Genomic DNA, 72089 nt, shown 5'->3' on the forward strand with positions numbered 1-72089 from the left:
CACCCCCCCACCCTGTCCTTTACTTGGGGCAAGAGGAAGTTGCTTTCAGTTTCAGAGGGGCCCCAATTTCAGCCTGTCTCTCTGATGACTATGGTAATGTTTTTATCTGTAAGAATCTTTGTGTGGTACAAAACTCCAATAAAGATATTGTCAAAAATTACTAGGACCAAAAGCGTGGTCCTTGGGTCTGAATCCAAGAACCAGAACACAGTTTTGAAAAAAAAAAAAAAAAAGGAAAGAGGCTTTGATTGTGCCCCTCAGCAAGAATTGGGGCCTTTAAACAGATTCAAAAGCTGCATTCCACAGGTTCTCGGTCGGTCGGGGCTGCCATTCACTGGTTAAGTTGGGAGGTGGTCATTTCTGAGCTCTTCTGGTGCCTTCCCCAAAGTTTAAATTACTTAGTGGAGATGGTGGATGTGTGCTTAAGGTCGGATAACCGCTTAGGCTGGGAAAGAAAGGTTTCTCCTGAGATTGGGGAGCAGGCAGAGAGGAAGAGAAAGAAACTGGTCCATTTAAGTCACAGTGGCAGAGCAGCAAGGGCTATCTATAGTCAAAGCATAAAGTGGACCCTGTTACCGGGCCAAGCCCTGAAAGGATCCCTATTATCAGTCTCCCCCAATTCACCCCGCCTTCAGGTCCCAGGAGCACACTAGAGGAAGCACTCTTGAATTCCTGAGGTGTTTTCTGGGTTCAAGGGTAGAAGATAGTTAAAGAATCACAGAGAGCCTTAAGGTCGTGTCGTTACTTTAGATGGGCATGCAGTCCTGCTCATGCTGCACAGGAATGTGGCTGATCCACCCAAGGAATTCAAAAGGGAGCGCATGTTTCTGCACTGGGAAGGATCAGGCCTCACTGGGAGTTTTCAGAAACTCACCCTGCATTTTCATTGCAGGAATGGGCTGAGATATATTTCCTAACTGAAACTAGAGTGGGGCAAGGTGAAGCTATCCCCCTGGAGGCTGGCTAATGAGAACAATGTGATCCAGACCAACCCATCGCCCCTCTGCTTGCCCAAGGGTACAGACACTCTGTCATTTCAGAGATCCTCCATGGAGCTCAAACTCCAGGTGTCAGAAGCACTTCACTCAAAGAGGAAGTGAAAACAAAGAGGTTCTGAATAGATGCAGCGGAAAAGAAGGGCACAAAGAAGTGGTGGCCACCCAGTTCCCCGTGGTGAACCCTTATTGTCAATATCAAGCTTGAAATGGGAGATGTCTCACGGTTGTATTTAAGTTCAAAAGGCTCTGAGTAGGGGCTGGGGATGTGGCTGGTGGTTAAGGGCCCCGGGGTTCAATCCCTGCTACAAAAAAAAAAAAAAAAAGTTCAGTAGACAGGCATCAAATGACTGGCATTTTTCTGAAGTTAAACCAAGAATTTGATGACTTTTCTTAATAGGTGCATGGATCTCTGTTATGGAAATAGTGACTGCAGAAACAACCTTAGCTCCATTCAGGTGCGGAGCCCTTCTTAGCCGAAATGAACCAGAATAAGAAACCAGGAGCCAGGCTGAGGGTGGTGGTGAAACAGCAAAGTCAGACTCAGCTGCAAAATGAAATTCTAAGAACATCGTCTCGAACAAATGCCTGGGGAGAGGGTCAGTTCTCCTGCCCTTCCAGAGACTTTCTTCAGGAAACCTCACTAACCTGGGGTCCCTACCTTTTGGATTGTAAGTAACTGTCTCTAGGAGGCTGGCGACTCCCTTTTGAAACCAGCTGTTAAATCGCTGCCAGTAAAAAGAGCCATTTCTTCTTACCTGTTTCTGTAAACATGCTTTATGTTAGAGTCGCCCCCACCTCAGGCCTTTAGTCCGGTAGATCAGAAATCTTTTTTTTTTTTAAAGAAAAAAATGTCGTGAGAATGTGGATCCGGACTCAGATTCTCCTATGAGTTCCTGATGTAAAATAAAGATCGGGGTTCTCCTTCTCTCCATTGGTCTGGTTCCCTGCCCGCCCCCCCACTGGTCTGTTTTCCCAGAAACAATGGTGGCGGTTGCACACCTGTTATCTTGGATACTGGGGAGGCTGAAACAGGAGGATGAGGCCAGCAATTTAGTGAAATCTGATCACAAAATAAAAAATAAAAAGGATTGAGGATGTAGCACACTGATAAAATGCCCTGAATTCAATCCCCAATATAAAAAAAAAAAGAAAAGAAAGAAAGAAAAAGAAATCAGGGGCCTGTAGGTACTATGATTTCTTTTGATCTCTTAAAATAATTTGATTTAAAGTTTTAATGGGTTTGGAATTTTTCAAATGACATTGATGTCATATAATTAACATTTTTTTTTCCTCTGAATTTTCTTAGAAAATTCTACATCACTGCCCATCAGAAGTCCCATGAGGATGCCCACAGGAGCAGAGCAGTCCCCGAACATGAATGTCAGTTATGATTTCTGGGTTTTTGGCAACCGAGCCTAGGAGCTCTGCCTGGATCTCAGCTGGCTGGATTCAGCCACCCACCTGCATAAGAAATAGGCAGAAGTAGAAAAAGGAAAATGAACTTGACATAGTTTTATCAATTAGATTACTTCTCTGGCCTGACCCACAGAACTACTTACAATTTATAGACAAAAAAGTCAGAAGATATGCATATGTAGGGTTAGTTGGCCTGCAGAGGGGATAAGGTGGGGGAAAAGGCATACATACACAGATTTGGTTAGCCGGTGCCTGTTAGGTGCAGGACAGGCTGAGTAAACTGTCTGCAGGGCATGCCAAACAAAGGTAGCTGCAGGGTGACCTGGCCACTCAAACCCTCTGTCTGGTTCTTTATCAACTATTTGCTTCAAGCCCAAATGCCCAAGCCCCCGCTCAAGACTGAACACTCAGACCGCCCCCCCAAGACTGAACACTTAACCCTCCTTGTGCCAACAAGGCAGCTTGCAGACCCAGAGCCCCATTAGAATTTGGCTATAAAAACTCCCGCCTGTGGGGCCCTTCTCTCTCTTGCTATCTCTCTTGCTTTCTCTGTCTCTCTTTTGCTCTCTCTTGCTCTCTCTCTCTTTCTCTCTTTTCTCCTCTGTTGCACTGCTGCAATAAAGATCTCTTGGTTGCTCTGAGTGTTGTGGTCACTTCCCTTTCAGTGCTAGACAGGCCAGGGGAGGGGACAGTCTCCATGCTTGATGCCGGTAAGGTCATGGGTTTAGGGCAGCCCCTCAGCTTCCACTCTTGAAAAACCAGCCTCTACCTCAGAGCAAAGCCTGTCCAAGGAAGGGACATGACCTTTGTCCTTGGAAAGACCCACAGAGCACTCCCAGGCACACTCCCATCCTGCAAGGTTGTTTATCTACAAATGAGATCTGCTGCACCAGGTGTCCCTGACTCAGTCAGGCTAGGTGGGGACCCATAGCAATCCCCTAGCAGCCACCAATCAGCATGAGACAGGGAAATACCTGGGATGCCAGATGACCCTCCCAGTAGTTTATGGTGTTGGGAAACCCTATAGTTCAGCAGGAACACCCCTCTTGGCTTAAACCAATCATTCAAATGAATCCCCCTCTTGTACTAACCAATCACCCCTACCCAACTTGTTCCCACCAGTGAATGTGCTAATCATGTTTTAGAGTTGTTTTATGATTTTCCCATGGTGTGTGATGACTTGCTAAGAGATGCTATGATGTATGTAAAGAGTGTATAAAACTGCTGCAAACCCTGGGCTCGGGGCCTCTCAGCGTCACCAGTTGCTGTGTGCACACGGAGGACCAAGCTAGCTCGCAATAAACACCTCTTTGCTGTTTACATCGATCTTGGTCTCTGGTTGTCTTTGGGGGGGTCCCGAATTCGAGCATAACACTCTCAGCTCTGTCCAGAACCATACAAGCCCCTAAGCTAGGGCACCAGGGTGGGTGTTTCTGCCATCTGGCCTCCTCCCACATGGGGGGGGGGGAGTTCTATCTTTTCTTACTTAAATAAATCCTATATCATTCACTCTTCCTTTCCATTATTGTCGGTGGATTTTATTTTTCAAATTTGCAAGACAAGAACCCAGAAGGAAATTGGCAAAGCGTGAAATTGAGTCTCATCTCCAAACTCCAGTTTCAATAACACAGGACATTTTAACCCCATCTTCTCCTCCTAACAATATTTGCAAGTTTAATAATCAATCCAATGATTTGTAATAATCAATACAATTCAAAGTTTAATAATCAATACAGTTTAATCATTTAATACTGATAACAACAATTTTCGGTGACGAGTCCTGCTTCCCCACATGTTGAAGTTTGAACATTAGAGAAGCACTCTGAGGCAAGCACATGAAGTAGGGTTTATTTCAAAAGGGGTAACATAGGCCTCTCCCAGGAGGGAGAAGGGGGCCATAGCTGGTATCCCAAGAAGCGAGGGGTTCTGCCTTTTTCATGTGTCCTAGGCTTCCTTTGTTCTCCGGCCCCCTTCCCCTGATCTCTCTCCTTCTTGATTACAGGAAAAGCTCAGTGGGATGGCCAAAAGGTGGGACACAGGTGGGCTGAGTGAAGGGGGTGGGGCAGGATGGAGCAGCCCAGGACAAACTGATTAACAACCTTTACAATTCAACGTAGGAGGGGCAATTCCTGAGAAGGGTTACCTTAGCAACAGGTTGGGGCGGGGACTGTTAAATTGTTGGGGGGGGCTCCAAAGGCACTTCAGTCCCTCAGGGGGCAGTCTCCAAGTCCCCCCCCCCACTCACTCAAATTGGCCTCCTGACGACTTCCCATTCTCTCTTCCTCTTTTTTCTTTGTACATTTCCCTCCCTCCTTGATTCACAAAGCAGATAATAACATTCTAGTGGATGAACTTAAATTCCAGTAAGAGTGACAAGCAGTCCTGTTATGCTGTCTCATAAAATTACACCCAACTCCCCCCTTCTACTTGTCTTTTTATTGTTGTAACCCTAGTCCCACCTTTCACTTTCGACCTATTCTTTTTTTTTAAGAGAGAGAGGAGAGAGAGAGAGAGAGAGAGAGAGAGAGAGAGAGAGAGAGAGAGAGAGGGAATTTTAATATTTATTTTTTAGTTTTCGGTGGACACAGCATCTTTATTTGTATGTGGTGCTGAGGATCGAACCCGTGCTGCAGCATGCCAGGCGAGCGTGCTACCGCTTGAGCCACATCCCCATTCTTTTTAAAGAATAATTTGTGTTACTAAATATCATACACACACACACACACACACACACACACACCTACCTTATGCCTAGAACAAAAGTGTCCAGCTTAACAAATTATTGTAAAACAAACCCCCATGTAATCATTACTAAGATAGAGGAATAAGGTATTAGCAGGACCTTGGAAGCCTTGCCTACACTTTCTCTATCACAATGCCCTCCCTTACTGTGTTTTACCTGGTAAAATGGTAACATGGCTTCACTTTTGAGACCAGGGAGCTAATTATGGAAAGCAGCTAACTATCACCAAAAGGGAAATGGTAGATAGTACTTCCCCATCACTTGGTTGCTAACAAACTCTGGGGGGAGGGGAAGGGTCACATTTTACAACACAAGCTGTAAAGGTAAAATTTATAAGCTGATTCTAAGCTGCAAGAGTCTGAGTTAAAGTGTAAAAGACTGGACATTGTAAAATTTCTAAATTGAAAGGCTTGGGCTAAAAAAAAATAATAATAGACCAGGTATTGTTAAATTCCTCTGCTACCCAAGGAACCTGTAATCTCTGTAGCTGTTAGGACAATACCTGAACTGCCCAGTAAATATTTCCATTGATTCCCTGGTTGTTTATTAGCTAAGGGCTCCAAATAGCTCAGTACGCAAGCATCCAGGCCACAAAACCAATCAGTTTAAATGTGTACCCCGCTCAGGAGTGACCAATCACCCCTGCCCAGAATCATGTATGATTTGTTCTGATGTATGCAAAGCCCCCCACCCTCTCCAAAAAGTGTACTTAAGCTCTGCTTGACCTCTACTCTGGGCTCTGGGATGCTCTCCCTTCCTGAGTGAGCCTTGAGCCCCAGCGTGCTGGTTCAATAAAACTTCCCCCTGCTTATTGCATGAGGCTGGTCTCTTGTGGTCTCTTTCTCCAACACTCCACCAGACCCTTACAAAGCAATCACCCCCTCATGGGTCTCTTCCTGCCCTTTCGGTCACGCAGAAAAAGAAAGGAAACCTAAAATCTATAAAGGACAAGACAGACACCCCCACTTCTGCAGGCACCAGCTCTGGACCCCCTCCTCTCTGGAGGAGCCTGGCTGTCTTCCCCTCCCCATCCCGTTCTGTTTCTAAATAAAACTGTTTGCTTTTGCCTGGGCGTTTCTCCAGTGTTTAATCTTCAACACCAGGGGAACCAGGACTGGATCCTGATGTTCAAGACTGGTTTCACTTTGTTACCCATCTTTAAACAGTATTTTAATTTTGCCTGTTTCTAGATTTTATACCAATGCAATTCACTCTCTTTTCTGTTTTGCTTCTTTTGCTCAGTATTATGTTCATGACATTTATCCATGCACATATTCCAGCTTGTCATTTCTATTGCTGTATGAAGTTGCACTGTGTGAATGTGTCACTCTGCTATTCATACATTCCTCGATTATGGCCACTTGAATGGACTCATGTTTTCTGCGTATTGCAGTGATAGAGATATTGTGAACATTTTATACATAAGCACACATTCATACCGAAATTGAATAGATGATTATAAGGACAATATATATGCACGTCCACTTCAGTAGACGGTGCCTATATGCTTTCCCAAGAGGTTGACCTCATTTATATTGAGCTGAGTTCATGTTGCTCCACGTCAATTAAAGCCATTCCCCCTGTTGAGTGGTGGTGACACGGGATGTTGGGCTGTTTCGATCCTGGCTGGCAGGGCCTGTTTGCATGACAGCTTTTTCAGCTCCACAGAAAGCAGTGCCTGCCACCAGGGATCCCTTTCCAGGCTCCTGTCTTTCAAACTCAAAGAATGAAATCCACAGACGATGGCGAGTGAGTGTGAAAGAGTAAGGCTTGCTCAGGCAAGAAAAGAAACCAGACTCCCACCAAGACAGGGCAGGGAGAGGGTTGCTGAGGAGCTGCTGGGCTTAGGGGCTTTGGCTGTTGGTAGAAATCAGGATCCAGAACCCGTTCCCCTGAGGGGAAGAATGAACACCCTGAAAGCTGAAGTAAGCCAGCAGGAATTCATTAAAGACAGAGGTTAGGGTTTAGAGGTGTAAGGAGGCTCCCCATGGAGAGTAAGGGTGCACAGGGGAAGTTGGCTAACTCCCTTATAACCTGTCCTTGAGATTTTAATTGTTGTGTGTGCTCAGGCTGAAATGCACAGTTGTCTTTTTTTGTAAGAATGGAGTTCTTGGTCCCTTTGGAGAAACAGATATTGTTATTTGATGGCTTGTTGTAGGGACAAGGCAAGGCACCGAAGATAGCAGGAAACAGTTCTATTTGGCTGCAGCCAGGTTCAGGGGGCACAGCTTCTGCTGTAATCAATCAATCCCCTGAGCCCCGAGTTCAGGGAGTTTCAGAGTTTTATACCCAGCATGTAAGGAGAGGGGCTCAGAATTTCCCAGTCTGTAGAAGTTCACATAAAAGCATCTCTTTCTCTCACTGTTCTGGGCAAGTTAACTCTTCAAGGACAACACCTGAGAAGGGGAGAGCTTCTTCTCCCCTTTCTTTCCTCTCTCTGCCAGCTGTTACCATGGAGCCCATTTGTAACTTATCTTAAAAATGTAGACATCTCTGTGAAGCCCAGCTCAAGGCCACAGGCCTTGTTTGCACATTTCTTCAAAGTACTCTACTGGATACGTTTGTGAAAAACTAGTAAGGGGGTGTCCAGCACCTGGAGTGCTGGTATCTTCCCGGCCAGTGGCCAAGTAAACAGAAAATGGGAAGTTTATCTACATTGAACTCTTTTGCAGAGACTCTTTGGCTGACAGTCCTAAAATCAGTAAACACGAAAATGGGAAGTTTATCTACAGAGACTCTTTTGCTGACAGTCCTAAAATCAGCCATGGTGACAATTTTTGGAGAAGTCCAGTTAAGACTTTTCAGGCTGGAGCACATCAAATGGTGGACACTTGTCAAACATGTCAAACGGTGGTCCTGACATCTGCCCTCCTTATCCACCCTCTCCATCTCCCGCTCTGCCTGCCTGTTCTCCCTACCTGCCTTCATCTACCTGGCTGGTAGAGCTGCCTAACTTTTATGAGAATTAGGCATCTGGAAGGTGACTTGTTCTTGGTCATGCTGTGACCTTCTGAGGGGTGTGTTCTTTCGGCTGTTGAGTCTGGAACTCTCTGTAGCTCCCACTCCGGTCAGGCCTGCCTCCCCCTTTTCCAGTCCTCTGGGTCAAAGGGTTTTGGTGGTTGGAATGTTTCCACAGAGCCGTGCCTATGGGCTCATCTCCCTCGCTGCCTACTTATTATATCCTACTCTCTGACGGTCATACCTATTCAGTGGTATCTCACTCTCATTTTATTTTGTGTTCTTCTTGTTTTTAGTGAGATCGGCCACAGTTTTACAGGTGGAATTGCTCTTGGGTGGAGTGCTTGCTTGGTCCTCTCTATTGAGCTATCTGTCTAGCTTTTTTTCTGTGGGTCTGTAGCTCTTTGTGACTTGTAGTTCTGGGTACAAACTCTTGGATGAGTTAATGTAATATAAATATCTTCTCCTTCTCTACACAGCCTTTTCACTTTCTTTCTCCTGCCTTTGGATAAACAGAAGTTCTGAATTTTAACGCAGTCAGACTTGTCCATCTTTTCCTTTATTTTTGTGATCTTGTTTAAGACATTGTCTCTGAATTTTGATGATCCCGTATTAAGTTGTCATCTAAAAGTCTGTTCGGCTTTTAATATTTAATTTTTTAGTTCTCTTGGAATAGGTTTTATTGTTGTTTGAGTATGAAGTAGGGAAAAGATTTAAAATGTTTTTTTCCCCCCTCCATCTGCATACCTAATGGTCCCAGAATCAATTACAGCAAGCTCACGTGTTCCCCACTCCTGTGTCCTTCATGACAGGTACACGCAAGCCTGGATCTGTGCATGGTGCCATGAGTGTCTGGATTCTCTTTACGGTGGCATTAGCTGATGAGTCTATCCTTGTGTCTTTGTGCCCATATCTTGCTTTTCCTTTCTTCAGTGCGGATGCAGAGGAGACCTGACCACAGAGCCTGAGCACAGCTGTGAGGGCCCTGACCCGGACTGTCATGGTCTTGCTTGAGAGGGTTCTAGGCAAGACACGAGACTTAGCAAAGAAAAGAAAAGTTCGTGAGAAAGGACAGGAAACGAGGCAAATGGGACACCCTCAAGTGTTGAGAGCCACAGTCGAAGGGGCCCCAGCAAACTGCCAGCTGCCAGCAAACTGCCAGCAAACTTTTTCCTGATAGTAGAATTGAATCAGACTTACAAGTCCCCAGCGCGCACAGCAAAGCCCAAGGCAATTCTGCCTCACTTTGGCCCCTGCAATGTGTTCCCTTTGGATGAGACCCTTAGAGATTTTATGGTCAGGGAAAATCATCCTTACCTCCCTGGGTTCTGGGATCTGGTCGGCTTGAGGGTCACAAAAGTTCCCTTCTTCAGGGTAACCTGGCAGAGTGGAGGCTTCAGGCCTGCGTTTTTCCTGCAGAACAAGTGGCTGCCGAGGGGTGGAACATGTCCTGTTGACTTCATTTGGGCAGGGAGGCAGGTGAGTCGCTTTTTTGGAGAAAGCATGTGGGATCGGCACAGTGGACCAGTTTGTAAAATTACCCCTTTAACCTCATGTTCCCACCCTCCCATGTGCCTCTTGCCTATATCAGTGCTGGGGATTGGACCTAGGGCCCGAAAGGCCGAACATCTACCCCTTGAACTACACCCCCACCCACTTTCCCACTTGTTGTAACTTCAAAATACCTCTTAATATGATAAAGCATTCCCACTTTGTTCTCTTTTTGTCAAAAAAATGTCTTGCTACTCTTTGCCTTTTGCTTTTATAGCTGTATAGCAATTTTCTTTGGTTTGAGCTTTTTTAAAACTTTATTTTTTAAAAATCATTCATAAGACATAATATTCGACTTGTTAATTGGGTATCATGTGATTTTTTTAAATCAACTTCTAAGATTCCATAAAAAATATAAAAAATTTAAATGTGTTAAGATTAAGACTGAGATTTCATCAAATCAATAGATCAATGTGGGGAATATTGAGATGATTATTATATTGAAAACTCCAAACACTAAATAATGTTTCTTATCTTTAAATTTTATTTTCTTTTTTAATTTTTTTTCTAATGCTTTTATAGTTGCTTGGTAGATGTCTTAAATGTCTCTTTACCTTTGTTCTTAGGTACCTTTTTAAAAATTAATCTAGTTTTAATTAATAGATAATAATACTACCTATTTAGTATGGGGTGAAGTGGGGTATATTTGTGTAAGGTCCTTGCTTAGTATCTGGGTGGCCATTTTAAGTGACAGCTGCCATTTTCCCACCCAAGGACCTTTCTGGGAAAGGGTCACCACTGCCACATACCAGTAAACCTGCAATCATTAGGACCGCCCAGCTCTGATCCCTGAGCCTGGCCTGTAAACACCCCCCAGATCCAAGCCTGTCCTGCCTCTCTCCATCTATGGAGATATGGCCTTTGTTTGTCAGCTCTGACAAATAAACTGTCTCATGTGTATCTCTGCCTGATCTCTGTCTCTCATTTCTCAATCGACCGTCTCCCGGGTATGTGGGTTACTCATCATCTCAAACATTTAAAATCTGCTTTTATAGCTCTTTTCATTTACATAATACAATATACTTATTGCATTTTATAAATATGTAATTGTCCCTTGGTGTAATAATGCACTAGAATTTATTCTTGGATAATTTTTGTACTGTTGCATATGATATTTTGTGTTCATTTTATTTTTGCTGATGTGATAAAGATATCCTTTGATTTTCATATTTTTTTTAAGTAATCCTTCTAAACTTTTGTGTTGATTTCAATAATTTATCTACATATTCTTTTGGATTTGCTATGTATATGTAATCCCATCATTTACAAGTAATACTAATCCTGATTTTTTAAATTTCTTCCTTTTTGCAACAAAAATAATCTTGGGCAATATTATTTTTTAAAAAAAAATTGTTTTAATTAGTTATACATGACAGTAGAATGCACTTATGTACTTTGTTATATCATATATTAGGCAATATTCTTAAGAATGTTAATGGCACTTTTTCTTTTCTTTCTTTTTTTTTTAATATTTTTTAGTTGTTGATGGATCTTTATTTTATTTATTCGTATGTGGTGCTGAGAATCAAACCCAGTGCCTCACACATACCAGGCAAGTGCTCTCCCACTGAGCCCCAGCCCCAACCCTGATGGCACTTTTTCAACATTTTCCCATCAACTATAATGCTAATTGCAGGATTTTTTTCTTTCCATAAATATCTCTTTTCTTTTTTTTCCCCCTAGAGAAAAGAAGTCCCCTTTTATTTGTTAGTGAGATCAGTCTATGATTTTTTTCCCATGGTGTTCTGATTTGGTTTTGATATAAAAATTATCCTGCCTTTATAAAATGACTTGTGAAACTTTCTACTTTTTCCAAATACTTCCAAGTGTTTGTGTAGGCTTGGCATGACTGCTTTCAAATTATTTGACAAAACTTACCAGAATCACTATTGGGGCCATCAGTGTTCTTTGTGGAAGGTTTTTCATTATTGTCTCAATAATTTCTTTAACAATTATACCCCTATTTAGGGGATTGTATTTCTTCAGTTCATTTCAGTGTTTTCAAAATTCAGAATTTTAAAAAATTTCCTTCCAGAAGAAAAAAGAAGTTTAATTTTTCTAGGAATTTCTCCAATCCTCTAATTTTTACTTTTTCTGCATTAAATTATTTATTAACCTCTGATTTTATCTGTAATAATTTCAAAATATATAATCATCCTGCTTTTTATTCCAGATATGGGTTATTCATATCTTCCCTCCCTCCCTTTCTTTCTTTCTTGATCAACCAAAGATTTCACTTGTCCATTGTCATTTCTTCTGATTGTTATTCATGGTGTCTTCTTTCTTGTGTGCCTATCTTCATTTTGCTGAATATTACATCTTATCTTTTCCCAAGCGTATTTGCTTTCCTTTTGCCAGGATTCTGGAGTCACTAGTAGTCTGAGACCACATTAATCTAAGTTCATAAAGGTATCACTTTCTAGGTCCATTTATGTGAGCGCTACTGTAAATTCCCTCTTATATCTGCAGTAGAGTCCTTTGAGGTCTGTAACCAAAAAAAGGGGCGGGTTTATCAGGCTTCCAAACTTTGAATACCTGGATTAAGTGGATTTATTCTAATTATGTCAAAACTCTTTTAAAACTGGGTTTCCCAATTTGTAGCAGAAGTAAGAGAAACTAGAAAAATAAGGGCTTCGTGTACCATTGCTGGTTTGAGGATTGAAGAAGCCGTGCAGGAACAAGTGTAGTGGCCTTAAGGAGCTGAGGGGATCCCTTGTCAGATAGTGAGCAAGAAAATGGCTCTCTTAGTCCTGTCACTGCAAGGAACTGGATTCTGTCATAGCCTAAGAGAGCTGCAAGTGGGCCGAGAGGAAAATATGCCAGAGCTCCAATAAGAGCCCACGCGGCCAGTACCTTGAAGCAGCCATGGAAGGAGGAGTGGGATTTTTCTTTTCTTTCTTTTCTCCCCCTTTGGCAGTTCTGGGGATAGAACCCAGGGCCTTGTGCATGTGAGGCAAGCACTCTACCAGCTGAGCTACATCCCCAGCCCAGGAGGTGGGATCTCTAAGAGGTGGGAGATCTCTGAGGCCCACTGGAAGAGTGTAAGGAAGTATGGGTCTTCCTCTGGCTTCCAGTTTGAGGATGTGATCACTTGTTTCCACCCTTGCCATCCACCATGAGAAGAGGCCATCTACCATTAGACCCTCATCAGAAGCCAAAACCACAGAGCTGGCTGACCTTGGACTTTGATTTCCTAGAACTGTGAGTTAAATTAACTTCTTTTCTTTATAAAGTTATCCTGCCTCCAGTATTTCATTGTAGAAATGCAAGATAAGCTAATACAATAATCTACTGGGTTCCAGGGAGTAGAGACTAGGGAGATTTCCTGCTAGTTAGCTGGTAGCAAATCAACTACAAATAACGGAAGAGAAGTAGCTCGTCTTCCCTTGCAACAGATTGTTGTTCTGGATATGGACTTACCATCTGGGCCAAGTACACCATCAATGTACTGTGTGAGTAAGAACACAGAAAATTTCTTCTCATCTAGCAGCTTATTTTGCAATGACAGAACTAAGGGGATGGGGGGCTAGTTTCTACCAAATGTCAGCTTGTATTACTTACCCATCACCTGGAAACCGTGTCGTGGCAACACATTTTCTTATCATTCCTATGGGTTTATACTTTGCTTAGAGGTCTTAGAAAATGCTTCCACTCAATGATTTCAGTGATCTGGGAACTGAATTGTAGCCTGGCAGTTTGGGGCTCTTCATGTCAATGGACCAACAGACCAAAAAACCAAAGAAACAAACAGTTTTGCTGTGTTGACAAGAATGACTGACTAGTTGTTCAAGGTAGACATAAGGCGGCTAGCGTGTGAAGGGAAGGGAGAAGAGTGTGTCTGGAAATCAGAATCTCTTCAGGGTACCTCCTGGTATAGTCACTCGTAAAACTCACAAATTTATTAATACGAGATTACTCTTTATATCTTTTGTTAGGTAGTTACCCTTTAATAGTCTGTATTTTGTTTTTCTGCATTTTCTTCTTAATAAGTTTTGCTAGATGTTGTTTATCTCCTTTTTTTTTTTTTTAGAGGAAGAGCTACTGGTTTGGATGATTCTCTTTTTTTTCATCCTTTTATTATTTTTGCATTTTTTTTCGCTTCCATTTTGGTGGGAGAATATTATTGTTGCTTTTTCTAGGCTTTTTAAATTGAATGGTAGGTCTCTTGACTTTAATCATTTTTTTATTAATTCAATAAATAAAAGTTAATGAATGCAATAAAACTCTCTCCAAGAATTGCCCCGGCTGGGTTCTGTATCTTGCACATTATATTTGCATTACCAGCCTGGTGATTTTATAATACTCTTTATGATTTCCTCTTTAACTACAGGGCTATTTTGAGTAAGTTCTTGTTTCTTCTCGAGACACGATGCGGTTTTCACTCTTGGCTTAAATCTGTTTTGAATTTTATTGCATAAAGGTTTGAAAACACAATGTTGGCTTTTTATTGAATTTATGATTTATTCATTTGAATATTCTGTGTGTACTTCCAAAGACAGTACATTTTCAGATCCTTGTCAGCAGATTATTAAAAGCTTTGACGAGGCATCAGGATTCAATAGCTGTAAAATTCCATCACTAGTTGGCAAGTAGTCATAGGTGACTTTTAAAGTAAATTCTGAGAATCTGTTCCATGGCTCTTGAACTCCTTATGTGGTTGAGGAATGTAAGGGAACGGGGAGAGTCGGAGGAGACTGGGGAATATGCTTCTGTGGGCCACCTGATGTGCTGGGTTCTCCTCCTTACTTTCCACAGTGGGAGGGCGGGTTGGGGGTGAAAGCCTCTTTGCCTGGGTCTGGACATTTGCTACAGGCGTCTCAGGACTTTGACATGTGTTCAGATGAGTGAAGCCTGCTCCTCTCCTGCCTGGCCTGCTCCTGTGCCAGTCCACACTCTCAGACTTCCAGCGTGACACAGATATAGACTGAGGAGGGGGATCAATGTAATGCAAAGAAAAGGGGGACAGACCTGAATTTTGACTAAGTACCTTGTGCTTAACACTCTAGTTTATAATTGGAGCATTAAATATGCAATTACCTAGCACCTAGGAGTGGGAAGGAAAAAACATGAGACTTATTTGAATTTTAGGAGAAGGAGAATTTTATCAACACAAAATTCACTTTAATGGTAAAATCAGAGACCGAAATAGTTTTATTTTCAATGTAATTCAAATAGCATTGTTTTGAATTGAATGAGATCGAATTGCAATGGTATAATATTGTGTTTTATTTTGTACTGTATTATAAATATATTTATAAGCACATATTGAATTTTTTAAAAAATATGATCTGGGACCATACCTTTTGATTAAGTTTAGCCCTCTTAAAATTATTGTTATTACTGTGCTATTGGGACCTAGTTTCTATTATTTTACTTTTTCATTTCTGTCTACTCGTATTTTCTTTTTGTTTTTCTTTCCCCTTGCCTACTGTTTTTCATTCTGGAAGCTGAATTTTCTGGGTTTTTTTGAGGTTCTCAATATTTTATTCAAGTTCTATTTTAAATGTTACGAATTACACCATTTGAAGGAAGAGAGCTAATTTCACACAAGGTGGACGCCTCTAAAATGAGCCCATTATACTGCTAAAAAAGAAATCGAATGATGAGAATTCAGCACAAGTCCAATTTAGATCTGGAGCATTGTCACTGCATTATTACAGCGGTAGGGGACATTTCTCAGCTTGTGGCTGGAGCTCCTGGTGGCTCTTTCTTACTTTGGAGCAAGGACAAAAGACAGCCACATCAGAGGGAATTAATTCCTTCATTATTTGCTTCATTACACACACTGTCTTGCCTGCAAAATGGCACCAACAAATTAGTCTCCGTGCCCTGCAGACTACTTTTGGTGGAGCAATGAATTCAGCGTTTGGAGTAGAAATAGATCTTGAGGACTTTTCTTAGCCCTTTCAGGAGAGTTTTACACACAGAGAAGCAGTGAGCCGCTCTTCAGTTAAGGCACAAAGCTAAGGTTCAGATCTACAGAAGTCACAGTTTTATTCATTTACTCAATATGGATTTACAAAGTCACTATGTATTACCACCTGCAGCTATTTCTAGATAAAATAGAAACTTGACATCTCTGGAGGGACCACCAATGCTCCCCAAGTTTACAGGTGGAACAGGGTTCATTTTTGTACTTTTGAAAGTTGAATCATCTTTAACTGGGAGGTTTCTCAAGATGTTGAGTGATACTTAAAGCATTCTAGGCTTTTAACATTAAAAGAAACACTAAATCATGAAGGTAACTATGCTGCAACAGAGTTTAAGTGATTATACAGTGTTCATTTATGCTTAAGATTCCAGTCGTAGACCAAGTAGCCACCGACATTGACATTGAGTCAGTAGACCTGACGTATTTGGTTTGATACCTGGCTTTCTTGAGTCTGAGTGTATCCCAAATCTATCCGTTGGAGGTTACTCACGTTAGCTAAGAAATGGACGTGGGGATCGATCCATCTGACTTTTGGCCGCTGTTCCAAAGTGAGTGTAGCTCTCTCCTGCTGTCCAGAAGATGGACAGTTGTCTCTAACTTCTTGTTCACTTCTGGTAGATGGAGTCTCCAAACTCTGTCCTGTCCTTCATTTAGTCTAAAACTAGAGTTCGCCAGTCTTCCAGCCAACTACAAAGTTGTTCTGGGTCGCTTGGGACTTAATCGTCTCAAAATTCATCTGGTAGCCAGACAACCAGCCTTCCTCACTTAGCCTCAGATCACCCTGGACGGAAGAGGGGAGGTGTCAAGATCCACATCGCTGACCGGCCGGTCAGCACCCACTGGTCCTGTGTATTGATTTTAGCCTCCTCCCTGCGCCCCAGTGTGAGGTGGCAAGGATGAAACACAGAGCCGCCTCAGGCCACGTGCAAACTGGTCTTCCTGGTCACGTCAGGGCCCAGTGTGTTCTCAGTGATCCTCTTATCTATGGAGACCACAGGGACATTATTTGGTCCATCTGTACTTGATCTCCAGACCATCTGGCACTTTGGTAACCTCAGTTGAGACGGAGCTTGTGAATTTTATTCTGGGCTCAGCTTTCATTTTCAAATCTGCTTTTGTTAGGCCAGACCCAGAGCCTTTGGGAGGGACATCCCCCGCAGATTTTCAAGATTGTGTAGGTGGGAGGCACCTTCTGCTCAGAGAAGGTGGTGGCCAGCTCAGTGTCGCTACCACAGGGGTCAAGGTTGAGTTTTCTTAGGCTGCTCCGAGAGTTGCCCATTCTATTCTCATTTTGGGTGGAAATTACTAACTTACTAAAATGAATAACGATGCGCATTTGTTTCTTCTAATGGATTTCCTCCCAACCCTTCAATCATGTTACCATACTCTCGAGTTTAAGTGATAGAATTTTATTTATTTCATTGTGTTCATCCTATGTACTTTGTCATTGTTCACTTAAGTGAAGTCCTACTAGTCTGCATACGGAAACTCATTTTCTGTGTCTGGTGGAATATTCCTGTGTGTGTGTGTGTGTGTGTGTGTGTGTGTATTTTTTTTTCTCACTGGAGACCTCCTCTATGTGTTGTGTGTATGTGTGTATGTATGTGTTTATGTGTGAAACCTGTTCTATCAGATTATATCTTTATTCACCCTAAGAATTAAATGAGAGTCTAGATAGATACAAAATAGGTTTGACTCATTTCCTTGAACACTTTGAAAATATTATTTGCATTGCTTCTTAAACTGAATGTTATTGTTAAGAAGTCTGAGGTCTTTCTTATTCCTGTGATCTGTAGATAATGCCTTTATTCTCTTGACTATTTTAGAGTTATCCCTTGGTTCTGATATTCCTAAATTATCCTTTAATGTTTAGGATTTTTTTTTCCTATTTAGCTTAGCAAATGATTTTTATCTTGATAGCTTTCCATGTGAAATCTTTCATCTTTCTCTGATTTTGTAAAATCCTTTCTTCCTCTTCCACAAGTTTTCTCTTCTTACCTGTGACACCTGCATCATGCAGATACTGACACTATGCTTCCTGACTCTCCTTTAATAGCTGATCCCCTTTCCAGGATGTTCAGCATCTCCAGATTTCATTCTTCTCCCTGCTATTTCCACAGCTTCAGGGACCTGATATGCCTAAGACCCAGAGCCAGGGATAGAATGTAGAGAAGGGTCTCTCTCTCTCATGTACTGGGTAATGTTATGGCCCAGGCTAGGTGGGCAGTGACCAAACAGACTGCATTTTACCCAGAGACTCCATGCCATGTAAGAAATGCTTCTCCCATGGGACACCCCGCCTCTGTACCCATGAGCAGTTGCTTAGCATGTTCCGTAACAAAAAATGGCAGTTCTTATACAATGTAAAATTGTTGTTGTTTTTTTTCTTGGACCAATGCACCCTATCAGAGAATGATTGTCTAGACGTTAGTAGTCGTTCTTTAACTTGTATTCAATTAGGGTCATTTTGACTCACTTCCCCTTCTGCTTATGATTTTAGATCTCATGATGTTTGATTATGGTCTTGAATCCTAGCAACAGCCACTTATGATTAACGTACCAACATGCTTTCCTTATGGTATAAAAGGTGTACTCAACCCCCAGAGGGTGTAGACTTGCAGCCTGCCCCTTGGCCCACCAGCTGGTGAATCTAGACCCACCAGCTGGTGAATAAAGATGGTTCTGTCTCCTGCTTTAAGATTGACTCGGTGATTTATTGCAGTCTTACCATAACAGTAGGAAGTGTAAGTCCCCTCTTCCCAACTTCAGGTCAGTTTTGGCTTAAGAATCCATTTCTTCATTCTAAAATTAACCGAATGTCTGAGCACAGAAAAGGAATCAGAATTCCTTAACAAATTTCTCAGCTTCTCTTGTCTACTATTAGGAAATAAAATCCTATCAAGAGGTCTCAGAACCTATGGTGAATTTTGGTCCTTTATCTAGTGTTGATTTTTATTTTGTCATTTTCAATACTAGAGTTTGATATTGAAAAAATCCCAATTACATCATTTTTAAAATTACCTATGAGATCAGAATGAAATTCACTGCAAAGACACTTTTATAAATTGAAATGTATCACTTTTATATTTTCTTGGAAATCTAGGTCTTTTCATTTTCTCAGTTCCCAAATGGAGGACTAGAGACTAAAAGTGAGACTCGGCCTCCCTGCTAGGCTTTGACCAGAGGTAGGCTCTAAGAAAGTTCCAAAGATCTCCAGATGCTGGGTCCCCATCCTGTCGATGCCCTAGATCTTGCTCCAGGCTGTCCAACATGAACACCAACAGAAAGACCCAGTACCTTGAAGCCTCCTTATTCAGCCACTGAGAGGGGACTGTGCCAGCAATTGACCTGACAGGGTTAGCCAAAAAGTAACAGGGGGCAGGGATGTTCCACTCTTTGGAACATTTGACTAAATAGAAAGCAAGAAAGGAAAGACTTCCCCCTTCCTGGTTTCTATTTGCTCGCATAGTTTGTTGAGAAAATAGAAATCCTTCTCTCTCTCTCTCTCTCTCTCTCTCTCTCTCTCTCTTTGGAAATCAGATTGTTTCTGTTCTTTATCTTGATAGTAGATATCAATAGATCCTGGATATCTCATGAAAAATGTTGCCCAATTATTGTCTGACTTTGCATAGAAAAGGGCTGGGAATGTAGCTCAGTGGTGGAGAGCATGCTATTGGCCCTGGCCTCAATCCTCAGTACTGTCAAAAAACAAAACAAAACAAACAAACAAACAAAAACAACCAGGAATGACAGGTTTCATTTATCTAAACTAGTGATGCTACCCAAAATTTTGACTTAGAGACAAGGAGGTTCGCTGCAAAACTGTTTGTCAAATCAGCCCTCAAATCAGTCATTTATAAGTTACTATATATCCAAACATACCACACAAATATCTTACTTCAATATTGAATGGTATGAAAACATAACAAGAATATTAAAATAGAAAATGTTATCATATTTTAAATAGCATATATTCATGTATGTGTGAGCACATGCATAGAAAGTAGCAATCATCTCAGTGATGAAAATTCGTGATTTTTATTTCTCTCTGACTTATTTCTAGTTTTTCTATAGTGAATACACACACACACACACACACACACACACACACACACACACACACTCCACATAGGTTCTTGTAGCTCTTCTCAGCTCCCAAGGGTCCAGGTGATAGTCCTCTGAGATTTCGGCAGAAGCAGGTTATATGTGTGGCTGTTAAGCAATTAGAGGAGAATTGATTGGTCAAATGACATCATCAGAGAGTCTCCACCTGGGATCAGAGAGGTCACTGGGTCAGACCTGGGATTTGTAAAAGTCTACAATTTCCTCTGGTTTCTGGCAAACCCAAAATAGGTAGATGAGTGAGTGATTCTTAAGGGAGAAGGGTGAGTTTGGGGCAAGCACTCCTGAACAGAGATACAGCAAGTTACCCAGGTTCCCACGCACACTTTAATATGTTCCCCCTCAAAGCAGCTATTAATAATGGGAGTGTGCCGTCTTCCTCAGGAAGGGTTGGACATAAACAATAGTGAATAATAGTTCATCACTACAAGGTGGCACCAGGTCCGGCTTGGAAGTTCTTTTCAGATTTTCTGAACCATTGATTCATGCCTGATTGTCTAGGAATGCCGCAGTCTGGCTGGGCACAAAATCACGAGCCACTCAAGCAGGAACAAACTTTATTTTTGAAAATGCCACCAATACCCCGTACACATCCAGGAAGAAGCCGATCCACCCACGCGGTGTTCTCCTGGAACCCCAGAACAAGTTCCTCCCCCGGAATTCCCTCCTACTGTACTTCCCCAACCAATGGGAACTCTCCAGGAGTCCCGTAGCAGGCCAAGGTGAACAGCAGGAGTCCAATATCCATATGAATGCAAATCTTAACATAATCATATCATTCCAATGTCTCGGCTTGGCACTGAATCACAAGCCACCACACAGCTTTGTAGATTCAAACAGCAATTCTTTATTCCCGAACTCACACCGGCCTCGAGCAAGATCACCTTACTAAAGCATACATGCAATGTCCTATCGAATGTCCTCTAAGCAACATGGGGTACGCTGGCAAGGAAATTTCGATGTGTCATTCCTACTTGGCAATGGCCCTCAGCATCATCATCTCAATGGCTAGCTGGCGTCACCTTACAACCAAAAGTACCAAGCATCATATTACTTGGCTGTGGCTCTTAGCATAGGAAGAATAGATTGGGTGGTTGTCTAGGTCAATTGATTTGAGGCCTCTTGTCTCTATTTTTTAAAAATTATTTATCATTTATTTTTAGTTGTAGTTAGACAGAATACTTTTACTTTATTTATTTTTATGTGGTGCAGAGGATGGAACCCAGTGCTTCACACATTCTGAATGAGTGCTCTACCAGTGAGTCACAACCCCAGCCCCCTCTTGTCTCTTTTTTTAAAGTTCATATTTAGTATTTTTCACCTTAAATTTGTATCCTGATACCTGCTAATTCCCCAGGGTTAACTGTTCAGGTTATACTAACCCACCTCGTGACAGCCCCAAGAAACATGCTCACCTTGAGTCCCCGATGCTCAGACTTCAATACCAGAGACGTTCCTCATTTCATTCTCATTTAACGTCCTGCACGGCTGTTTACTGTTTCCCAAACCAGGCAATGAGGGGATTAAGAAAAGATGAACAGACACAAAAGTAGAGAAAAAGTTGGGGGCTCTGTGCTTCAGCCAACTTCTGGTGGAGGAAGACTGACCACAAGCAAGCGCCACACGATTACTATATAGTGTAGACATCAAAAGGATTTACTGTGAGAAAGGATCTTCAAGATAAACCAAACTGAAGTTGGGGCTAAAACAGCCCAGTTTGGGCTTATCAGCGTGTGCCCATGACTCTCTACTGGGCAGCAGGTGTTGGAATCCAAGGTTATCAACTGATAAAATTCCTTAGCTAGCAAGGAATTCCCCTTGGCAACTGGGCAATCTCCGCTGGGCCCTTGGTGCTGAGAGCTCTCCAGAGGGGCGTCACCTCTGTCTCTGGGCAGTTCATAGACCCATAATCCATTTGCGGCTCCTGAAGGCATACTTGTAGGTATTTCTATTATTTGTTCCCTTTCACCTGCATAATATTTTGAAGTAATTTCTATTTTATATGTAGCATGTGCCAATACACATATTTCCCCTAATTTTGTGTTTCTTCAGTCATTTTAATTGTGATATGAAAAAAAAGAAAATTCAACCCAAGGATAAAAATAATAATTAGAATAATAATCTGGAAGGGGAGACCTCTTTCCTCTTGATATTTTCTTTGCCATTTTTTTTAAACCTATACAGATGCCCCCCCCTTTTTTTCCTTCTTGACTATATTCTTTACTATAATTCTGTCATGATATTTGGTCTACATATTCCTGCCATTATCATGCTAATTGCACATGTTAGAGATGAAAACATGTTATTTTATTACAGCTGCTACTCTTCTCATTAGCATTTGTTAAAAATAATTGATAATGAAATTGGAAGAGAGAATTGGAAGAATTGCTCTTCTGGATATTAAAGAGAATTACAAGACTGAGTATGTAGCTCAGTAGTAAAGTGCTTGCCTAGCATGTCAGTTTGATCCCCAGCACTGAAAGCTAAAAGTACTAGGTAGCTACAGTAATAAAGATAGAATTTGGGGCTGGGGACATAGCTCAGTTGGTAGAGTGCTTGCCCTGCATACACAAGGCCCTGGGTTCGATCCCCAGCACCAAAAAAAAAAAAAAAACAAGTCTGTAGAAAAGAATGTAGAACCCAGAAATAGACATATTTGCCCAAGTGATTTTTGACAAAGTCTTGAAAGGTGGAAGGATAACCTTTTCAAAGAATGATACTCAAACAATGAGACATCCAGAGGTGAAGAAAATACACCTCAACCTAAGCCTCATATCTAATATAAAAATGGGTCACATACTTAAATGTAGTTTGTAAAAATATAAAAAATTGGGAAAAAACATGAGAAAATGTATGTGGGTTAAAATAGGTAAAGAGTCTAAGACTTGATATAAAACACAAGGAAAGAAAAGAATCATACAAGAAAAAAATCACTAAATTTGACCTCTTTTTTGGAGGGAGGGGTACCAGGAATTGAACTCAGGAGCTCTCGACCACTGAGCCACATCCTCAGCCTTATTTTTTATTTTATTAGAGACAGGGTCTCACTGAGTTGCTTAGCACCTTGCTAACTTGTTGAGGTTGGCTTTGAACTCATGATCCTCCTGCCTCTGCCTCCCGATAAATATGACCTCTTTAAAATTAAAAATAGTTTTCTTGATCTGTGAAAGACCTATTATGAACATGGAAAGACAAGGTATAGACTTGGGAGAAAGTATTTGCATCCAATATCCAACAAAAGACTTATCCAGAGCATATAAAAAGCTTTCAAAATCCAACAGCAAAAGCCAACAATTCAATTAGGAAATGGACAAAAACCTGAATGATATTTTTCTCAATGAGGATCTACCTGTGAAAAACAGGTAATAAAAATGTATAAAGGTCAACATTAGTCCTGAGGGAAATGCAAATTAAAACAACAATTGGATATCACTGTACAGCTATCAGAATGGCTGTGATGAAAAATAGCAATGAGACCAGATGCTGCAAGGATACAGAAAGAACAGATCACTCCTTCACTGCTGGGAAATGAAAAAGAGTAGCCATTCTGGCATTTTCTCTTCAAATTAAACATGCACATGCCATTAAGACCTAGAAATCACTCTGAAGCATTTATCCCAGAGAAATGAAAACTCGTGCTCAGTAAGAACCTGTTGATAAATGATCATAAGAGGTTTGATTGGTAATAGTCAAAACCTGGAGCCGACCTCAGTGTCCTCCAGTAGATGAATGACTGAGCTGTGCCGTGGAATACTACTCAGCAATAGGAACAATCAAATTATTGAATGACATGAAGATGGCTCTCAAGGCATGTGCTGAGTGAAAAAACTCAATCTGAAAACCTGTATATTTTAAGATTCCATTTAAATGACCTCCTTGAAATACCATAGCTCTAATCATGAAGAACAGGTTAGTGGTCGACGTTAAAGATTGGGAGTGGAGACAAGACCATGTAGCCACAGAGAGCTCTCTGTGAAAGCAATCCTCTAAATCCTGATCACCGTGGAGACTGTTATGCAAAGCTACACTGTGGATAAAACTGCATTGAAACACACACACACACACACACACACACACACACACACACACGCACATACGCACAGTGAGTGTTTGTGGAATGTGTGAAATCTGAAGACATTTTGTGGATGACACCGACATTGATTTACTCAAGATGTTACCTGACACAGGTGCTGGGTTGAGGGTACACAGGTCTCTTGGTTCACTGTGTTGCAATTTCTGGATAATCTATAATCATTTCAATAAAAAATTAAATAATAACAGTCATAATCACTCTGGATTATTTTTTTCTAACGAACTTTATGTACTTCATGCATTCTGAATTATTTTCAGTTGTTTAAATACCAACTCCAAGCCCACAGCCACCTACATCCTTCCAGTTGGTGAACTGCATTTGCCAGGAGAAGGAATTATATAAAGAGAAGTAACTTGTCCTCCCTGGAACAGATTGTCGCTCTGCATTCGGACCTGTCATCTGTGCTCACTGTGCTACTCCTGCCAACTACACGTGGATGAATGGTATGAGCAAGAACACAAGCAAATTTCTTCTCACCAAGCAGCTTATTTTACCGTGACAGAAATAATGGGCATGAAATTATATAAAACATTCATTTAAAAAGCAGAGTGGTGAAAATTTGCTAGTTGCCCTTGACAGTCATTAGATTTGAGTTCCTCATTACTTCGATTTCTTAATTAAGCTGGAAGCTTTAGGGCTGAGCTTGAAGGTGGAGTGATCATCTTGTGTATCTGACATGAACATGAGGAACTTCTGCAGTGTGACCTATAGGGCAGAAACGGTGTCAAGCAATGAATGGATGTTTGCATAATCCTCACGGTAACCCTGTGGGTCATACTTATCCAAAATCGAGGAAGCCGGGCCCAAGAAGGTTCAGTAGTTCGTTCAAGTAGTTTGCCCGACTGGAAGGGAATGGGACTGGGGCCACACCGCAGGGCTCCAACGCTGTGCTCCTACTGCCCACACTGTGGGAATCGATGCACAACACTGAACACTTCAAAACATGGTAAGCCCCCCTGTTAGTTTGTTTAAACTGATGTAAAATTGAACCTTCCAGAACCCGGACACGGTGGCAAGTACCCCAGGCTGCCGTTTCCTCCCAGAGTCCCCTGTCAAGTTCTCACAAAAGCAAGAGACAATTCCGTTTATCAGTGAGGTCTCCAGGGGGCAAAAGGTGACCGAGTTCTAGTTTGGGAAGGAAAAAGAAGCCCCTAGATGGTTCTATTGTCCTCACTTCAGAGGAGGAGAAGGAGAGGCCTTGCCTCTCATGTTCAAGTCTTTTCACGTTGATGATTTGAGATCTAGAGATCATTGACTTCGCAGTACCTGGGATGTAGTGGCAGTTCAAGAAATATTTAATGAATAAGAGAAAATATTGGGGAGGGAAGTTGATGGGAATAAAAATCATGACGCGAGGTGGCTGGCCTAGGGTCCCTGGGGCACATTCTTGCTGAGACAGGGGGTCAGCCTTGAGCATTTGCATAGGGGCTGATCAAATCCATAGTGAGGCGCTATCTTTGCAGCCATCTGCTCTTGATCCTGCCAAGCTTTATGACTTCTTCACAGAGGAGTAGATGACTCGGAAATCCTGGGAGAGACACAAAACAGTGGGACATACCAGCAGAAGAGAAGGAATCAGGCGAAGAAAGTCGAGACACAGGGACTGCCAAAGGCTCTAGCTCACCTTGTTCTCCAGAGACGTCCTGATGTTTGCTGTGGAGGCAAAAAACAAATGGTACTGAATACTTGGGTCTCTGCTTATATCCTTCTCCCAGACTGTGTGCGGCAGGGCAGAGAACTGATACGTTTCACGGATAGAAACGTAAAATCCATCATTAAATTTGCTCACTCTGAGCTCCTATAAGACTGCAAGCCCCATGTCCCCCACCAACACTTACTAACAAAGCTCTCCCTCTCTCTGATGCAACTTCCTGTGAGCTATTATCCTCATGATTTATTTTATTTTATTTTTTATTTTTTTGGCTTCTCTGACCATTACAATATCCTTCCAGGGCTCATTTTTCTGTCATTCCTCTATGTGTTTTTAGATAATCCACCATGGATGGTTCACCTTACCATAGAGAAGGATACTTAATGCACATTCAGGGATGACAGATCCCAGTCACCCAGCAGTTGGAGACTGGCTGCAGGGTCTGCTCACTGCTGTCTGTTTCTTTCCACCTTCTTTCAAAGTGTATAGTAGGACTGAATCTCCTCCTTCTCCTTAACTGCGGATCCACACCTCAAGAGCTTGGAAGATGAACACCCGGTAGACCCTACTGTACTTGGTCTGTTCTGCTGGGCTGGTCCCAGAAGGAAACAACAGTGGCACTACTTTAATCCACACTAACAGAGGACCTAGCTTCACAGGTTCAGAGGACAAAGGTTGAGTGACCACAGGTCAGGAAATTGACCAAGCTACCAACAGCCACTGGCTCTATCAGAAGCTAAGAGCACAGAAGAAAGGGCAGGTTCAGGGCCACAGCTGGAAGTCATCACTCTGCACTGCCACAGAACTGTCCTCTTGGTTCCTGCAAAGCTATGTGTCCAAGTGACAATTGTCTAGATCAGGTGATTTGTGGAGTCATCCCAAGTCTTCAGGCACTTAGAGAGAGGCACAGCTTATTTCACTTTGCATGATGTTCTCCATCTCCACCCATTTACCAGCCTGGGAGGTACTGTGGACAAAATCTACCCAAATCATGTTGTGTCTACGCATGAATAGGCCACAAGAAGTCCCGCCTTTGTGTGTGATTAAGATGCATCACTTAAATAATGGTAAATAATAATGATGATAATATTAAAAATAGGAGATGAATAGAGCAGATCAACAGATGGGGAAGAAGGAGGGGAGGAGAAGGGAAAATAATGAGGCATGAGATTAAACAAATTATGTTATGTGCATGTACGCATATGGCATTCTCAATCCCACTATTATGTATGATTAAAATACACTGATTAAAACAGAAAACTGAAAAAAATAAAAAAACAAAAAAAAGAGGCTTCGCAATGACCCATTCCAACCAAGGGAATTCTTCCTGGACTTTGGATATGATAGCTTTAGAAATTCTAACTCTTCTCTGTTTTTCTTCTCTCTTTCTTATATCCTGGATACTCCTTAACTGTCTAGTCCTATTCAAATGAAGAATTATTGGATCTTCTGCTTTTTTTTTTTTCTTTAGTTCAGTTTGTCCACAAGAGCCTGCCTCCAGGTACCTCCTGATCCTTCCTGATTCATTCCAAGGGTAAGTGATATCTTGCAGCCTGTTGTGCACAAAATGCACATTTCCAAGGAACATCCACCGGACAGGAATCACTCTGAAGTTTCTTACCTGAGCCTTCTGGCTGCTGGCTGCTGTAGATCTGGGAATAAACCACATCCTCATCTCCTCCGGGGCTCACTGCAGGAAGAAGACAAACGTTCCCTGATGTTCACAGTTAAGTCCAAGCATCAGCCACACCTTCCCAGTCTCCTGCTCCCCGACCACACCCCCAACGTGGCTCTGAGGGACTCATTGGTTTCTTGGAGTGACTGGGCCTCCCGAGGTTGGAGAGGCAAGACCGCCTGGTTGTCTCTTCTGCTTCCCTCCCTGTCCCAGCCCTAGATCCCCTCCTGGTGGGGACTCACCATTGACATACTCCGGCTGCAGATCCTCCGTGTCCGGGAGTGGGCTGGGGTGGGTGAACCCTTGAGGATTCGGGCTGGCGGCACCTCTGTGAGAAAGTGAACTATCTACGTGGTAGTCCCTGGGGAGAGAGAGCACAGAGAGGGAAGAGGCTGGGGAGAGCGTGAGTAGAAGCCAGGTGCAGGTCACCCCCGTCAGGTGACCGAATGGCCCATGACACAGACTGTTGGCTCTGCCTTGGCTACGACTTTCTCTTCCTCATATTTTTTTTCTCCCTAGATCTATTTTTTTTTCTCTTATAAACTCTCACAGAACTTAACCAGCATCTTTCTCATTACTTTATCTCTGTCTTCCTTGTTCTCTGTGCATATCTTACATCTCCTATAAGATATTATATCCCTTGAGGAAATAGGACTCTAGTCTATGCATATTTCCATCCCTCTAGGGGCTGGGGATGTAGCTCAGTGGTAGAGCACCTGCCTATCAGGCATGGATTAGAGGAGCTATTTCCTGGACTTCTGACTAATAACTCCATGTAGATGGCACATGGATGGGTATAGGAGATCCTCTGGCTTCAAGGGAATAGAAACTTTATAATTAGTTTGTCTGTTGCTCAAGGCTCTGGATTCAATCCCCAGTACTTCCAAATGATAATAATCATAATCATAGTTAATAATGATATTTTTACCTTCTAAATATCTAATGATAACTTGCTCATACATATAGGTACTCGATAATCATTAATATCTGTTAGTATATTAATTAAAATATATTTAATCCTAAATAACTCAACACCTGGAGTCATGTGGATCACCCTAAGACAGAGCTCTGATAGCATAAATGTAATAAAGTATTAAGAGACAAGAGTATTAAAAGGAAGACACCACGTGATCCAATAGCCTTGGTCTCTATTACAAACAGAGAACCCATAGGTATTCCAAATTGCGATCCAGGGAGCACTGCAGAGTTGCAATTTTGACTGGGAAGTTCTCACCTGGGTGCACTAATGGCAGAACTTTCTCCTGAAAACCAGAAAAAAAGAACATTCATTTCAGAACAGAAGCTTTTTCTCTTAAAGCTTTGACATACTTATCTGTGTATAATTAGCTAGTAAGACATAAGATATAGAAGAATGAACCAACTGTATTTCATCCAAATGATTACTTCCTTAGTCCAACACTGTTAGTTATTATTTGAATAATTCATCTGCCACCCCCACCCCCTACCCAGACTTGAAATGCCATTTCCTATGGAGCTTCCTGCATGAATCCATCACTGGATGAATTTTCTATGGTGTTCTATTGTCTCTTTGTCCATGCACACACCTGTACAATACTATTTTTAATTATTCTAAGATATATTTTAATTGTCAATGGATCTAGTTTTACTTTGCTCTTCTTCCATTTTAGATTCTACGTGGCCATTCTTAATTTTTAAATGTTTTGATATTTGCAACCCTCAGCCTACAGCAGTGGTCTTGGGGTTAAGCTTGATATTGACATTCAGAAGATCCGTTAGTCTATACCTTGCACCATTCATCTTTGCAGAGAGACGCAAAACAAGAAACATGGCCTATGAGCATAGATGTACCAGGTGTGTGCTCAGAGGAGCTATTTTCTGGACCTCAGACTAATATCTCCGTACAGATGGCCACACGGATGGGGAGTTCCCGTGGCTTAAAAGAAAGAGAAACTTCATAATTAGTTTGTCTGTTATTTAGGGAAATAAAAAAAAATCACTACCGTTGTTTACCAAACAAAACTATTACTCAATCATCAGGCTTGACATTTTAAATCATCTACGAAATTAGTGTATGTTTCTAGCAACTCTTTCTTGAAGACATTATTTTTAAAGTGGACTTCAGCCTACTATCTAAGCATTCAGAACAGAAACTGATGATCTGCTGTTTCACAAAAGAGATTTAAAAATATTCCCCAAAGTAGATATATCATAAATATTCTCTGATTGTTACAAAACCAGTAATTCATAACAAAACTAGGAAAAGTCTAGATGTGTTCATAACTTTTATTTTTAGTACTGAGGATAAAACCAGGGGCACTCTATCACTGAGCTGTATTACCAACCCTCCTGATTTTTTATTTTGAGACAGGGTCTAAGTGGCTGAGGCCATCTGCAAACTCACAATCCTCCTGCTTCAGACTCCTAAATTGCTGGGATTACAGGTATATGCCATCTGCACCCAGCTTTTTCTTAAAAGAAAAAAAAAGAATATAAATCTCAGGATATTAAATATGAGTTTTTTTCAAAATAATGAGGATAGAGAAAACAGAAGACAGTAACTAAAAAAGATAAAAGCAGAATTTTAGAATTATAAAGCAAAATGGTTAGATCAAATTAAAGTAATTCTAAGAAGTTTACAGTACTGCCATAGAGGCCATATCTTTCTGGCTTAAATTTCAAATGGATGGTTCTCAAATCCTTGAGATAGACATTCCTAGGTGGTACAAGTGGCAAGAGGCAGGGAGACGATTCATCTCAAAGAGGCAGAGAAAAAATTGACAACTGGAAGTTTTCTAAAGTTGATGGTCAAAGAAAATGGATGCATAATTGATGGAATTCATTAGCCATTGGTGATTAACTCCATTTCTACCTCCTCTTCCTTCCCCAGTGGCCAGGGTGGGGCTGAATGATCTTCCTAGTAGCCATCTCCCATTCAGCCAAGGACCAACTTATTATTATTCCTCAGGGAATTCCAGAGCTCTTAGGAAGTCTGTGCCGGGAACCAAGGACAAAGAGCATGTATACCCCAGTGAATCTCACCGTCACTCACATTCACAAGACACTAACTAAAAGACAAAGCAAAAGACAGACAAAAAACTAAAATCAAATAGCAGAAAGGTCATTAGAGTAGGAGGACAGGAACAGGAGGAGGAAGGAGGATGGGAAAGGGGAAATACTTGGGACTAAATTAGAGCAAATTATATTCTGTGCCTTTAAAATTATGTCAAAATGAACCCCAATGTTATATATCATTAAAAAGAATTAATAAAAGGTGAAAAGAGAGAGAGAAAGAAGAGTAAATAAACAAAAAAATGCTCCCATCATTCAGGCAAACCCTAGTATTTCAGAAGCTCTTGTGAAGGGCTGCAGGTGTAGTTCAGTAGTGGAATGCTTGGCTAACACCCATGAAGCCCTGGGTTCAGTTTTCAGTACCACAAAATTTTTAAAAATAAAATAAAAAGGAAGCTCTAGGGTAGAAACCAGGAACGAAGACCAAATACATCCTTCTTATATCATAACATCATGGTATGTTATAAAGGTCTCACTTCACTGAGGGAATGTTTTATGAAATAAATGGTATAAAAGCAAATCCATAAAGGCAGGTGTGGTGGCACATGACTATGATCCCAACAACTCAGGAGGCTGAGGCAGGAGGATTATGAGTTCAAGGCCAGCCTTAGCAATTTACACTAAATGTGAGGCCATAAGCGGTTTTGTGAGACCCTGTCTCTAAATAAAAAATAAATAAAAAAAAACCCAACTATGTAGCTATCTGGAAAAAAAAAAGTAGGTTATATTCTGACCCTAGTACATACTTAAAAATATTTCTGGACAGATAATAAATATGAATCCAAAACAATTTTGCAAAAAAATAGGAGACTTTTGTTTAACATCTAAAAATGGAGAATGCTAAACCATGTTACAAAATCCCAAATGCACACAAGAGAGATTGAGAAACTAGACTACCTAAACCCATTTCTTTTGTCTAACAAAAATACCACTGTGAAAGTCAGTCAAAAGCACTCCAAAGCCTTTTTACTATTACATAAGGAAAGGCTGATATATTTACTAGGAGAAACCACAGAATACTAGGAATAAAATAAGTCAGGTTCTTTGGATCCATGTCTAGGCTGCCCTTCTTGGGCTCAGGAAGCCCGAGTCTCTCTACTCTGCTTGGGCTGGAAGATCCTCAAGAGAAACCATGGGCATCATAAAAACCAGGAAATGAATAATGTTTTCAAGATTTGGCAAGACGGCAAAGTAGAGGGGAGAGGCACGTCCCATTTGCTCTGCTGTTTGGAATTTGCACCATCGGAATAAGGTCTGAGACTCCTACAAAGGGGGAAAGTGAAACCCTGCAGTGAAACTACATAGAGACTCCCCTAACAAGTTTGACTCCTTTGGATCAGAGATGAGAATAAACAAATGGTAAACACAAAGGAAAAAACCTACTTCAAAAACCTGACCAAGACCAGGCGCAGTGGTGCATGCCTGTAATCCCAGTGGCTCCAGAGGCTGAGGCAGGAGGATCATGAGTTCAAAGCCAGCCTCAGCAAAAGCAAGGTGCTAAGCAACTCAGTGAGACCCTGTCTCTAAATAAAATATAAAATAGGGCTGGGCATGTGGCTCAGTGGTTGAGTGTCCCTGAGTTCAATCCCTAGTACTTCCCCCCCCCAAAAAAAAACTGACCAAGAACAATAGTTTAGTGGGTTGCAGAAGAACATTATTAGTATTTTTAAAAAATATATTAGTAGAAGGCATCGCTCTGAAGTGGCTATAATTCCTGGGGACCAGTATCTCCTCTCAATGTGATGTTAGAGACAGAACATAGTAGCAAGTTCAAAATGAGTGAAAATACTGACCTTTAGCCAACCCAGGACACACAGTAAAGAAAAAACAACTCACTAAAAAATCCCTCCCATAAAAGTAGAAGAAAGAATTATCCCAGGAGATGGGCATAAATACTAACAATATGAAAAATGAAGAGAGCAAGCTATCCCAAGTACCTCACGACATCACTGATCCCACGGACACCTCAGAATAGAGGAAACACCAGAAAAAGAATTTAGAAAGTTGATAATTAAAATGTTCAATGAACTAAATAAGATCTAAGGAAGGAACTAAGATAGAACATACAGAAAGTGAAAGAACATTTCAACAAAGAAATAGAGATGCTGAAAAAGGACCAAACACAAATCCTGAAAATTAAAAATTCAGTTGAAAAAAATCACTAATAGACTAGACCACTTTGAAGACAGATTCTCAAACCTTGAAGGCAAAATATGTAACTTTGAAAGTGGAGTCAATGATAGAGAAAAAAATGTTGAGATCAGAATATTCAAGAAATCTGTGATAACACTGAGAGACCAAATCTAAGAATCATTAGCATCCATGAAGGAACAAAATTAAAATAAAAACACACAATCTTTTCAATGAATAATAAAAAAAATCCAAACCTCAGGAATGAGTGGAAAACCAAATGCAACAGAAAATTAGAACTCCAAATAAACAGATCAAAAAGGACTCTCTCTAAGACACATTATAACTGAAATGCCTGCTCTGCAGACCAAGGATAGAGTTCTGAAAGCCAGAAGAGAAAAAGAAGAAGTCACCTTTAGAGTTAAGCCGATTATAATTTGTACTGATTTTTCAACCCAGAACCTAAAAGGCAAGAGGGTTTGGAATAAAATATATAAAGCATTAAAAGATAACAATTTTCAATCAAGATTACCATATCCAGAAGAACCACCCTTCAGAATCAAAGCAGAAGTAAAAAATTTTCAAGACAAACAGAAACTAAAAGCAGTCGTAACCACTAAACCTGCACTACAAAGTATACCAAGTGAAATATTTTATATAGAAGAAATGAAAGGTAAATATCAAAGCCAGCATATGGCTGAACCTCACTAGAAGAATAGTTAATGAAAGGAGAATAAAGTCTGGATAAAACATCATAAATAAATCAAAATGGCCTCGATGCATCTACTCACATTTAAAAAAACCCTACTAAATGTAAAGAATCAAATAGACCATAATTTAATATTTCTGGCTGATTTCAAAACATCTCTCTTACCAATAGATGGTCATCCAGATGTAAACCAAGATTCTTCAGAACCAAACAATGCTATCAATAAAATAGACCTAACAAACATCTATAGAATATTCTACCCATCAATAACTAAATTCACTTTCCTCTCAGTTGAGCCTGAAACTAAATAGACCACATTTTAGGACAAAAAACAAGTCTTAGCAGTTACCAAAAAAAAAAAAAAAAAAAAAAAAAAAAAACCTTCCTAAATAGACAAAGAGCACGTATACCACAGTGAATCTCACCATCCCTAAAATAGACCACATTTTAGGACAAAAAGCAAGTTTTAGCAGTTACCAAAAAAAAAAAAAATTGAGATAATTTCTTGCATTTTATTAGACCATTATGGTATGAAACTAGAAATCATTAACAAGATAAAAACAAATCATTTAATACCTGGAGATTAAATAATATACTTTTAAAAGAGGAGTGAGTCATAGACAAAATCAAAGGAGAAATAAAAAAAATTCCTAGAAACAAATGAGAACAGAGAAACAACATACCAAGACTTCTGGAATAGTATGACAGCAGTTCTAAGAGGAAAGATTATAGAATTGAGGGCCTACATTAAAAAAAAACAACAACAAAAAAAAACCAAGGATGGTGGAAGGTGATGGTCATCATTATACAAAATACATGTATGAAGATGTGAATTTGGTGTCAACATACTTTATATACAGAGATATGATAAATTGTGGTATAAAGGTGTATTAAGAATTGTAATGCAAAAAAAGACAGTTCATATATAATAGCATAATTTGGCATGAACATATTTTATATACAGAGCTACAAAAAATCGTGCTGTGAATGGATAATTATGAATGTAATGCATTCCACTATTGTCATGTATGTAAAAAAAATCTCAAATAAATAATTTAATATTACATTTCTAAGCCCTAATAAAAGAAGAACAAATGAGTTCAAAAAATCAGTAGAGGGCAGGAAATAGTTAATATTAGAGACAAAATTAATAAAATTGAGAACAAATGCAATACAAAGGATCAAAGCAACAGAGTTGGCTCTTTGATATGATAAGCAAGACTGATACACCCTTAGCCAAACTAATCAAAAAAGGGAGAGAAGACCCAAATCAACAAAGTTGGAGATGAAAAGGGAGATATCACCACAGATACATCTGAAATTCAGAGGATCATGAGAAACTATTTTGAAAGTTTATACTTCAATAAACAGAAAACCTAAGAAACATTGATAAATTTCTATGATCTACCCAAATTCACCCATGGAATATAAAAATGTAAACAAACCAATATCAAGCAAGGAGATTGAAGCAGCAATTGAAAGACTTCCAACTGAGAAAAGCCCTGGACCAGATGGATTCTCACCAAATCCCACCAAACAAAGAAGAAATAATGCCAATCTTCCTTAAATTATTCCATGAAATAGAAAGGGAAGGGATACTCCTCAATCTAATCTATGAAGCCGGTATCACACTGATATGAAAACCAAAGACACACCAAGAAAACTATAGGCCAATGTCCCTGGTGAAAAATAGATGCAAAAGTATTTATTAAAATATTAGAAAAACTGCATTCAAAAACACATCAAGAAAATAGTACACCATGATTGAGTGGGTTTAATCCCAGGAAAGTGAGATTGGTCAGATACATTAAATTAATAAATGTAACTCACCACATGAATAGAGTTAAGAACAAGAGGCACATTATCATCTCCATAGATGAGAAAAAAGCATTTGATGATATCCAATACCTGTACATATTAAAAACACTGGAGAAGTTAGAGATAAAAGGAAATTACCCCAACATTATAAAGACTACATAGGAAAAACTCAAAGCCAACATCATGTTGGATGGACAATAACTAAAAACATTTTTTCTCAAATCAGGAACAAGGCAAAGATGTCTACTCTTCAACATAGTTCTTGAAACTGTAGCCAGAGTAATCAGGCAAGAGAAGGAATGAAAGGAATACAAATAGGAAAAGAAAAAGTCGAATTATCTCTGTTCACGTATGACTTGATCCTATATCTAGAAGACCCAATAAACTCCACTGGAAAACTTCTAGAGCTGATAATCAAATTCAGTAAGGTATCACTATGTCGGATCAACATGCATAAATCATTTGCTTTCCTATACTCCAGTAATGAATTTGCTGAGAAAGAAATCAGGAAAACTGTCCTGTTCACAAAAACCTTAAAAAATAAAATAAAATAAAATAAAATACTTGGGAATAAATCTAACCAAGAAGGTGAGAGACCTCTACAATAAAGACTATAGAATACTGAAGAAAGAAAATTCAAGAAAATCTTAGAAGATAGAAAGATCTCCCGTGTTCTTGGATAGGCAGAATTAATAGTGTCAAAATGGCCATATTACCAAAAGCATTAAAAAGAGTCAATGCAATCCCCATCAAAGTACCAATGACATACTTTACAACTAGGAATAAAATCCTAAAATTCACTTGGCGGAATAAGAGACCCAGAGTAGCCAAAGCAATCCTTAGCAAGAAGATGCAGGAGGCATCACAATACCAGACCTCAAACTATACTACAGAGCTATAGTAACAAAACACCATGTAATTGGTGTTTTCACGCCAATACAGGCGTGAAGACCAATGGAACAGAACAGAAGAAGCAGAGACAAACCCACATAGACACAGTCATGTGATACTTTACAAAGGTGCCGAAAAATATGTTGGAGAAAGACAACCATTTTAACAAACAACAATGGGCCATATTTAAAATAGTGAAGTGTGATCCATTAAAAAGCCATATGTAAAATAGTGAAATGAGATCCCTCTCTCTCATCCTGCACTAAAATCAACTCAACATAGACCAAAGACCTAGGAATTAGACCAGAAACTTTGCAACTGGAAGAAGAAAACATAGACACTCCAACATATTGGTGTAGGCACTTACTTCCTTAAAAGACCTGAAAAGCTCAAGAAAAAAAAAAAACAGTAATTAATACATGAAACAGCATCAAATTAAATTAAAAAGCCTCTGCACAGCAAAGGAAATGATAAAGAGCATGAAGAGAGAGACTACAGAATGGGAGAAAATCTTTGCCAGTTACTCCTGATTAGGGGGTTAATATGCAGAATATATAAAGAACTCATAAAACTTAATACTCCTAAACCAGCCCAATCAGGAAATGAGCAAAAGAACTAAACAGACATTTCTTAAAAGAAGAAATGCATATGGACAACAAATACATGAAAAAATGTTCAGTGTTCCCAGCAATCTGGGAAACGTAAATCAAAGTCACATTGATATTTCACCTCACTGTAGTCAGAATGGCAATCATAGAAAATACAAAAAAATAATAAATACTGGCAAGGATGTAGGGGGGAAATACACTCATACAGTGTTGGTGGAACTGCAAATTATTTCATACTCTAGAAAGCAGTATGGAGATTCCTCAAAAACTAAGAATGGAACCACTGTATTACCCACCTATCCCATTCCAAAGAATTACAATCTGCATACTATAGAGATGCAGGTACATCAATGTTTATAGCAGCATAATTCACAATAGCCAAGTTATGGAACCAGTCCAGATGTCTGTTAGATGATGGATAGATAAAGAAACGTGGTCTATATACACAATGGAGTTTTTGTCAGCCATAAAGAAGAATGAAATGGATGGAACTGGAGAACATCATGTTAAGTGCAGTAAGACAGTCTCAGAAGTCAAAGGGCAAATGTTTTCCCATGTGTGGAAGCTAGAGCAAAATAAAAGCAGGTTGTGGGTGGGGGCGGGGGGGGACACCATGAAAATGGAAGGGAATCAGAGGAATGGAGAAGAAAGATTGAAGGAGGGGGAGGGTAGCGTAGGGGTGGTAAAGGGAAGCCCAGTGAAATGAGGTTGATCAAATTATGCAGGGTGCTTATGTAAAAGGGCCACAGTGAATTCCATCTGTATTACTATAAAGAACAAATTCATAAAAACCATAAATAGATGCAGGGAAAAGCCTGGGAGTAGAGAAGGGGAAACCAGGGGCGGGGAGAAGGGGCAGAGGAAGGAGGTACTGGGGACTGACATGGAACAAATTATATTCCATGCATGTATGATGTCAAGATGAACCCTACTGTTGGGTTCAGGGACACCAAGACGGCAGAGGCAGAGTATTAAAAAGAAGCTGGTGAAGGACCAGACAGAAGTCCTGATCCTGTTTATCATAAAACCCATTGCCATGACAACTCCTGCCACTGAGGACATCACCATGACAACTCTTGCCACTGAGGACATCACCATGACAACTCTTGCCACAGGTTCAAATCTTGAAATGACCGAGGGAAGGAAGTCAAGTGGGCAGTATTCTAATTAGGTTTTCTAAAGTAATCAATGGGGGGAAATTGGAAAATTTCTAATCAGATCTCATAAGACAATCAATGGGAGAAATGGGGTAAGGTCTTCAATCAGGTCTGTACAGGGAAGAGGACACCCTGTGCCAGGACATAAGACCCTGATTTCCAGACACCGGGGCCTTGAGCTTCTCTCTTGCATTTGGCCCCCTCCATTCTACCTACTGGAGTGCTATCTTCACTTTAAATGAATCTGTACTCTGTTACTTCTGTGTGTCCAGCTCAATTCTTTGTTCAGGACATCAAGAACCTGAACTTCAACTGGGTATCCCAAGGGTAACACAACTATCATGTATATTCATAATGCACTAATAAAAACTGGAATAAAAAAGAGATTAAAACAATAATAACAATATACTGCAATAAAAAAGAATATTAAAAAAAATTCAAAGGGCATGCGCAGAAAGCTCACTAAAAAGAGAGATTCAAATAAAAGCTATAAGGCACAGGGATGTTGCTCAATGGTAAAAAGTGTCCTAGGTTCAATCTTTAGTACCAAAAACACAACAACAAAACTATAAGGCAGCAATGTTTCTCAATTAACAAGGAGACAAAAATCAAAAACTTACATTGAATGGCTAGTCGATCATGAAATAAGGAATTATATCTCCTTATAAAACAAACTTCCTCTGAAAATAAGGGCAACTTCCTATAACTTTTTTCTGTCACCTGCATTTCCTCATGCTGAGAACAGAAACTTCCTCATGCCAAGGACAGAGAGCAGGGAGTTTTCGAATGACAGATTCTGGTTAACTACATCTGCATATGCCTATCCCCTGTCTTTTGTCCCACTTTGCTTAGAAAAGTTTTCTGAGCCCCTGAGACCCCCAAAATAGAGTTATGAGAGAGAAAGTTCTCCTCTGACTTCCTGAAAGGTGCTTTGGAGTAAACCTATCTTCCTGTCAATATGACTCCTAAGTATTTGTAAGAATGAGAGTGAGTAAAGTACACTCACGGGAGTGTGATTTGGCGTAACCACTATGAATAATGCTTCACTAGAGACATCAGGTTAGGAAGGTGTTGAAGGATCTGGGGAAATGCCCCTAGAAAATGTGCTTCTTTAGCATACCAACGGCTTCAATCAGAAAGCACCTAGTGAACAGCGGATGCAGAGAGGAACTTTCTCCTAACTCCCTTGATTCTCCAAAGGGAACACCCCAGTCATCAGTCCCAGGAGTTTCATAAACCAGGAAAAATAAACTCTTATCAGAAGAGAGCAAGACTAGAAATCAGCAGGACACATCATCTATCATCTATTCTTATAAGGGCCTGTCTTAGTCTGTTTTCTGTTGCTTTAGCAAAATACGGGATGGTTTATTAAAAAAACAAAAGGTTTATTTATTTAGCTCATAGTTCTAGAGGCTGGGCAGTTCAGGAGCTTAGTGCCAGCTCCTGTTAAGAGTCTTCTTGCTCCATGGTAACATGAAAGGGGTCATCACATGGTAAGACCAAGCAAGCATGCATGCTAGCTTGGGTCTCTAGCTTCCTCTTTTTACCAAGTCACTAATGCAGTCATGGGAATCCCCACAATCATGAGTTCATTTAACCCTATTTATCTCCCAATGGCCCTGCCTCTCTTATTTCACTATTAAATATCACTAACTTATGACTTTGGGGGTTAACATATAAAAAATTCTAGCATATGAACTTTTGGGAGATGCACTCAGAATATAACAGGACCCATTCATCTTTCCTAAAAACCACTTAACTCTCCCTAAGTGGCCTGTATCCTTGCTCCCTCCTCCCATATAAAGAGGCTACACAAGCTCTTAAATCTCACTGTTTTTTCGTGTATTTATTCACTTTTCATTCTTCTGAAACCCTGGTGCACCTAAGAAACTTGCATACCTCTTCTCATTTAATCAGCCCATTGTCAGTTTATGTTATAGAGAATTATTCTTAGGGATCCATTGACACATGTAGCATTGTGCATAATGGAAAATGACTTGAGGTGACCTAAACAGCCATCATTAAAAGGCCATTAAAATAATTATGATGAATGCTTAAGTAAAACACTTCTCAGTCTTTAACAAGATGTTGTGAAGCTGCGTGTGGTTAACACTTGCCTGTGGTCCCAACTACTCTGGAGGCTCAGGCAGGAGGATCACTTGAACCCAGTAATTCAAGGCCAACCTGGCAACATAGCAAGATCCCATCTCAAAAATAAGTAAACAAACAAACAAATGAAGAGTCATTATGTGTGTATTGAATATGCAACATCCCCAAATCATATCCGTAAATATGCTAAGTTATACATAGCAGATGGCATGTTACATAAGATATTGCTAATCTACAAGAAATTGCTGGTAGTGGAAGCCTTTGAGAAAAGGAACTGAGAGAGACCCAGGAAAGTGAGTGAGAGAAATGATCACTTTTCACTGTATATTTTGGTATGGGTTGTTTTTTTTTCTTTGTGATACTGGGGATTGAACCCAGAGACTGACTGAGCCACACCCCAGCTCTTCTTTACTTACTATTTTGAGACAAAGTGTCTCTAAATTGCCCATGCTGGCCTTGAACTGGGGATCCTCCTGCCTTAGCCTCCTGAGTTACTGGGATCAAAGGCATGAGACACCACACCCAGCTACTTTGATATCTTTTGAATGTTTTGCCCTGTGGATTTGTTACCTAATTTATTTAAAGATTTAAAGAAAAAAATGAAAATTGCACCACTATGAGGACAGCATAGGAGTGGTTCATTTTAGGAGAGAGGAGATTAACAAAAATAAAACACGACATTGTTTTCACTATAGCCAAACTCCTGTCCATGTGTTGTAATGCTATGCAGAGCTCAAAAATTAATGATTTGAATATGGCTAATTTATATAGTGGCCCAAGGACCCTCGGGGGGGCAAACAATCAAGACCTTGGCTTTCTTTTATTATGTCCCAATGGATACATGTAGTTCCAACTGGGTTTGTCTACTTGAAAATTAAAAAAATGAAAGTAGGTGATTTAAGTTAACTCACTCCCACCATGAAACAGGATGTTAATTTCAGATATCTAAGGATCCAAATCATGACCACTTGTGCTTGAGATTGAAACCTCCTGAAACAGTCACCCTAGTTTTATAAGTAGATAGCTGCATGTGGGTATGCACATGTACACTCAAACGCACTGGGAAAAAAGAATTATGACCGGAAGTGCAGCCCAGTGTCCCCATGCTACATCAGTACAGTAATGTCCCCCAGTCTGTTCCCATCTTTCTGTATGCAATGATTTGCAAAGTAACTTTCTCATTCCCCAGTAAAGAGGTAGAGACTATTTTTTCCATTTGCATTTGGGCACTTCCATGTGACTTACTTTGGTCAATGGGACAATAGAAGGCTTGAAAGGTGTTCTCATAACCCTATGTTGGGCATTGTTACAGACTGAATGTTTGAGTTCTCCCCAAATTCACCTATTGAACCCTAAAGCCCAATATGGCCACATTTGGAGACAGAGTCTTTAATTAAATTTAAGTGACTGTGTTTAAATGAAGCCACAGGGTGGGGCCTTTATGCAATAGGATGGATGTCCTTATATGAGACACGAGAGAATGTGGGGTCTTTCCCAGCACATTCCTCTAAGCAGTCATGTTAGCACACAGCAAATGACAGCTGCCTACAAGCTGCCTATCAGCTAAGAGAAGAGGACTCCAAGTGAAACCTGCTTTGTTACATCCTAACCATGGACTTACCAGCCTCCAGATCTGGGAGAAAATTAAGCCACCTAATCCATGCTTTTTGCTGTTGTTATAGCAGCCCAAGCAGACTCATACAGACACTCCATGCTGTCACCATGGAAAAGAACAAATACCCTCTTTTGTAGTCTGGACCAGTTAAAGTTAAGTTAGGTGATTCTATTTGCTTATTTTGTGGATGAGGAAACAGAGAAGGACTTGTTAACCTCTGCCCATGTAGAAAGTCCTGGAAGACCATTTCATCTCCCCCAAAGCAAAGTAGTGATAAGAAAAGAAGGTCTAGAAAGGCGTTAGGGCCTGAGAAAATTATATGGGGAGCAGAGCAGTGGAGAGGAACAGAGAAGCTGGTGTATTATCATAATTCCTTCATCTTTGGTTGTCTGTTGAAAAATAGAACTTCCAATGGACTTGAAAATACTCGCTGAAATATTTACTACTTGGAAAAAATAATTAACTGATGAATTCCCCAAATTCATTTTAATTGGTGTTAATAGATAAGTCTAAGGAAGTGCTTTGCACAAGCTTAAAAGTTTGCATAGAGATTCTGGTGTGCTTATCCTGTATCTGATAGACTGCATGAATATCAGCATGGTGCAGGGGGGCATGCCTGTAATCCCAGCTACTCTGGAGGCTGAGGCAGAAGCATGCTGGCCATAGGTTGGGACACAGGCTGAGATTGTCAACTAGAGCACATGCATATGACCTCTCACTATTGCCCAACCTGAGCAATTTAGTGAGATCCTGTCTCAAAATTAAACAAAAATTAGAAGAACTGGGGGTATAGTTTAGTGATAGAGCACCCCTGGGTTCAATTCTTAGTATCATGAAAATAAATAAATAAATAAATAAAGCAGTAAGATAATAAAGAAACTCTGAGATAAGACTTGGGGAGGATAGTCTCAGGGAGAATTATTTTTTTCATAAAACACTTGCAGGTTCTTGAGGGCAGCTGAAGGTTTGTGTTTTTTATAATCATTTGGGGTTAGGAGAGTGGATTCCAGTCATGGGTTGGGATATGTGGTGGTGTGTGGAAATTTTAAAATCATGGCTGCAGATTCTTCGCTATTTCCCCCTTTAGAGGTGGGCTCTGTGTCCTCTTACATCTGGGTCAAATTTGTGGGGTACTAGCCCACCATAACATGGTGGCAGATCATTCCCACTCACTCTGGAGTCTAGGCTGACATGAGAAAAATATGACTACTTTGAAGTCATTGTACTCTGAGGAAATCCACAGAGAGAGGTCATCTGCGTGTGCTCTAGTTGACAGTCTCAGCTGGGATCCCAACCCAAAGCCATCATCAACCACAAGCCATGGGCGACGTTGTCTCCTTATAGTTCAAATAATGGATCCAAGAATTCAAAAAGAAGTCACTGCTCTTGTGAGAGCAGAGTAACTAGTAAGAAATGGATCAATCAGAGAGAAACGATCACACCAAATTGTTTTAGTTGCTTTAGATCTACCTTACGTCTATCTTATCCTATTGTGTAGAAACTATGTCTATTAAAAATTATGGAGTTGTATTCAATGCTCTGACTTTTAAGTTAAAACTCAAGCGTGGAGAAATGTGTCCGCATTTCTATCTCCAATGACCACAATTGGAAATAGTGGCACATTGTAAAATCTGTAGTGTGGTGGCAGTGTTGCCCTCTGCAGGGGACCTTGCAGAGTTGTGGGGGACGGGAAGAAATTGTTGGCTTTTAGAAAGTTTTCCTTTCCTTTCCCTCTTTGTCTTTTTTTCTTCTCTTTCTGTAAATCCAGTCTATATTATTGTTGGAAAAGGTGATAGCAAGAAAGGGAAAACAAAAAGAAATCATAGACACCCACCTGGTGCCTTGTGGGACCAGCAATAACACAGCAGAGCCACACCGGTGGAGCCAAGGACCCCAAAGAGTCCCCCAAGGACTTTGGCTGTGACGTGGCTTTTTCTATATCCATCAGGTCCTGAGGGAAGAAACCAGGGCTTCAGCTTCAGAAGGTCAAACCTTGGGCCCTGGAGCCCGCAATGCTGGGTGGGAATGGTAGGTGGCAAATGGAAGTTCAGTGGATTAGACAGAGGGGAATGAGGGGAAGGGGAGAGAACAGGGAAAAGACAGACGGAGGGATGACTCCGACCCAAGTTTCCCCTTTACATTCACGAATATCACCATCATTTACATACACAGGAAATTAATTAAAAAGGTAACTATGGGTAAAGGGCGGAAAGATCAATAGAGGGGAGGGAAAGGGAGGTACTGAGATCTGAATTAGAATAAGATAGATCCCATGCTTGAATAATTATGTCAAAATGGATTTTACCGTCATATCTAACTAAAAAGAACCAATACAATAATTAAAAAAAAAAAACAGGTAGATACAAATTCAGGTAAAAGATGATTTAAGGGTAGACTGTACTCTTGTGGTTGGGAGAAGAAAATCAGATTTTAGACACGGAGACTCCCCTGCCCCCTCTCCACACACCACAGACGTCACCCTCCTGTCTTCTGAAATCCCAGTATTTACCAATAAGGACAGGGGGGGCAGTCATGGATCATAATACGTCAAGTATCTAGGGGCCACAAGCCCACCTGAGATGAGGAGTAACAGGGCCTCGCTGCGCTGGGCACCCTGGCCATTGTCGGCCTCGCACGAGTAGTTTCCAGAATGTTCTGCAGTCGGGGAGAGGTTGAGGGATGCCCCTCCCCCAGAGGGTGCCGAGCTGTTCCCCAGGGTGACGTCCTCCAGGTAAAACTGGTACAGGATCGGGGGAGAGCCCCCCAGGGCCTCGCAGTGAAGCTCCACCAAGTCCCCCACCTCAGCCTGGGCCCTGGCAGCCCTGAGGGTGATCACAGGGCGGGACACTGGAACTGAGAGGCACAAGAAGATGGTCAGAGGATCTGTGACACGGCAGCAGAACCCCACACCCACCGAGGGCTGCGGCAGGCCTGGGGTCCTGTTTATCATTCTCACATCTCACCGCACCAAACAGAGACACTCTCCTCCACAAGGTGCAGTTGCCCTTGAACAAGGTGGCGGTTCGTGTGCCCACCCCTGCGCCATCAAAATCCACACATCACTCTGGACTGCCCTAAACCTCATCCACGGGTCGTCTCCTGTTGGCTGGAAACCTTACCAACGGACCACCGATGAACACACGTTTTGTATGTTCTATTATCTGATACGGTGAAAAATAGTCCAGAGCCATGAGAAATCACAATTTCCTGGAGAGATGGATGCTCACGAGCTGACTGGCATTAATTACAGGGTGCTTGAGTGCACACTTGCAATACTTGATCTCACCGCAATGGCCACAGCAGGTGACTCTGAAGTTACTACAGCACTAGAGGAGGCACCACAGTTGATCTTACGCAAGTTTACTGTCATGCCGCACCCTGACATTTGTTGACGTTTCTCTCCACTGCAAATGGTACTGTGTCCGGCCTGCATTGTGCAAGTCTTGACAAACTTTAGCTTTTTAATAAGATTTTGTCTGTACTTTATGATAGTAAATAATAAAACAGATTATTATTTACATATATTTTAGGCCTTCATGGCATGCCTAACTTAAAATTTTTTTTGAAATATTTCTAGGCTACATGGTTGATGGTTAGTTTGTGGATTTTATTTTTCCTCAAATTGCTGTAAATCTAAAGAAACAAAACCAAACCAAACCCAGGTTTGTGGTATGAGCAGAAATGTGCAGGTCAAACCCATATTGTTCAAGGGTCAGTTGTATCTAGAGATTTGGAAGAATATGGGTTCTGTGATACTGTCTAGAGATATGGTGATTTGTGGTTCTCATTTATTTATTTGTTTATTTTAGACCAATCCTTCCATGCCAAGAAAGATGTCCACTTAGTTTACCTGGCTAATCCATCTTCAAATTGTCTTCACAACACTGATCCCTGAGACCACCTGGGATTTCCTCATGCTACCTGGGTACCATGGACTTAGCTTTAGCACGTCCAGCAGAGATGAATGAGAACACAACTCACTTCTCACAAGAATGTTCAGCACCTGGCTCTGGACAGCATCATGACCATTGTCAGCTCGACAGAGATATTTTCCGCCGTCGCTCTCCTTCACAGCTGGGATCTCCAGCTCTGCTGACAAGGAACCCTGGGTCTTCTTTCCTAGACGGGTTCCTGTGGCCTCTCTGTGCCAGGAGAATGTGATGTTTCCTGTGCCCTCAGCCACGGAGCAGAGCAGGACCAGCTTCCCTCCTTCCGTCACTTGTCCCCCAGGGGCCTGGGTCTCCAAGCTCACTCTGGAAACGGGGACTCCTAGATGGGCATAAAATGACATGTGAGAGACCCTGACTTCAGGAGACTCTGAGAACAGCTGATAGGCTGATTCTGCTCTCCAATGCAAGGCGTGGGAACATGGGGATTGCATCTGTACTCCATGATATAAGCCTTCCTACAGAGATAGGGATTCCATGAGAAATATCCTTGAAGAACATTGTTCTTGGCTAATATCATTGGTGTAGCATTAATTACAGATTTTGTGATGAATTATCCATTTCATGTGATGGGAAACTTGAAATTTTTTCTGGATGAGTCACTTTGCAGACAGTGGCCCTTTACACAAAATGAAGAGGGACACTGGTATCATCAGTCCCCGCCCGCCCCCTTGCAAAAGGCAATTTTTTTCTCTAATAAAATCACAACAAAAATTCTTCTATTACTCTTGGTTTCAAGGCTGAAATCACAACCTCTCCACTGACCACTTCCGTTCACTTGGATCTCTGCTTTCTCTGAGGCTTCATTGAGCCCTTTGTAGTATCACATAGCCTTCAGATTTGTGACCCAGCATGTGGGCATTGGAAAAGCCAATGAACAGCAGGTGTCTTGCTTTTTAAAGTGCCCAGACCACTGCTCTTTGCTAATAAAGAAGAGAAAAGTGATAAGAAGCTTAGTCTATTCCTGATTCTTAGAAGACCGATGTCAAGCGCAACTTGGAATGTCTCTATCGGGGTTCCTGCGTTCCACCAGGACAGGCGTTGCACAGAGAAGCAAAAGACTATAAATCCAAGTTCCAGTGCTCATCTCTTTCCCCCCTGGGCTCAACCTTGCTGATACTTACTCCGCACGTGAATCTGGGATCCAAGGCTCTGTTTTCTGATCCTGTGACTCACTGTTTCTGCCTGGCACCAGTAGGACCCTGAGTCCTCTGTCCCCAGGGAGGGAATCTGGAGCTCTGGGGAGCTGCTCCAACCTGACCCCAGAACCTGACCGTCTCTGAAGAAGCAGAACCGGAGCTGGGCATGTGACCTCTCTGGAGGGAGCTGAGTCTGACAGGTCAGGGTCACTGGACTTCCCTCCGTGGGCTCAGAGGAGCTCGCTGTCAGCACAGGACGCGGGAACAGCTCTAGAGAGAAGGAAAACAAAAGTCCCAAGAGCAGTGAGATTCAGGTTCCCGCTGAAAAGTTCTGGGTGAGAAGTGGCCACAGGAAACAGGTGATTCAGGACCAGACACCTTCCCCTCCGTGTCTCCTCTGCGTGCTCAAATAGCCAGCGCTATGTCAGTGCACATGGGGCCCTCACTTGGGCAGCTTCCTCCTGCCAGATACCCTTTCTGCTCTGTCCCCAGCCTCCTGCCCAGCCCATCGCACACAAGAGTGAAGGTTTTTACCTTGAACTGTGATCTTCACTTTTTCTGAAGACGTTTCCCATCTCAGAAAGATCTTAGAAGCAGCGGTACAGAAATAAATGCCACTGTCACTCAAAAGCGTACTTTGTATAGGGAAGCTTGAGAGTTCATCGGAAGAGGAGAACTTCTTCCCGTCCTTATAGAAACTTATCTGTTTTTTTCTGTTGTTTACTTCCCCGCACGTCAGAACAATACTGTCTCCTTCAAAGACAGGAGAGGGCGCCAGGAGGGTCAGCCCATCTACAAAGGAAGGAGGGAAACTCTATTTACCATTCCTGAAGGGAACCCCCATGTCCCACCTTGCTCTTGGGCGGTGAAGTGTCAGGCAGAGCCGCTACATCTTTAGACAAGAGGAAAGTGCAAAGTCAGACCTTCATTACTAAGCGTTGCATACCATTTTTCCTTAGGAGGTGTGCTAGTCAGCTTTTCAACACTGTGATCAAAATACCTGGTATGAACGACTTTTAGAGGCAGAAAAGTTATTTGGTTCAAGATTACAGAGGTCTCAGTACATGGCTGACGGACTCCATTGTCCCGGGCCCCAGGTGAGGTAGAACATCATGGTGATATGGCATAGAGGAAAGCCGCTCAGTTCGTGTTAGCTATCAAAAGATTAATCCACTTGCTGGATTAATCCACTGATGAGGCCAGAGCCCAAGTCATTGCCTAAAAGCCCCACCCTTGAACCATGTCGCATTGGGGATCATACTTTCAAAACACAAGCTTTGGGGGGATATTCCGGATCCAAATCCTAACAGGAGAATCTTAGTTCAGGCTGTTGTAACTAAACACCACAAACCGAGTGGCTTTTCAACAATGAGAATTTACGTCCCTCACATCTGGAGGTTGGAAGTCTGAAGTCAGGTGCATCTTTCAGGCTGTAACTTGCTGACTTCTCATTGTATCCTCACATAGGGCAAAAATAACTCACTGGCTTTCTAGATTCATCTTAAAAGGAACCAGCTTAGATGAATAAAGACAATGTGGTTTATATACACAATGGAATATTACTCAGCCTTAAAGAAGAATGGAATTATGGCATTTGCAGGTAAATGGATGGAACTGGAGAATACCATTCTAAGAAAAATAAGCCAACCCCCCAAACCCAAAGGCTGAATGTTTTCTCTGATACGCAGATGCTAATTCACAATGCGGAGAGGTGGCTAGGGAAAAATAGAGGTACTTAAGATTAGGTAGAAGGGAGTGAAGGGAGGGGAGGTGTATGAGGGTAAGGAAGGAGAGTAGAATGAATCGGACATTATCACCCTATGTACAAATGTGATTACATGACTGGTGTGATTCTACATCATGTACAACCAGAGGAATGCGAAATTCTACTCCATTTATGTGTGATGTATCAAAATTCATTCTACTGCCATGTATAACTAATTAGAACAAATTAAAACATCTAAAAAAAGAAAAAAGAAATTTATCCCATTTCCAAGGGCTCCAATCTCATGCTTAATTGAATCTCAAAGTTTTTACCTCCAGTGAGGTGTGGTGGCCCATGCCTGTCATCCCAGTGGATTGGGAGGCTGAGACCAGCTCACAAGTCCACAAGTTCAAAGCCAGCCTCGGGAAAGGTGAGGCGCTAAGCAACTCAGTGAGACCCTGTCTCTAAATAAAAAACAAAAAAAACAGAGCTGGGAATGCGGCTCAGTCATTGAGTGCCTCTGAGTTCAATCCCTGGTACCCCTCCCCACAAACAGGTTCTTACCTCCTGTCAGTTCACTTATTTGCGGTACCAGACTATGTTCTGTGTTAGTGACACTTCCACTACATTTTAGGATTATAGGTGAGAACGTTGGCCTTCAGGTAGATCACTAAGGCATCGCAAAAGAAAAATCCCCTTAGCACTCTTGGGTTGTACCGTGCCTGCCTGTCTCTGGGTGTGCAGCGGAAGGAAGGAGCGGTGTTGGCTCGTAGAGTACCACTGCAGAATCCCAGCCAGCAGGCCACAGGAGGCTTGTGGAATTGGGGATTATAATCTTTGAGAAAGCTTGTGCTTTATTAGTGGATGCTCCAGCAAAATCATCATGACCCGTTGGGCATTAGAAGACCAACTTTTTTTTTAAGTGGGTTTAATTGGATTTATTTATGGACTACTGCTATGCAATGATTGAATGGGGGTAGTTAGCATATCCATCACCTCAAACATCCATCGTTCTTTTAAACCACTTTTAAATACGCTTCCTTCAGAAACTGGAAAAGAAAAATTCCTGGGGAAAGAAAGTTGTTGGGAGGAGGAAGAAACATTCTGAGTCATTGGTTAAGGACCCTGGTGACAAATGGTACAATGGGCAGCCTCGCAGGTAGAGGCCTGCTGCGGAGCGAGCCTTTGGGTCAGTTGATTCATTATCTCAAACCCCTTATGGGTCAGAAGGCCCCAAGAGTTAGCCACAGGGCAGAGAGCAGAAGGGACTAGAGGTTGTAAAGACACGCCATTCGCCCAGTAAGTGGGCACAGCAGGGTGAGCCTGCTGGGGACAGGGCACACAGCTGGGACGCACGGACGTGAGGGGCAGCGAGCGTGCCTCACTGTCAAGAGTGACTGCGATTTTAGTTGTCAGAAATGTCTGACCCAGTGGCTAAGTTTCGGGTCACACTGCTTTGAATCCAGGTCTGCTGAATGGTGTCGGACAGAGCACTTTAGCTTCCTCTGCCTCCGTTTGAACAATGAAGACTATTGGCCTCTCATCGGGCTGTTTTAAGGATTCTGTGAAATAAGCCTAGAACGGAGCTTGCCTCTCCGGACCCCTCGGTTAACGATGAGGGTAGTTGAGGGGCAGGGGTTTGTTGCCGAGGCTAATGATGACCATGATGACCGAGGAAGAATAAGAGGATCTCATGGCTGCGCTTCAAAAGCAACCAAAACAGTGGGTTTCAAGTCTGCAAGATGGGGTGTGCACGGGGAGCCTGAGGGGGACGGTGGTGAGTCCAGCCTCTTAGGAGTGGCATTGTAGGGAGTGGATTGAGCTGGAGCCCAGCTTTTGTGTTGTGTTGGAGTCTGTGTCCACTTGCTCCCAGGGTTGCTGGGACTACTCAGATGCCCACCACCTGGCCATTACGAAGCCTCAGCAGAAGTGTGACCGACTCTCCTTGGCTCTCGTGTGGTCCATTCTGGGTACAGTGGCTCTGGTGGACAGAGATGGATCAGAGGCCCTGGAAGGGCAGCGTGAGGAAGCCCTAATGCTGACTGTTCCTCCTCAGGGGGTTCCAAACCCTCTAGCAACGAGGAGGGTTAGACTACTAGATGGACAGGAGCAGGGGAGGTGTGGGAAAGGAGATGCAGGCTGCGCGCCCCGGGGCAGCTCACAACTGGCCACTACATTGCCCAGGGAGCACCTCCTTGCAGTCAGACAGCTCCCTGTCAATCTGGAGAAAATGGGTGCAGGCCACTGGGGTGATTGCCAACAGGGTGAACCTGACCTTAAGGAGGGTAATGGCTGGAACTTCCCCCAAATGAATAATTCATAGAGCGGGGAGGAACCTCAGCAGGCCATAAACGTCCACACCCAGAAGCTGTGGGCTTTGCCTTCTCTCTAGGGGCAGACACTCCCGCTTTCATTTTGCTAAATAAACCCTTCACAGTGCCTCTTTCTTTTGCAAGAGAAGAATGGATTCTCCCATTGCTGGGTAACAAGATTGATAAAGACCCAGCACGGTCATCCTGAGGGCAGGAGCACCCACAGGAATCCTGCTGGAGGATAAGGGAGAATCGCATTGGGCTAACAACAGCGAGGGGCAGGGGGAGCTCAGGCTGTGAACAGAGAAACCCTTAAGCAGAACAAACAAATGGGACCACAAAAGTATAACTAGGGCCAAGCTATTTAGAGGCTTTTTGATTTTTGTTTTTTACAAGAATTTCTGTGAAAAAAAGTCTTTTCACCCGAACAGCAGCAAAAGCAAAAGGCAAATGACATTTCTCAGAGGTTTGCATGCAAGGGAGAAGTTCCCAGGTGGTGCCTGCAGGTTATGGTGGGTGGGTGGGGGAGAGCCCAAAGGAGGAAGCGGGCAGAGGGGGCCACCTTGAGGGTCTGGGTGGAGAGAGTCATTTTCGGCTGCTATGCAGATTGGCATCTTTGTCCCTTTGCAGGGATGCATTCTCAACAAGCCATGATTTGAATCTGGCCTCTCGGGCTGTGTGACTTCTACTCTTTTCACTAAACAGGCTGAATAAGGTCCTCCCTGTTTTGTTTTGTTTTGTTTTGTTTAAGGGAGGGCTCTGAGCGCTCTGAAGAGCATCCCGTTTTCTGAGAACGGGGAAGGAACAGGAAGTCAAGTGGCTGTTGCCCTCTTCTGTGAGAGGCTGAGGGTGAGTCACTGCAGGCGGCCTGCTCCATGCCACCCTGAGACTGAGTAATAGCAGGATTCCCACCTGTTGTCAGAAACCAGCTCAGCGCTGAGACTTCTGCACATGACCGCCCAGACAGGTGGGAAGGGAAGTAGAGTGACCGACACCGCACGGGGGGGCCTTACGTGGGACAAAATGAATGCAGGAGACGAGACTTGATGATGAAGGCCCGGCCAGGACTCTGAAGGTGTCCCTGGACACTCCTATTCCATTTAGGGTGAAAGTGGAGATCTGCTTATCCCACAACAGTTTCCAGGCGCCCAGAGAGCCCCTTCCACTGGATCCTGTCACTGGAGAGGCAAGAGAACAACTCTCTCTTTCTTTCGATTTAGTATTCTGTATGTTATAGAATAAAATGTTTTCCTTGCCTACTCTCTTTATTAAACACAGCTTTATATCAAAAGGATCAAGATGGAATTAGTCACACAGCTTTAGAAAAGCACTATGTGTTTAAAAAAAAATAAACTAAATAATGAGTCTAGAGCAGGGGTCGGCAATGGACTGTGAGTCGTGCATGTCCCCGTTTTGGTAGATAAAGTGTCATTGGAACTTAGGCATGGCCCCCTGTCACTTACATATGATCTCCATCAGCTTTTCTGTCGGGAGGAAGAGGGTCCAGGAGTTAGGCCAGCGGCCAGAGAGCCCTAAGCTATTCACTCTCTGGACTCTTATGGAAAAAGTTTGCTGCCTCCTGACCCAGCACTAGACAAGACTGTTGGTGCAGGCTGGGTCTGCCCACCCAGAAGTGTTCAGCCCTCAGCTTTTCTCTAGGAATAACCCTCCTCAGAGCTGTGAGCACATTCGGCGCTCAGCCAGACAACACTGAGGAGCTGTAGGTAGTTCTTCGCAGCCAGCCTGTAGATCCTCTTTGGGATGTCACCTCTCTCCCTGCACCTGGATTCTTAAGGGGTGTGTTGTGATCACCCACCTGGGAGGGTTGGCCGTGTGGGAGCAGAGAGTGAATCATCACAGAGTGTGTCAGCCCAGGGGAGTAGTAACATCTGGACGTCTCCACAGTCCTTTTTGCCCAACCCTGTGGTGGCCAGTGACTAATGTGCCCTAGGTGGGGAACAATAAAAGAGGGTACTCACCTCCCCGTTTGCTGAATGGCACTGTAATGGGAGCAAAAGCCAGAGGTTAGCACAGAACATTTCTAAACACAATTTAGAAATTAAGATCACTCTCATAGGTTGCTCAAAAATCTTCTTTCCATCTTCCCCCTTTCTCTCTTCTCCTGCTCCCTCACAACCAGGAATCCAGTCTTCCTCAAACATACAATTAGCCTTGATCACAAGTCAAGCTGTGAGCTGTGGGTATGGCTCAGCGGTGGGGCCCTTGTCTAGCATGGATGGGACCCTGCATTCGATCCCCAGCAGCAAATAAACAACAACAACAAACAAGTCAAGTTGCAAACTTGTCCCATGACCAGAGGCATTGCTAGGAACAAGTCCAATGGACATTGAGTGTTTAGTGATTCTCTTCTTTATTTCATTCTTCTTCCCCCACCCCAGGACCCTCCCTCATATCCAAGTTTTTCAAGCACCACATCGCCACATGCCAATGCAGTCACATTCACGAAGTGTTCATCAGGAAATGTATACATGGGGAGAGACAGGAGAGTTGAACTCAGTCTAAATCAATACCTTTCCTCAGACTGTACTTTCTATGTTAGAGCCCTTTGATTCCAAGGTCAAACATTTATTTAGTGTGAGTATTAAGCTCTGAGATCATGAACATTTTACTTAAGAATGTATCATATTCCTCGATGAGCTCCAAGATATTAAAGCACATACTTATGATCAAAAAATGACAAGGCAGCCTGCCCTGAATGTTGAGGGTGAGAATGTTATGCCATTTCGTGTTCTATAGTCCTGGATTTGCATCTGCTTCTGAAGTCAAAGCTGGAAACAGAGACTCGATTATCCCACTGTTTTCTGGGCTCTCATAAGCCTCAGAACTATTGGAAGCTGGAAATCTCCTCCTGCTTCTACCTCTGTCCTAATTCAAATTATTGAACTTACCAGAGAAGACCAGCAATGTCCACAGCAGCATGAGAGCTTGATCCAGCTGTTTGAGAAGCAATCTCTCAGCCACCGTCTGGGGCCTGTGAACACAGGATGAAACGTGCCTTTCAGAATAGGTTTTATATAATTAGCCAAAAAAGGAAGTAAGAGAGCCCAGCAATGAATGGCCATTATCTTTCATCCTGTGGCATTCAGAGAATTAGAGGCCGGGCACAGTGGTGCACGCCTGTAATCCCATGGCTCGGGAGGCTGAGGCAGGAGGATGGTGAGCTCAGAGCCAGACTCAGAAAAAGTGAGGTGCTGAGCAACTCAGTGAGACCCTATCTTTGAATAAAATACAAAATAGGGCTGGGGTGGTGGCTCGGCGGTTGAGTGCCCCTGAGCTCAATCCCCAGTGCCAAAAAAAGAAAAAAGAAGAGAGAATTAGAGTGATCCTTTTAATGCCGGAGCAAGTTCACTTGTTGACACTAATGATAACAGCTACTGATTCCACAAGGCTCTCTCTGAGGGGGACCCAGTTCTGAGTCCTGACGCTCACGGTTACTTCAGACCTTCCGCGAGCTTCTGCAGTCAGCACCATCCCCTGAGCACGAGGAAAGGCAAGTGACTTAGTCCATCTGAACGGCTGTAATGACGATGTCAGACTGCGTAATCCATAAGCAACAGAATATTACTCGCAGTTTAGGAGGCTGGTAAGTCCAAGACCAAGGCACCAGCAGATTTGGTGTCTGGTGAGGGTCTGTCCTCATGAATGATACTTCAGTATATCCTTGCATGGTGGAAGGGGGAAACAGCCCCCTCAAGCCTCTTTTACAAGGGCGCTAATCCGATTCATGAGAGTTCCAGCCTCACAATCGAATCATCCCCCGAGGGCCTTCCTCTTCAGAGGATTGCTTTGGGGGTTAAGAAGGAACTTGTGGCTCTCCAAGGAACACAGCTGTCAGGCGGCAGCAGCAGTAAGTTGACCAAGAACAACATGATCCATTTCTCGTAGAAACAGAACCAAGACTCCAGCCTGGGCAGTCTAGCTCTACGGTCTGGCTCTCAAACACTGACATATTAGCAAGATATGTTGCTTCTCCATGTTCCTTAAATGAAAAAAAAATCCCAGGAGTAAATAATTAATAAGTTTTAAATTGTTTTGCTGCTCTGAGGAGCATGATGAAACCTCACTGAAAACAGGAATCCATCCTTGGTCCAGAATATATTACCCACCCTTAGTCACTTCCTAGCCTCTAGTTTGTCAAATTGGTTGTCATGGTTTCATAACACTTGTGTTAAAGTCACCTTTGTTTTAACTAACGATGGCTCTAAAGTACGAGTAGCGGTGCTGGCCATTTAATTACAGGGTATTGTAATAATTATTCTACTTTCAGTCATCGATGTTGATTTATTACTATGCCTGATTTGTACATGTGACTTTTTCATAGGTATGTAGATACAGGGAAAAACCTAGAACCATGAGAGGGTTTGGAACCATGAGGGCTGCACGCCTCCACGGGGGTCCTTGGACACATCCTCCATGAACGAGGGGGAGTCTACTGTATGACCGCCTGCTCAGCATCTGTGTCCAAACAGATGCAAGTTGATGTTTGGGAATGTATGCAGCATGAATTAAATCACAAGATTATAGGGAGGGACTGACCAATAGGGAAGTAGTCATAAACTCAATGTCATCGGTTCAGGTGAAGTCCTAACTTTTTTTTTTTTTTTGCTACTAGGAATGTTCTAACTCTGAGCTACACACTGAGACCCTTTTTATTTTATTTTATTTAAAGACATGATCTTGCTAATTTTCCCAGGCTGGCTTCCTCTGCCTCAGCCTCCCAAGTCACTAGGTCATAAGCCTCACCACACCTGAGTGAACACTTCACCTTTTATTACCCACTGTTAATACAGTTTCACTTTGGGAAATGCTGATGTTTCCATGATATTTATATGTTTATCATGGCCTTGCTCATGATAGTAAAAGAGAAAATACTAAGAAGACCCCTAGAAGGGCAGATTAAAAGACAAGTGTGTGTGAAAGTCATGTGGAATGCTAAGCGGTAATTAAAATGATTCTGTGGAAGAATATCTCACAGCAAGATAAGATGCTTTGCATAATGATGATGATGAAGGGGAGATCCGGGGAGAGATGCCAATGGTGGAGGGTGGGGGGAGGGGAGGGAAAGGGAGGCACTAGGAAGTAGATTGAGCAAATCATGTTATGTGCGCGTATAAACATGGCACAGCTGTTAGGTGCAGATCAGGCTGAGTAAGCTGTCTGCAGGGCATGCCAAACAAAGCTAGCTGCAGGGGGACCTGGCCACTCAAACCCTCTGTCTGGTTCTTTATCAACTATTTGCTTCAAGCCCAAATGCCCAAGCCCCCGCTCAAGACTGAACACTCAACCACCCCCCTCAAGGCCGAACACGTAACGCCCCTTGTGCCAACAAGGCAGCTTGCAGACCCAGAGACCCCATTAGATTTGGGCTATAAAAACTCCCTCCTGCTGGGCCCTTCTCTCTCTTGCTCTCTCTCTTGCTTTCTCTGTCTCTCTCTTGCCCTCCCTCTCTCTCTCTCTCTCTCTCTCTCTCTCTCTCTCTCTCTCTCTCTCTCTCTTCTCTTTCTCTCTTTTCTCCTCGGTTGCACTGCTGCAATAAAGATCTCTTGGTCGCTCTGAGTGTTGTGGTCACTTTCCTTTCAATAGCGAATCCCACCATTATGAATAAATGTAATGAACTAATAAAAAATTAAAAAGGTCAGGTGCTTAGGATATATTCTTAAGGAAAAGTGGCCGCAGAGTGCAGTTCAGTTACTGGACACCACTCAACCCCACCCTAAGAAAAGGTGTCTTGTGCAATAAGCACCAAAGAGTTGGTGTAAGTATATCTGAATAATGGAATTTAAAGTGATGTTTATTTTTCTAACTTTGTTTATTAGTGATTTCTAGTATTCTTAAAAAAAAGTCTGCTATTTGTGTATTTTTTTTGAAAAGTAAGCTATGGGTTTTGTGGTCTTTCTCCCCTCAAAGTGTTTCAAACAACGCCATTCTGCACAGGTGAATGGGCGATCAGAGTTTGGAAGAGAACAGGTTCTTCTCTCCCTGGGGACAGAGCTGTCACTTTTCTCATTAGGCTGTGCCTCCTGGATGGCTTCAGGCTTCTAGGTCTGTCATTCCTCTCAATCTCACCAGCCAGGAAGGCATTCTGACGGGAAGTGAACTGAGGAGAGAATATAGGAAGGAGCACGCGGAAGGCGGTGGAGAGTCGGTGGTAAGTACCTATATTTTCATAGACATCTTAACAGATTATTCAAACTATGATGTCCTTTACTCATTCTGATATGCCATCCATAACAATGTGGCCTCTTCAGTGGAGAATTTATATTTCCTCAGGCATTACAAAGTGGTATGAGGTAGAATTCACGGTTGGGTCTAAAAGGAGTGTTGCAGGTAGAGAAGAGACCAATGAGTCAGAGACCAAGGCTATTGTAGTGAGATGGTAGGAAACAAGGGTGACAGCAAGCCCTCTGAGTATTGCCAACTGGCAGACAGCTAGTAGACATTTATAGGTGTATAGAAATAGCTTGAAAACACACCCAAAGTTGGATGCAAACTTAGAACCACAACCAGAGACTAGAAACTTGACAGTTCCTCGGGGGGAAAGCAACTTGATGATTAAGGTTGTAAGTGGTAGAAATGACATTTTTTATGGAGAAATTGGCTAAAGTGAGAGAAAACAATACTTCTTATCCAAGGATATTTATCTACCGACAGATTGGAGTCACAGATATCCAGGGAATCAGCATTAGATAAATGAAAAAAATCCCCTTAGATCCACTAGGCAGATCCTTAACTGGGAGATTCCACCGTGGGTAGCATACAGAAGAACACAGGGGCCCAGAAACAGTCTTCTCTGTGAACCGTGTTCAATGTCTTGAATAGGATACAAAATAACAATGCCAAGTTGGGGCACATTAGGGTTGAGACAGAAACAAATAGCATCTTCAGGAACTATACGTCAGGGCCAGATAAATCACATTTCCCAACTGAAGAGGTTGATTACTAGGACAGTTACAGTTAAAGTTGAAAAATGGTGCAGTTAACTTTAGAGAACCCTAGATACCTGTAGTTGAACTTGGGGTTTGAGGGCCACTATGACAGAATTAAATGTCATATTGTATATAAATCACTTACCATAGTATAAGTGCTGCATAAATGGCAATAGAGTAGTCATGATCCTGATTATCATAGTTGTCGTGGTTGTAGTGGTCACAGTAATTTTAATTGCCTGCAACAACATTTTGTGTCTTTGTTGAATGAGACTTGACCTAAGAATGTCATGCCCAAAGTTATAAATAAATATATACTTTTGGAGGTACAATAAAGGTGATACTGTTGTTTGGAGAACTCCTAGAGCAGAATTCGACAGAAGAAATCTAGATATTATCTCCATAGACACTTTCTAGATGTTATTCAGGCACACTGAGTCCCTTCTACCTAGAAGATCCTCTACAGTGTCATTCATTAATTTATAGAGCTACAGTGGAGACCCGGAACAGACCAAATACATGATAGGGAATTTGAACTGTGTAAGAAGGGCTGGAAGCTGTCAATCATCCCCTCTCTGGCAGAGAGGAAGAAGGACATGCCCCAGAGATCTAGTTCCAACAAAAACCTTGCATTTGCGTATTCACTCCAAGAAATTAGAGAATGGCAAGAATAAACTTGTGCTTTCAGGTAATGATTTCTGTATTGGCTGGAGTTTTACAGAGTTTCTATGTCTTTTATAGGTTTATATAAATTTTTTATGAATTTTTTTAATGAAGGGTATCAGTTCCTTCAATAGTGTAGAAGATACGCTGGTTCAAAAAGGCATTGCTACTCCTCGGGTGGAGAATAAAGGGGAATCCGGTTTTGGAGTCTGAGGAGAGGCAGGGGCAGGAAGATATCATGATTCTTGGAAGACATTACAGCAGCATCTGCTACAGGAAGCAGCCCTCCCTCTGTGGGAGAAGATGCCTCCGGCAGGTGGGTGGCACTCCATGGGGACAGCAGGTGGGGGGGGGACCCCAAAGGGATCAAAGAAAATTCAGTTGCAGCTTCTCTACTTTCTGTTTTAATGATACCTGTGTGGGTTTTCCAGAAGAAACGGAGGCTGATGACTAAGAGTAACTGCAGTCCATGGGTCATTGACTGTACTAGCCCTTGTAGAGGTACCCACAAGAGTTTCCTGTGGGTGTCTTCCTGGCAACCAGGTAAGTATCAGTTGTATTGTGGTCAAAGAAGTCAAGAACCAAGATCCAGAGTGTATTTTTGGATTTCAATATCGGTTTCCCCTGAGGTTTTCTGTTAATCTTCTAACATGTTCTGTTAAAACTCCTTCCCGATTCACAGAGGTATGACTTCCAAGAGAGGAAGCATGACGTCACTGACTGCGGCCTCCATTCACACATTCATCTGTTTTATAAAGTTCTCTTCAACGCTCTCTACTTTCTGGGCACTCTGCTAATGCACCACATGCACACAGATAAAAAGACATTATGGTCCCCAACTTTCTAAGAATCCCAGCTTCTCAGGGAACCACGGTTACTGGAGACTGGCAGATGCATCCGTACAAGTAGACAGATCCCAAAGATGGGCAGGGGACAATGAGGGCACACCTTGCAAACATGCCGGAAATCCAGGAGAACCCTCATATTCCCTCAGGGTGGAGGAGGCACCCACTGCATTTCCCAGGAAAGGACAGTCAGAGTGTTGGGTGTCCTCTTACCAGTGCTCCCCCGTCCCGACTGCTTTCTCTTTGGCATGAGAGAAGAGGCCCATCTGATTGATGGGTTGGGATGAAGACACCAGTTCACAGTTTCTTGCTCCCTCTTCTTTGTCCCCAAGCAGAGAGCAATCTTTCATACTCACTTCCCATGTGGAATGTCAAGGAGCCGTCAGCGAAGCCTACTTCCTCGCTTTCGGGTTGGCCACAGCTGTCTTACAAATGAGCCCCAAAGTCTATTGAGAAAAGTAGAAACCCTCCATTTGGCTCAGATCCAAAGCCCATGATCCAGCCTAGCCTGGTCTAATAAGGCTGATAGTTTGGTTCCAATCCGACTTTATTCTCAATTTAGTTCTCCCTGGAGGGGAGATGTAGGTAAGAAGTTCCATGAACTCCTGACTATTCTGAGACTAATAGGAACCTTTTAACCATGATGACAGCAAAATTATTTTGGATTTTAACAACTGGGTATGCTGTGGACTGGAGAGAAACAACTAGAGAGAAATAGAGTCGTTGGGTGACCACTGATACATGGGGAGGACAATTACAAGAAATGCCAGAGAATCAAAATCGGTAGGACTTGGTGGCTGATGGGATGTGGGGTGTGAGAGGAAAGCCAGAGTTCAGGCACACGCCCGGATGCCTGCACCTTGATTTTACTGAGTTACGAATTCACTGTGTTCTTTTTTAAAGAGAGGCCTGATCTTCTGCCCCCCACCAATTGTTCTTAATTCCTGAGATTCCCCTGAGAAGACATTCTAGACCTCTGCCACGTGAATTGCAGTCTTGTTATATAAATTCTGCGGAGCGCTCTCTGACCTCTTTCTCAGGTATTTGTCTCACCTTTAGCTTCTTTCCTCCTCTCTGTCACCATGATGCTCAAACTCAGCCTGCTGCTGCCTGAGTAGCATGGTGGCAGCTTTGTCTATGACTTACAGGAAAACTCCACCCTCCGGGAAAGAAGCCACCTACTACTGACCCATTCAAGAGGACGATGCCTAATAATGTACGTGGCAAAATTATAGATTGCCCCATTGGGCAAGGAACCCAGAGCCCAGCAAGGAGAGAGCAAAGGAAGGGTCCGTTCTAGAGCTCCCTTCTAACAATTTCAACATCCACGTGTAACCAAAGTTAGAGTTTCCTTCCAATAATTTCTAATTAATTAAAACTTCCCTTTCATGTGGCATCAGATATATTGGAGACTAAAAGTAAGAAGTTTCAAAATATGGTTTTTGAATTGATGGTCACAATACTGCAAGAGATTACTGCTGGTTATAAGAGAAAGGCAGTTGGGGCTGGGGTTGTGGCTCAGTGGTAGAGCACTTGCCTAGCAGGTGTGAGGCACTGGGTTCGATCCTCAGCACCACATATAAATAAGCAAAATAAAGGTGCATTGACAACTAAAAAAAAGTAAAAAAAAAAAAAGAGAGAGAGAGAAAGACAATCATAGAACCATAGAATCCTATGAATACAGATAATATCAAAGGTTACCAATATTTTCAGAAAGCCTCTGTTTTCAGGAATATTTTTAGAATTTATTATTATGTTAAATATAAATGTCTATTTTCCATTACAATAACTATTCTGTGATCCAAGCTGGATAAATAAGGACTGATATTCAAATCTCCTTACTTTCAAAGTCTCATTAAAAAATGGGAAAAAAAGCCAAAATGAAAATAAAGCCACATCCCCACTGGGAAAACAAGAAGTGGAGTATATTGGTTCTGGGAAACTATGGTAGACTAAAAATCCTGCAAATCCTCCCACTTTAAATGCTTGTGAGTGATGAATAAATAGCATCTAACTTGAAGTGCACACCTAAACATGCAAGAAGGAAGGAAATTCCCCCATTACAGACAAAACGGGAAGTAAAAATTAAAAGTTAAATATTTAAAATGGGATTAGAGCCCCCCACCCCCCGGAAGGAGGTATGAGAGAGGAAACTCTATACTAGGTAATTTACATAGACACATCTGTCTATGTGGAACTAAGGGATGAAAATTTGGGCTTTCAAAAGGCGAACTCTTGAAACTAAACCACCAGCATAAAGTCTAGATTCCAAATGAGTGGTGGGTGGGGGCAGGAAAGCCGCCCACCAGCCTAGACAGGTAACAAGAAATCTGTATTTGTATGAGCTCTGGGGGAAATAGAAATTTTCTCCCACAATAGCAAAACCCGGGACTGTGTCACGTGCATGGGTGTGTTTCTGGGTGTGTTTCTGGGAGTGTTGCTGGGAAGCCCCAAATAAGGAATCTCCATAAGACTCGGTCCTGAGCTGACGGTATCGCTAGGGCTTAGAAGAAACAAATGCAAAATGGCTTTTGAAGGACACAGAAGCACAGGACAGAGTAACATCCGCAAGATGGCAGACTAAGAAGTGTCAGCCTTCACCTTCAAAATAAATAGGCAATTGGATTTTTTTTTAAATTAAAGCAAGAAAGAAAAAAGAGAAATTGAAAAGTCTATGATTTGGATACAATTTGTCTTTTCCAAAACTCATGTTAATGTGTGTCCCCAGCACATTAGGGCTGAGAGGTAGTGAGGCATTTAACAGGCAGTTAGGTTGTTCAGAAGGGGAACGCCGTTCTCAGTGGAGTTTGTTTCTTACTCTCATGGACATGAATTAGTTACCATGAAGAATGAGTGGTTAGGAAGCAAGCTTGGCTTTTTCTTATTGGCTTCCCCTCTGCACGTCCCTCCACACACATCCATGCCGTGTCTGATGCATGGTCTCTGGCGCCACTCAAGCTGGATCTGAAACTCAAGAGGGCTCCTCTCCGCCATGATTAACCAGGTGGGGGGAAAGGATATTGGAAGGAACACAGAAACCTCCACTACTGAAGATGCCAAGGGCTCCGTGCCTCTGAAGACTCCACATTATTGGCTACACCTGTAATCTTTGCTCTGCATCAATCTCAGCTGAGAAAATGCATGGAGGTTAGCATGCGTGTCCTCATTGGAGCCAGAACTACTGATGCCACCCAGCCGGTGCCCTCACACTCACCACTGAAACCAGTCCATAAAGTCTGGAAGAGTTGAGGGTTCCATCAGTGAGCACGCCACAGAGAAAGAAAGGCAAGAAGAATCAGGAAAAAGCAAGGAAACAAACACCACCCAAAGAACACAATGGTTTTCAGTAACTGACCCAAAGAAACAGAGACCCCAAAACTGGTTGACCAGAAAAAAAAAAAAAGCCAATTTTTTAGCTGGACAAACTTTTAAAAATGAGAAAAGACTTGAATAAGTAAAATCAGGAAAAGGAGACATTACAACACATACCACAAAAATACAAAGAATCATGAGACTAAACAATTACATACCAACAAGTTAGATAACTTTCAGGAAATGAATAGACTCCTACAAATACACCATCTTTCAAGATGGAATTATGATGAAACTCTGAACAGACCAATCATAACTCAGGAGACTGACTTAGTAATAATTTTTAAATCTTCCATCAAAGAAAAGTTCAGGACCTGATGGCTTCAGGGCTGAATTCTACCAAACATTTAAAGAAGAATTGATATCAGTCCTTTTCAAATTCTTCCAAAATATTGAAGAGGGGAGAATTTTTATATATTAACTATACAAAGTCAGCATTACCCTGACACCAAAGTCAGATCAGTACACTACAAGGAAGGGAAATTACAGTCCAAAATCCCTGATAAGTACAGATCTGAAAATTCTCAACAAAATGCTAGCGACTGAAATTCAACATCCCAGTGAGAGCATCATTTGCCATGAGCAGGTGGGATTTATCCTTGGAATGCAAGGATAGTTCAAATAAGCAAAGTAATAGATTGATGGATCACATTAACAAAATGAAGGACAAAGACCATTTGACCACACAATAGATGCAGAAAAGCATCATCTTTCATGATAAAAAATAAAACTTTCAATCTCACTATTATGTACAGTTTTAATGCATGATTTTTTTTTAACTTTTTGGGAAGTCAGTTATTTATTAGTGATGCAAACAGAGGCTTAACGTTCGAATTTTTAACAAAGGAAAAAAGATAAATATAAGGCAGGCTGCAAGCTCCCCTCCCAACTCTGTCCCATGGTGCCTTGCTTGGATCCATATCCATCAGATGCAACAGTCACTCATTAGACTCCCAACAGCCAAAATGGTGAAGCAGATCAGCAACCAGGAAGCTTTTCAGGAAATCTCGGAGTCTGCAGGAGACAAGCTTGTAGTAGTAGTTGACTTTTCAGCTATGTGATGTGGTAGTAGTTGACTTTTCAGCTATGTGATGTGGCCCTTGCAAAATGATCAAAGGTCTCTTTCATTCCCTCTCTGAAAAGTATTCCAACTTGTTGTTCTTTAAAGTAGTTGTAGACAACTGTCAGGATATTACTGAGGTACATAAAGTCAAATGCATGCCTACTTTCCAATTTATTAAAAGTGTCAAAAGGTAGGTGAGTTTTCTGGAGCTAATAAGGAAAAGCTTGACGCCACCATTAATGGATTTGTCTATGATTTCTGAACAATATAACCATCCATCAGTTGTTCAAAACTTGTATTTTTTTTAAATTTATGAAAAGTATGAAGTTCAGAAACTATATATCCTACTGCCAATAAAATATTCATTCTACCATTTTTTTAAAAAAGAAATAAACTCTCAACAAATTATGATAGAGGGAATATACCTGAATATTAGGTAGGCTATACATCATAAGCTTGCGCTAACATCATACTCAATGGTAAAAATGTTGAAAGATTTTTCTCTAAAAATCAAGAACAAGGCAAAGATGCCCACTTTTATCATTTTTCTCAACCTAGGGGTCCCAGCCAGAGCAATTAAGCAAGAAAAAGAAATCAAAAACATCCTAATGGCAAAGGAAAAAGAAAAATTGACTTCTCTCATAAACAAATGACATGACCTCAGTGTAGAAAACTGTAAAGACTCCAAAAAGTGTGTGGGGGGGGGCACATTAGAAACAATGAGAGAATTGAATAAAGTTGCAGCTTACAATTCAACATACATAATTTCCATGTATTAACAATGAACTATCTGAAAAGAAATCCTTAAAAATCTGTTTCAAGAAAATCCAATGTTGGGCTGGGGATGTGGCTCAAGTGGTAGCGCGCTCGCCTGGCATGCGTGCGGCCTGGGTTAGATCCTCAGCACCACATACAGACAAAGATGTTATGTCAGCCAAGAACTAAAAAAAAAAAAAAAAAATGTTGAGAATTCTCTATTTCTCTCTCTCTTCTCTCTCTCTTTAAAAAAAAAGAAAAGAAAAGAAAGTCCAATGTATAAGCACAGGTCACCAAAAGCAGAAGTTACTAAGAGACCAAATAAAAAGATGGACAAATCTAGAATACATAAAATGCAATTTATTAGGGACAAAGAGATGGGTGTGTCTTTAACAGCAGCAAGAAAGGAGGAAGGAGTTTGTATGCTAAGTTAGACAAACAGCCTGTGACCAACTGGAATGTACCTGGGATTTCTGAAACACTATTAACATGTCAGCCATCAATTAACAGGCATCTTAACAAGTTTATCTTATAGGGTTTAAAATGAGTGCCAGAGTCACCTGAGGGCAAGATGGCAGTTACAATCAAGATGGCTATAATTATATCCATCTGGAGCCCTATAAAAACACTCCCATATAATGAAGGATAATAAAATAAAATACTTAAGAATAATATAAGCAAGTATTTGAAACTCTGTATACTGAAAATATTGATGAAACAAGTTGAGACAGACACAAATAAATGGAAGGATATCCTATAATTATGAATTGGAAGATTAATATATTGAAAATGTCCTCTCTACCCAAAGTGATCCTCGGATCCCATGCCTCCCCTATCAAAATTCCAATGATAGCCAGGTACAGTGGCGCACGCCTGTAATTTTTTAAATTGATGAAAAGTGTGAAGTACAGAAGTACTGCCAATAGCCAGCAGCTCAGGAGGCTGAGACAGGAGGATCATGAGTTCAAAGCCAGCCTTAGCAGCAGAAAGGTGCTAAGCTACACAGTGAGACCCTGTCTCTAAATAAAATACAAAATAGGGCTGGGGATTTGGCTCAGTGGTCAAGTGCACCTGAGTTCAATACCTGGTACAATATATATATTCCAATATGATTTTCCCAGAAATTATAAACCCAATTTTAAAATCCACAAAATACCCCAAATAGTCAAAGCTATATAGTAAAACAATTCTGCTAGAATTAAATTCATTGATTTGGCAGAATTTGTTCTTGAGCAAAGAACAAAATTGGAGACATAAACCTACTTGACTTCAAAACATAGTACTAAGCCATAGTACTAGTAATTGAAACATAATTGAATTAGCTTAAAAACAGATATAGAACCAATAGAACAGAATAAAGATTCCAGAAATAACCTTGTGAATTTAAAATTATCGGATTATTTATAAAGGTACCAGGAGCATATAATTAGAAAAAGATGGTCTCTTCAATAAATGTTCAGAGAAAAAATGAGTGTTCACAAGTAAAATTATCAAATTCAATGCTTACCTCACATGGTAAGGAAAAAATTCAAAATAGAATAAAGTCTCAAATATTAAAATCAGAAACTGTAAAACTGCTGGAGGAAACTCAGGGGAAATTTTGTTATTGGTTTTGGCAATAATTTTTTAGATATGACTCCAAAATCACAGGCAGCAAAAGCAAAAAATAGACTAGTAGGATTGCATCAAACTAAAAAAAATTTTTTGTGTAGCCAGAAAACAATAAGCAGAGTCAAAAGGTAACCTACAGATGAGAGAAAATCTCTCCAAATGATGTATCTCATAAAGGCTTAATATCCATTGTATAAGGGACTCAATTTGGTAGCAGTAAAAGAAACAATTCAATAAAAATTGGCAAAGACACTGAATAGATATTTGTCCAAAGAACACATACAAATGGCCAATAGGTTTGAAATGGGCTTATGTTCAAATCATTAATAATCAGGGTAACAGAGATTAGAACCACCCAGAGCTCACACCTGTGAGAATGGTTGCATTTCAAATAGGTGAAAGGCAACAAGTGTTGGAGAGGATGTGGGAAGAGGGGACCCCTGTATACCGTTGGTGGTGATGTAAGTTAATACACCCATTGTGTACAATAATTCAGGGTTTCTCCCAAAATTATAAACAGCACAACTGTATGACAGCAACCCCACTACTGAATCCATTCTCAAAGAAGATGAAATTGCTATGTCAGAGAGAGATCTTCGCTCCCTTGTTCACGACATCATTAAACACAACAGCCCTCAGTCCATCCATCAGGGAAAAAAGGGCAAAAGCCAAAATGTTGGCTATTTTCTCCTGGACTTTTTTACTTCCTTGACTTTGGTCTGCAAGTTCTGGTTTTAAACATGCAGCAGGCCAGATTTGCGTTCTTGAAGTGGCAGTAATAGGCTTCAACTTGAATATCTGTAATTTACAGTTAGCCCTTTTGTGGCTTCACGTTAGTATCAGGGCTGGGAGTCAGTGCTGTGTTTATCTGTCCTGGGGGTGATTCCTTATGGTCTCAACTTAGGTCGTTCTGTTACAATTAGTACTTACTCAAAACTCTAACAGGCAACAGTTATAAAGTTTTGCAAGGAAAATACAAAATGTAATTTACAAAAGCAAAAACATATTTTCTTCTTATACTATCTTTGGAATAAGAACCATAATTTCTGTCACAGTGCTAATGTATTTTTGGTATTTATTTAGCCTCTATGAAGATCTATAAATTCTAAAATTCTTATAATATTTAAATGCATTGTGTAATTTACTCAAACCTTTACTTAGTTATGTATTATATCCCCAATTTGCGATCACATTACTGGCAGAAATCAAATAATAGTCTTAAACTATTTATTTATTTATTTGGTGGTGCTAGGGCTTGAGCCCAGGGCCTTGTGCGTGCAAGGCAAGCACTCTGCCAACTGAGCTATATTACCAGCTTAAACCTTTTATACATTCAGGAAACAGTGTTAATAATCAGAAATAGACATTATCTGATGTATAAATCCATCTCATTTATTTTTTATTTGTTCTCTTTAGATATACATGACAGTAGAGTGTATTGTGACCTATTATACCTACTAATGGAGTATAACTTTACGTTCTTTGGTTGGACATGATGTGGAGGTACACTGGTTGTATATTTACACATGAACATGGGAAATTATGTCTGATTCATTCCTAATTCCCATCTCACATCCCTTCCCTTCATTCTCTTTGTCTAATCAAATGAATGAGTTCTATTCTGTCTTTCCCCGCTTTTATTGTGTTAAAATACACATATCAGAGAGAACATTTGGCCTTTGTTTCTTTGTGATTGGCTTATTTCACTTAGCATGATAGTCTCCGGTTCCATCCATTTACCAGCAAATGCCATAATATCATTTATATTCTCCTTTATGGCTGAGTAATATTCCATTGTGTATATATGCCACATTTTCTTTATCCATTTATCTGTTGAAGGGAACCTAGGTTGGTTCCATAACATATTGTTGGGTTTTGTTTTTTAACCCAGTCTGCCAGATTCTTTTGATTGATGAGTTTAGGCTATTTACATTCAATGTTATTACTGAGAAATGATTTTTATTCTCTGTCATTTGATTTATTTCTGGTTTTTAATTTGAATTAGTTTCTCCTTTGATTGGCTAGTCTTCTGATCTAGTTCCCTTCTTTTCTGATATTCTATTTTATTTTTCATTTCTACTTCATGAAATATTTTACTGAATATGTTTTTCAGTGCTGCTTTCCAGTTGTTAATTCTTTTAACTTTTGTTTATCTTGGAAGGTTTTTATTTCATCATCAATTCTGAAGCTTACTTTTTCTGGTTATAGTATTCTTGGCTGGCATCCATTTTCTTTCAGAGCTTGGTATATATTATTCCAAGACCTCCTAGCTTTGAGGTTCCTGGTTGAGAGATGAGCTGAAAAATAAATTCGCTTCCCTCTAAATATGACCTGTTGTTTTCCTCCGGCAGCCTTTAAAATTCTATCCTTATTCTCCATGTTAAGCATTTTTATAATAATGTGCTTTGGTGTGGATCTGTTGTAATTTTGCATATTTGGGGTTTTGTGAGCCTCCTGTATTTGGTTTTCTATTTCTTTAGGTTTGGAAAATTTACTGATTTTATTTCATTGAAAAGATTGTGCATTTTTTTTGGTTTGTGTTTCCAAGACTTCGTCTATCCCAATAAATCTTATGTTTGGTTTTTTTCATGATATCCCTTATTTCTTGGAAGTTCTGTTCATGGTCTCTTAACATCTTTTCTCCATGGTCAGCTTTATTTTCAAGATTATATATTTTGTCTTCATTGCCTGAGGTTTTATCTTCCAAGTGGTCCAGTCTGTTGGTGATGATTTCCATTTAATTTTTAATTTGGTTTATTGATTTCTTCTGTTTGATTTTTTTTTTCAGAATCTCTACTTCTTTATTGAAGTGATCTTTCACTTCCTGTATTTTCTTGCTGATTTCACTCCTTACATCATCCTTTATCTTGAAGATTATTTTGACTATGTACATTCTAAACTCCTTCTCTGACATTCTTCCACTGTGATGTCAATGGATTCTGTTATTGAAGTATCTTTATTGGTTAGGCGTGATTTGTTCTCTTACTTTTTCATGTTGTTTGTGTGTCTTCCCACTGACAGTATGGGTCTGAGACAGTAGAGTTTCTACCCTGTGGACTTACAGTGTCCCTGAAGTTTTCCAATACTTCACTGTATAGGGGGAGACAAATAATAGCAACAACAAATGCAAAAAATATACAGCGCTAAACCAAATAGTTCCTACTAAAACATCAACAATATTAATTGTAACAATAAACAAAAATTATATGTTTATTTATTCCCTACAATAAAAATGGTAAGTTTGCAAAAGGGTTAACAACTTCGAATGGTGGACAGAAAGCAAATAGAAGTGACGTAAGATGTGATGACTTGTGGGAAGGGTGCATGTGGGCAAGAAAGACGGTGGAATGAGATGGGCATCTTTACCCCAGGTACATGTTTGACTGCACATATGGTGCAACACTACATATTGTACAACCAGAGAAATGAAAAGTTGTGTTGCAGTTATGTGCAATGAATCAAAATGCATTCTGCTGTCATATATACCTAATTAAAATAAATAAATTCATTTAAAAAACTGTGATGATTTTGAGGGAGGAGAAGAAAAGATAGAAGTAAAAATTAAAGAAAGAGGGAAAGAGAGAACAATACACATTGGCGGTTAGCAGAAGAAAAGAGAGAAAGAGATCCAAGGTAAATAGAGAAGTGAGAGAAAAAATACCTAAAGTAAAAATTTTTTTAATTAAAAATAAATATAAAAAATACAAAACAAAACTGAAATATATTAATCAAACATCCTATTCCTCAAAATACTGACCCACGAAAAATAAATGGCTTCAAATGAGAAATGAGAAAAAACAAAAATGAATATTTATAAATGTACATGAACCATTAAGATCACAATTAAACAGGGAAAAAAAGAAAAGAAAAAAGAAGGTCTGAATAAAAAGTTAAAGAAGTATTTTCATTGGCATGCAAAAGATTCTTGGCTTCCCATCTCACCTTTTTTAGGTGGGGTCCCTAGAGTGTGATGCTTGCTCTCCATTCAGGGTGGGGTTGCCGGAGTGAGAGAGGTAATCCTGTAGGGGGAGCTCTGGTGGCAGGGTTTAGGCTTAGGGTCGGCTCCAGATTCTTTGATGAATGCAAATCATCTGGGGATTTTAATCAGTGCACCCCCAGGGCCCAGCAATTGCCGATTTCTGAAAGAATGCACCCCAGGATCTCCCCTGAGTTCCACTCGTGGGGTGGATGAGCCACTTCTTGGCCGACTTCACCACCTGTGGACCCGCTTTTACTGGTCTCAGGTTTAGTCTCCAATCTCAATCTCCCCACCCCGGCTTTGTCAAATCCTGACCAGGCACCTCTGTCCCAGCCAGGCCAGCAAGCAGTGGGATTGGGGGAGGAGGGGAGAGCCAGGTGGGTCTTCACAGCCAGTATTCCCCTGTGAAAACCTCTCTACATTGGATTCTCTCCTGGTCACTTAGACATTCTGTAGGTCATGCAGTGTGGGTTTGCCAGGCCTGTATTTTAGGCCAAACTCGGGTTCCCCAGGAATCAGCTGGTGGTCCCCACAACGTGGCTGTGAAATGGTGCCTACCTCTGTCCCCCGGAGATGGGGCTTCTTTCCTGCACAGGGATATTGTGTAGCATGCTTTTCAGTTTAGTTGGGCATTGTCTTTGATCTCTAAGCTCTCTGCTCCCAGACTTGCCTTGAGCCCCCTAAAATTGTGGGTGTGGTGCTGAGGATTTCTTCCTTATTTATTATATCCAACCTCAGAGTCCCCATCTACTTTAAATGTTCAGTTTTAGATTCCAATAAAGTCTCCCCGCTTTTTTTTTTTTTTTTTTTACCCACCTTGCCGAGAAGCTGCCTATCTACTTTTTTGGTTTCAGGCCACAGAGCATCCAAGAGAGCGATCATCTTTACTCTTCCATCTTGAAACCCCCTCCAGTACTTGTCCTTAACATTTATCTCATTTGTCTGATAAAAATTTGCTCATGCAGCTTACGTGTATGAATACCATACAGGCAGCTAAGGAAAAGGACAGCCTGCGTTCTGAGAGTGAGAGGCAGAAAGCTTATACATAGGGAGATCCCTGGGGTGCAGTCTTTCAAAGATCAGCAATTGCTGGGCCCTGGAGGTGCACTTGTGACCTTTTTTTTTTTTTCCTCCCTTTCTTGTAAAAACAAGTCTAACAGCAAGAGACTGTTATGGTTCATGTTTCCCTCCAGAGGTCACTCTTCTCTGTCCCCCAGATGGTAATCAGACCAGGCTTGGGTGCAGAAAGACCCTTGGCATTTCTTTCTCATGGTTTGGGTGTCAAATTTAGCACAATTCCGTTTGACACACTGTGGAGGGGTGGAGACCCAGTTTCCTATATCTGAGACAGAGGGAAGGGCAGGAGCGACCCCACTGTTCTCTGTCTCCTGTGAACCAGAGCATCCCTGGTTCTCCTCCTGCACAGGAGCCAGCCACGTACAGTAGCAGTTACTGCATAGCAACAGGCTCTTTCTCCTGGGCGACCATGAAGAGAGATGGTGGCCTATTGGACTGTCCACTTTTACCAGTGTGAGTCAATCTGAAACTCTCTCTGGTGAACTGGATAATTTCCTAATTGAAACCTGCTTATTTCTGGGGTATCTTGAGCCCACCACCAGTTCAAAAAAAAAAAAAAACAACTTTCAGAGGGAGAACTGGACCTCACTCAGAATGGAAGATAGTAACTTATTATTTTTGATAATTATTTGAGTTAAAGGAGGGCATTTGCCAGCTGGTTGTGCCTTTAAAATTTCCCTTACATGTTCCTTTTGTCTCTTGGGGGTCCTCAACTTGAACAAGGAGGCAAGCCTGATAGTGTTCTGTGTCAACAGAACTTCTGGTCTTTCTCCTGAAGAATTAAGGGGGATACAGAATAAAGGGTGTCTTGTGAATATCTAAGGAAGGCAGTCTAAGTTTGAAACTTGGGGAGCTCTATCTTGTTAATCTTTTATAATGGGTTCCTGTTTTTTTTCTTTTTAATATTTCTTTTTTAGTTGTAGTTGGACACAATACCTTTATCTCACTTATTTATTTTTATGCAGTGCTGAGGATCGAACCCAGGGTCTTGCGTGTGAGAAGCGAGCACTCTACTGCTGAGCGACAGCCCCAGCCCTGGGTTCCTGTTTGAGAGGGTCACCAGGGAAAGATTTGGGGGTTGGGTCCCAGAAAGTACTTGAAAACCTGGAAATCCCTAGAGACTTTATTTAGGCACTTGATAGAAGGTGAGAGAATTGAGGGTCAGGAGGACATAAAGGGTTGTTGGGAGTAGCCTGAGCACCAGGGTATCTGTGGGAAGAAGCATTTTTGCAGAGAAGGAAAAATACTCCTTGGCTCATGCTGTGCAGATTAATGGGGAGCCTCTTCCCCAAAGACTTAAATCAGACTAAGACTTCATCTCAGGATCCAACACTATCAGGGAAGGCTGCCCTTTGCCATCAGGCCAAGTCAGTCGGAGAACAAAACACAGATAGTGGTTGCTATTTGGTACCCCCGAGGGGCTGTCAAGGTCAGACTCAGGATATG

The 72089-nt window shown here is 41.6% G+C and overlaps 1 protein-coding gene and 1 pseudogene across 1 annotated transcript; one reads left to right on the forward strand and one right to left on the reverse strand.

The window, feature by feature from the left end:
- Positions 1-25090: 25090 nt before the first annotated feature.
- Positions 25091-54098, reverse strand: Fcrl2 (Fc receptor like 2). The gene is made up of 12 exons (XM_078027232.1): positions 53240-54098; positions 52310-52330; positions 46848-47105; positions 46299-46583; positions 45209-45496; positions 43802-44080; positions 43062-43178; positions 28374-28401; positions 27382-27500; positions 27086-27154; positions 25438-25466; positions 25091-25341 (listed from the first exon to the last, which is right to left on the reverse strand). Exons 1-12 carry the CDS (start codon positions 53268-53270, stop codon positions 25303-25305), a joined length of 1563 nt encoding a protein of 520 aa, XP_077883358.1. The 5' UTR covers positions 53271-54098; the 3' UTR covers positions 25091-25302.
- An 8928-nt stretch (positions 54099-63026) lies between these two features.
- Positions 63027-63482, forward strand: LOC144368721 (thioredoxin pseudogene; annotated as a pseudogene).
- The last annotated feature ends 8607 nt before the right edge of the window (positions 63483-72089 follow it).

The sequence above is a fragment of the Ictidomys tridecemlineatus genome, chromosome 11 (genome assembly GCF_052094955.1).
Source record: "Ictidomys tridecemlineatus isolate mIctTri1 chromosome 11, mIctTri1.hap1, whole genome shotgun sequence".
Classification (NCBI taxonomy): Eukaryota; Metazoa; Chordata; class Mammalia; order Rodentia; family Sciuridae; genus Ictidomys; species Ictidomys tridecemlineatus.

Excerpts from the sequence above, each read along its gene's own strand:
- Fcrl2 (XM_078027232.1), bottom strand. The coding sequence starts at position 53,270 with ATGCTGCTGTGGACATTGCTGGTCTTCTCTG. Across the intron at positions 43,179-43,801 it reads CCTGTTACTCCTCATCTCAG|GACCTGATGGATATAGAAAA; the intron begins GTGGGCTTGTGG and ends TTCTTCCCTCAG. Across the intron at positions 25,342-25,437 it reads GGACGTCTCTGGAGAACAAG|GATTTCCGAGTCATCTACTC; the intron begins GTGAGCTAGAGC and ends TGTCTCTCCCAG.